Raw genomic sequence first — 72,089 nt, 5'->3', positions numbered from 1 at the left:
CCCAGTCCCCACCCATAAAGCACTGTTGTATGGATGAGTTTGGACTATGGCCCCCAAAAGTTCTACAACCAAACAAAAAAAGGAGGAAAGAAAGAAAAGCAAAGCAAAAGTATATTATATTTTTCTGAAGATCACGTCAAAATCTATCTTCATGTTAGATTTTCATGAAAAGGTGATTTTTTTTTTTTATCTCACTCGCTTCGCTCGCTCGGGACTTATATTAAGCTACTTCTTGCCACAAGCGCCATACTGGGCCCCCTCGAGCATGATTTATAGATCTTCGCCCTGATGTGCACAATCATAACAAAAATCCTGTTCACCGTGGCGTACAAAAAACAGAGAGAAAAGGAAAGAGAGAAGGGTGAAATATGATCTAATCTTTTTAACACTATGTCAAAATCTATCACAAAATTAGATTTTTGAAATAAAAATGTCTTTTTTTTGTCCGATACACCATATCGCCCCCTCAATTTTTTTTGCCTGATGACTCCATCGCCTGTTCCATGATATGACCGGGAAATTTTTGGATCATGCCCCCCCCCCCCCCCCCTGGCCACCGACCCCTGTTACGCCCCAGGTCCACACATCATTTTGTGTATTTGTCGACGATAGTTTAGTCATAAAGAAAGATCGTTTACGTTAATAACTTGTGACCAAATTCCGCGATTTCTTATATCTGTTCATAGAAAATGGGCTTATTTCTGCCCATAATTTCCTCTGAACCTTCCAAAACACAGGACCATCAACATGATTCTTGCACTTAGGTGTCTAAAAAAATATGCTGTAACTACGGCAACACCTTGTGACATCAAAATCCAGGGAAGTACAGGGGATCTCGGTACCATGGTAACTTCGGAGCCATTGATGAGGGAACTATAATCTAAAAATGAGTCTGATGAAGAATATCTTTCGTGGGTTGTACCAAAACCTTTTACAATAAAGGGGGTAGGGATAGGCAAATTTACCAACTCTGTGTGTTGCCTTTCCGTGGCTGTGTGTACATGGTGTAGCTAGTCACACATACCCTAAACCTTTCTAGCTATAAATAATACTGATAATAATAAATGTGTAGGATAAAAATCAAAATGGTACACGTACACATTTTCTTACTTGATGGCATAATGATTTTGGTATGAATTAGTGTGTTATCATTCAAATTTGCCCTTTCCACGAGACTACATAATCGCTAAGAATGTTGCATTGTTGGTTGAGAGCCTGATAAGAGTTTAGTAGGCATACTTGAGATGGAGCTATAAAACAATGCTGCTAGTTCGTGGCTGTATAAGAAAATAAATGTTACGATGCCCAGTAGCCTACAATACGAACACAATTCATGTTTATTGGAACTACAATTCCATCTTTAGTTTCTTCTTTTGATGCTGCTGATGACAGCAATATTCAAAATAGTAATGACAATCCTAACCATGTTAATATAAATAATCGATGGATAATAATGAAAATATACGAACAAAAGGGATTGGCATGTAACCTGCTAAGTGCTAAGTATTGTGAGTTTATTTTCCTTCGTGGGCTTATTTTTCTTCAAAAATGTTACAACTTATTATGCAGTTGCTGCTTCCTTCGCCCGTGCAACAACTGAACGCCTTTGCACAGAACACTGGAGGCTATTCGAGGGAAGTTGCTACCAGTGCTCCAAAGGTCCTATTCTGTTTTACCAAGCGAATGATGCGTGCGAGACCGATTCTCTTAATTTAATCCAGGATGTGATTTTTTGTTTGATACCCGCTTCCTTGTTATCTATTCACAGTGAAGAGGAGACTGAATTCATACATCAGTTATGGCTCGATAGTGTAAGTAGGATGGGGTACGTAGGGCCTCGATTTCAACAAACCTCTTGGCTTCATTTTGGCTTCTCCAGGAAATTTCAAACACGTTCAAACAGATACATTTATCAAAATATGAGTTTTCAAATTTGAGACATAAGTTTGCAAAAAAGTATGATACTCGGGTTAAATTTCGTCCTGGTGATGTTCGTATATCAATAAAGTTTCCTGGAATGTTTCAAGACAATCACCTCATTTTTCCTTGATTAATGCTATAATGTTAAAAAAAAACATAACTCAGCCATAATGACCTCATCATCTTCTATAAATAGTATCACATTATGGGGAATCTATTCATCTTCATGTGACAATTATTTACTGGAAGTTTATATTAATTCAGATTTCATCAAATGGTAGCCATTTTGGACGCCATTTTGGATTTGGAAGTTTTCACAATTTTTTGGAGGTAGACCTCTTGAATGTTGATCGTTATACGTTAAGCTTAAAAATAAGAACGGTCTGTTTCGTTTGTAAGGATGGTGGAACGAACTCAAAACATAAGCTAGATATTCGTCTTTGACCCTCCGCTTTTAATCTGATTAATGTCATAAAAGCCATTACGGGTGAAACCAGCCTTGGTCAGAAAATAAATTAAGTGAGGGAGAAGAAAAATGAAACAGAATGGAGAAACTTTAAGAGGATTCTTACACGCAATAAGAAAGTCATGGCTGTTTTAAAATTGAGATCCTTAATACTATGTAAATTTCAAATTGGCAACTTAAGAAGTAAATTATGACAGGTGGGAGGGGCAACATTCCCATAGGCCATACTGAATTATCAGGGATATGCAGTTTTCTCCCGAGTACCTTTTCTATATGGTGCAGTAAGGAAAACATAACACAGTTCTGCAGGTAGGCCTAGCATATTGTTTATGTCCTCATGAAAGAAAAATATATTGTTTTGAAATAAAGCTTATAAAAAAATTACATATTAATCATTTTATTAATTGGAGTAATGTAAGACTGAGCCCTGGCCTTTTATCACTACGATTATATCATCAACGCGGCCAATTTGAAGTCTCCCTAGGTTTGATGACTACCGATTTTACAAGTCATAACTTTGTCCGATATTTTCAAACTTGTACCTACTTACTTGTCTGATTTTAATTTCTCTTTTAAAAACAACTTTAAATTTCGGTTGGATTTCCTTTTATAGGTGCAGTGGTAGTGTTTCCAAATGGGCTGAGGTAGCATTGGAGAGAGTTGTTTATTTTTTCACATAATTTGCTGAGCTGCATTTATACAGTACTGTACCGTTAACTCCCTATCGTGAACGAATGAGACAAAAATTCAAAAACACACAGATGAGACAATGACGGTTGGAGCCTTGGTGTATCCCATGTGTTTCCAAGCACGTACTTTTAATTCAGGACTATCTCTGTTAAAATGCAATTTAGACATATTCACCACATTCGCGAAATTTCTCCATCATATAATTTTAACGAAAATATATATCATTTAATTTTTATTATTTTGGGGGATTATATCCCTATTAATAGGGTGCATCTGATCAGGCCAGGACCGGACCCAATGCCGTGGATCGGACTCGCTACTTTCACCACAGAAAGAGATGAGTGGATGGGTCGTCTTTCAATATAGAATTCTTCGAGGTTGTGTCTGTTTCTTCATGAAGTATTAGGCTGTCTCAACAACGATGAAGGAATTACATTCTTCAACTTGAAATGAAAAGCTGGGATGGTATATGTGTAAGGAGAGGCTACTCTCCTGCCGCTGAAGTAATAAGGTGATTAAAAAAATTGTTATTAGATTACTTGGACCCACCTTTTCGACCTACCTAAAAATTTGGTTTTTGCAGGTCCATAAACACGGGGAGTCTTGGGGTTCGAACGACCCTTCTTTTAAATCTTTTGAATTATTCATGCTTTTTAACCATGTGTAAAGAATTTTTTTTTAGTGATAAACTGATAACGGTTTGCTTTTTCTTCTTGTCAACACTTTAGGAGGAAATAACGGTCCCTACCTTGGCGATTCATGGTAAGACAAGGTGGGTGGGTGTGCGCGTGTGTATATGGAAGGGGGTGTGTATGTGTGAGGGGTGAAGGTCACTGCATACTGTACCCTTTCGCAAATTTTCTGAAAATGTAACGAATATAATTTTCTAACTTTAGGTCCCGAATAACAATAAGAACATTCTGGGTAATCGCAAGAGTTAAGTTCGGAGTGAACAATTTACATTCAAATCTATACAAGATTGTGAAATTATACAAAATGATCTTGACACGTTGAATTATGGTAAAAACATGGTTTCTTGATTTTAATGTGTCAAAATGAGAAATAATGAGGGTGTGTTCGTGTGTGTGTGTGGAGGGGGTGGGGTGTGGATGTACGTGTAGCGGCCTGTGGATGGGCGTGCGGGTGATGTGGGTGTGTGAGTGAGGGATAAGTATAAGACTGGTATAGTATGTGGTAAGTTAGGTCCTTAAAGAGAGTAGGCTATCAGGTATCTAAATATGACCTATTCAACCTCTATGATGCTGTATTTTGCACGATAATTTATTTGTCATTTATTTGTCATTTTGCCTCCGACGAAGATTGTGCTAGGATCGAAAGCTTAGGCCCCTTTTGACTTTCTGATAATTTATGATATCTGTTCGAATGCATTCTGACTGATAATGGCTGATTAAATTATTTGAAGTTAGTTTAGAAAATAGTATATTATCTTGAATTCCATTTTATTTTAACAAAATCGAATAAAGAAAGAAAAAATGTGTCCGGTGTGCTTGAATGTTCGTACCAGGATGTGTAGTGTGGGTGTTCGTGAGAGTGTGTGTGTGTGAGTGCGTTGTGTGAGTGGGGTGTGTGTGCGTGAGTGGGTGTGACATTGAGGTTTAGCGGCAATTTGAGGGATTTAAAGGTAGACGAAATATATCGTTTGTGAAGGCATTTGGGGATGATTCGTATCATCTCCATTCCACATCGCCTTCATCTTTATTTTCTTCAAAATAATCTTCACATTTTCTTTCGCCATTCGGAAATGAGCAAAAGTGTGACTTTGTGAGTACGGTGTACGGAAGGTATGGCTGGTGGTAGAATAGGCATGTCCTACAAAACCCTGAGAAGTTTTAACCAAGAAAAACTGGACTGAAAATCAATTCAACACTGGACGCCGCGATTTAACAGACCACTAACTCTAGCCTGACTTTGATGATCACTTAAAATCACTATGAAATCTTACTTGTTTTGTCCCAGATGTGGTGGAACGATTTTGACCCTCATGGGCACACACACACACACACATTAGGAGACTATCAGGGTGTGTGTGGGAGGGTTAAATACACACCGTCTGGTTTCTGGGACCCGATTTGCAATTATTTTTGCTACCTTAGAGACTCATTAATGACATCACGCCAATCATTAGCCCACGGACTCTGACTGTTGCAATTTGAAAAATCAGTTTATGTACGAAAGTTTCTAACCTCATTTTCTGGAATGTAGTTTGTGTAAGTTGATAACTGCCGAAAACCACTCTCTTATACACTTTTTGCCAGGGCAGAATTATTCATGATATATTATTATCCCAAAAGTGTCTTTATCTGTTATCAATATTCCGATCGACAGGCACAGCAAGTTTCCGTTTCCGATCTAATTTTCAATAGATACCTGTATGCTGAGTTTGTCGACCGGAACGATTACAATGGATCAAGATATGAGAGCCATAAATGAAAGTTAACTTGGTAAATCTAGACATGAATAATGACGTGAACCAGTTTATACATAATGTAATAGGGTCATGAATGTGGCAATTGAAATGAGACCATTGAAGTTATTGAACGCATGTACATAAAGAGAGGGAGAGAGAGAGAGAGGGGGGGGGGGGGAGGGGGGTTATAGGGGAGGTGATCCGAGTACGGGCAATGCCAGGCCATTCTGATAGGGGGCAAGACGAAACATCAATATTTCGCTTTTAGCGCTATTCCACAGGAATGACGTCTCAAAGCGCATTACATCATGATTACGCCGGTCAGTGAATTCTGGCGGAATTCCTTTTTTTTTCATTAGAACTTACCGAGCATAAGAGATTTTAATGTTGCACGTTCCTTTTTCTCTCCCTTCTTTCTTCCTATTTCTACCCTTACATTTCACTACTTGGAAGATAATCACTTACATCGAAGGGCGGCGCCCTTCGATGTAAGTGATGTATCGCTGCCCTTCGATGTAGGTGATAATTGTGTGAAGATGTGATAATGTAGCAATAATTTATTGTAGGAGTGCATCTATGGGTTTATTTCCACGGCTTACATTCATGTCTCGTGTACTTTACCCAAGACAGCTCAACTTGATAAAGCGCTCAGCAAAACGGGGGAGCGCGCTATAATATCCCAAAGCTAGAGTTCACCTAAACTGCTAAAGAGAACTGGCAGTGGTGACGTCTGGTGTAATCGCCTTCGAAAAAAATTGGAACAGCGAAATGGACTCCTGAACTCTGCAGACTCTTTAATGCATGTAGCAAATTAGCCCCGACGTCGGTGGTCAGTCAAAGAAGAAGAAAAGAGTAGATGAAATTTCAGAGACATCTTTTTCCGATATCAAGGCATTCTATCTCTCTCTCTCTCTATCTCTCTCTCTCTCTCACTATCCCCTTCTAGTGTTTGTCATTCATTCTATACTTAGACCTCAGGCAACACCATTTTCGTCCAGTTCCATTAGTCTTTTTACCATAACTTCTATTCTATGTTTCCTTACTTGTGTAATTGGTCAGTTGTTATTTCCGACTGCTATCTGACTAAAACAAAATAGTAATAACCTTACCGACTTTCAGGTAACTAAGGCCTAATGACTGAAGTTGTTTATTATTGCATTGGCGTATCTACTTTAGTTCGAATTTAAGTTGGATGTTGAGTTGGGGTGAACCAGACTGAAGTCTTTTCTTTACTTTACCTGGTGTTACAGCACTAATATGTAGATTCAATTCTTGGTAACATTTTGTTAAAAAAGAAAGTTTCCAATATTCTCTTTTTGAAATCTTATTTGTTTTCATTTTTCTGTTCTTTTAGAGAGTTATTAATTTGATAAATGGTATTTTTACATTATCTCACAGTGTTATTTAATTTATAAAGTGGTGAAAGAATACGGGGTACTTAGAAATAAGGCCTACCTGAAAGTACCATTTTTATGCGTAATATCACTGACTTGATAGACTTTTCCCATTCAAAGATCTCTCTTGAATAGTATTTTTTTTTGTTATACGTACGCCTGATTATATCATGTCAGTAGATGACAATGCGGTTATGAGTTTAATAGGTAAGAGAAAAAAAAGCCTTGTAATAAGACTACTATCCATTTCGCATCCCGTTAGCGAGGTACTGATCAAAGACTTAGAATCAGAGAACAAGAAATTAGGCCACCCGATTAGTGACCATGAGCTTAAATATCTGCTAATATTGGCGGGAAGGACTTCCGGAATAAACAACTTCAAACACATATCTTCTCCTCAGACCCGTTCAATCATATTTTCATCCAGATGCATGGCAGAACAGAACAAACAAAGTCAGGTAGGTGACAAACATATATGTGGACGCTACGAACCAAGTCTACAATAATTTATTCATGATAACAGTGACGTAGTTACAAACAGAAGGTTTTCCAGTCATTTCGAAATTGTTTATAGCAAAGGGTGATACGTGCAAAAAAGACGAGATAAAGTGCAATGGTAATGATCTAAGCTGGTTGTAATTTTGCATCTTGTTGACTGATCTTAAGAAAGAAAAATTAGATGTTAATCTCATAATTCAAATATTTTCTCCGACCGGGCGCTGCATCTGCAAACGTATTCGAGCAACACACCAACCATGTTTACAATTATTATCAAAGATAAAGATGACCATGGATGGCATTGGCAAAAGCACTTTTAAATAGGCCAAAGTTCAAAAACACAGAAAATCCCACAAAACTTGCGAAAATGAGAGTTATACAAAAGTAGTGGCATATGTGGTAAAAAGATAATAGTGCTTTAGGCAAGCGCTGAGACTTCGCCTCTCTCACCCGCTAATGTCTTATATTCTTTTTTTTTCTTTTACTTTTTCGCGGGATTTTTTTGCACATCTTAATAGGCACCGGTCACAATTTCGCAGAAGTGAAAATTATTTTTCTAACTTTTAGGAGCAACCTGTTCATCTGGGATTTTTTAGGGGGTGGGGAGGGGAGGTGTTGCAAGTCCTATGTTAAGGGTTAGACGGGCGTATTTGATTTTCAGTTTCATCATTCTTCATGGTTATGAGAGAATCCTGACAGAGAGGTGGGAAGGAAAGATGGAAAGAGGAGAAATGTAGCTTAAAGGAGGAATAAGTACAAGCTAGACGATTAAGAATGAGGAAAGGATGGAGAGGGGTGCCTTTAACCAGGACAACTTTCTTAATAATAGATTTGTATTTCAAGCAATCGCTTTCCGTTTTAAATTCATCTCTACAAAGTTTTGGGTAGATTTCGGTTGGCTTTAAACGGTGTTCTAGTACGGGCGGCTGAAAGATAATCCTCTACAGATAGAAATGGATGCATTTGAGTAGAACAAGCGTACATTTGTTTACAATAAACGTTCAAAATTATACTGGTATAAGCTGTATGGGCCTACAGAAAGCCGACAGACCTATATAGCGAAAATTCGCAAAATAAACTCATTGATCGATAGAGCTGGTGTCACCGTAAATTCACGGCTAACCATTCACCTGACAATGTCATGACGTAAATAATAAAGGTGGTTTCCTCTGACTTCGAAAATAGTACAATGCTCGCCGAAATCGCTTACCAATATTCTGCAACCTGGAAACATATATATCGCTAAATCCCGAAAATAATGACACACTTATCAAGGTGTTGTAGACATAGATCTTGTCGGACAATTTGGTCAATTTAATGACCGTCTAGACTGAGACGTCAGAGCACGATACAACAGATAAATTAAGATGCATGAAACTTGGTATAAAGATGTTATAATCGTTAATGGATCGAAAAGAAAAATGTAAAAACATGAAGAAGAAGAAGACATTTCTCAATCTATCCATCAGGCAGCGTCGGCCTCTTTGTTCTCTATATAAAGAACACGGTAATCAAGGGGCATTGATACAAGTTACGTTTGATTTCAACGCTATAATGTTTAATAGGGCGACTTGCACGACCTGTTCCGTATCGGAGGCAAACCGATATACCTTTAATAAACGTATAGCACAGCGATATTGAATCCTTTGTAGTGAAAACAGCACTTAAATGGATACTAGATATATAATAATAATAATAGGCATTTATATATAGCGCCATTTATCTAGAAATATTCCATTCCGAGGCGCACAAGAAAAGAAAGAAAGAAAGTTTGGATGAGTGTCAAAGTGCCAATAACTAATATTGTTAGAAAAGATAAGACTTCAGTTTGGATTTGAAGGTCTCCAGTGATGGTATAATTCTTAAATTTAACGGCAAATTATTTCAGAGAGAAGGTGCTGAGGCAGAGAAAGCTCGCGCACCATATGCTACACGTGTCTTGGGAGTCTTAAGAAGTTGCTGGTGTGATGATCTTAGGCTAGGAGCTGGTGTATAAGGCATGACAAGGTCTTGTAGATGTTTTGGTGCCAAGCCATTAACACTTCCAAGTGAGAAGAAGTATGTTAAATTCTATACGCTTCCGGATTGGCAACCAATATAACTTTTGGATAATTGGTGAAATTTGTTGATATTTTGACCTACCAGTTAAAACCCTGGCAACTGTATTCTGAGCATACTGAAGTTTATTGACATTGCGTGAGGTTATATTAAAAAGAAGAGCATTTCCAACATCTAATCGAGATAGTACAAATGAGTGCATAAAAGCATAGCAGCAGACTTTTGGTCAAGGACTTTCCTAATGCTGTTAACATTATGAATATTATAGTATACTGATTGACATATTTTCTTTACATGTGCATCCATGGACATATTTTCGTCAAATACGACACCGAGATTTCGAACGCCGGGCTGATATCCATCATGCACCTTGAACATCCTTGAGCACCTAGGCCTGGTGGATATTAAACTGATGAAACCCATCAGCATGATCAGTGAGGGCATTGGTGAAAACTATTGGTGAAAACTATTCACATTACTTTTGGAGAAGTCTAACAGACCAAAGGCATTATAGCTGAGGGATGTGGACAATTTCGAAGGTGTGTGTGATTAAACTATTGAAAGAACAAAATGCTTTAAACTTATGTTAATTTTATAGTGATTACATTGATGCTTGTAATTTATCAAATAACCCTCATGTAAAAGAAAATCACACAGTATAAGATAAGATCTACATGTATCCGTAGACATAAATATACCTATACTTACCCCATATACCAAAAGAAAAATAGACTTGCTATTTGTATGAACAGATTAAAGAAATATTTTTTACGCGCTATTAAGAGACCAGGTAAAAATGCATGTAAACTGGATAAAGAGCTTGAAATATTTCTTTTGAGGATAGTCTTATATCCTATTATGAAGTCTCAAAAAAGTAATGAGAAAATCAGTCAATTAAGCTGATGGGGAGAAGATAAATTAAATCAAACATCACAAAATAAAAGGAGTACGAGTCTCATGTGCACAAGGTTTTGCAGAAGGTGAGTCAAGTCCCGAGTCTTAAACGACAATGACTGCAATTTTAGCCATCTCTTTCAACCTTCTTCCTAAGATCAGATAATATGCGAGGGTATAAACTACAAATGTATTGAAACGGGGGAAAAAAACTTGGTATACGTTTATGATAAAGTAAAATTAAGAAGGAGAGTCAGAGGTCGGGCATTGTCGGGCGTGCCTCCGATACAAGGTACCACTAAATCCCGGTTAGTTTTCGAAACCTCCTGCAGAGTAGGTCGCCTAGAAAATAATGGAAAACTTCCATCTTAAAGGCAAAAATTGTGATGTCTAAGGGAAAATGTTAAAAAAATCGTAGGCCTACGGCTGATTCTACGCGTTATTAAAAGAAAGATTAATTTTTTCATGTGAAATATGTTGTGGATGGATAAGATACAGTGAAGGAGGGATGAAGATAGAAAAAGAGACAATGAGCGGGGTGGGGGAAAAAGAATTATGTTGTGTAAAATCAACCATTTCAGTGAATTATTATGTTATTATACAACATATCTATACAGCTTTAAATCACGATAGAAAATCATCTTTTTAGACCCAATCTAACGTCAAATGTCAAACTTGTAAAGGATGATCCCAAAATGAGCGTTAATCAACAAGATCGAAGGTTCTCTTTAAGGGGAAAGAAGCCCACAATCATAAAGCGTAAATCTTTCGTCGCATCTCAGGGGCTTTTGTACAAATTTGAAGCGAATCCCTGACAAGAAACCCAAGTTCATCTCTTAAGAATGTTGCTCGAAAGTGGATGTTATGTATACAATGGCTGACAAGTAAATGGATCTACAAAACCCATCGACTTTTTTTTACGACGAAACTCGAAATGGGGGGAACAAGTTTGTCCTTGGGTGGAAGGTTCAAGGTTATGCGAGGAGATACAATTTCGGAATTTAAACTAAGGATTAGGATGGCTCAACGCTGATCTTCAAAGCTTTTCCTTGGATTTCAACACCTTGAATTTGACATTGAGCTAAGATTTTGAGTTGATACGCACCCCTCCCGCCTAACGCTATATCGTTGTGATGATGTTATTCTTTCTGTCAATTTGTCGCGCACTTCAATCGTTTTCAGGGACTTTTATCAGGTGCTTTCGTTCTTTTCTAGAAGCTTCTATTAGAAAAGTCACGATATCTCCTCTACCAGTTTACATGTATATTTAACCGGTTGTTAAAACAAAGGTGATCATAGCTTTTCATAGCTTTTCGCATGTTGCTTTGAAGTGTTGATTTTTTTTTCATCATTATCAGTCTGATTCAGTCATGCCATCAATGATAACTGCTTGATAAAAAGTATAGGCGTAATGACTTTTATTCCATTTCAGTTTCCAGAATTATATATATTAATAACTTGCTGTAGGGTTGATATAAATAACGTAATCATGCAAAAAATGGTAGTTTTGATCATCAAACACAAAGTCGTCATGTTTGGCTTTCAGCTGCGTAGTTGAACTTCCGTTATCATTTCCTTAGTGTCCAAAATGAAAGTGCATTGCTCCGTGTACTATCTTCAGCCAAATGGCGCTGCACTGTGACACGCGCTTAGAAAAGGAAGTTCGCTCTCACACACATCACCATCGGCAACGTCGATTATTTGAAAATTAAATTTCAACCAATGGGGAACTTTCTTTTCAATTGGTAAATATGTGAATTTGATAAGTATATGATAGTGCGGCCATCAATCACAATATGATATCTCCGTCGAGTTAAAACTCCAGGTTAAATCATACCCCTTTCGGGCGTTATCCAACTCCGGGTCCCAACTCGAGAGCTTTGGCGCTAGCAATCACTGGTCGTGACAAATCGCCAGTCCCGATCGCGTTTAGGCCATGGATGAGAATTAAGGCCTGAAATGATATGCGATCAATCGCTGATAGTAATTGGGCAGAGCTTAGATCGAGCGTTATGCCCCACAAGACACCGAGCGATATCACATAATTGAACATGGTACGACGTATCACGATCGAGGAGTGTAAAATGTGACGTTACTGGCTGTTGCAATCTTTTGAACGTGGTTATACAAAGTCTTTGTGCATAATATGAAAAGGACGTAACTTATAGATCTTACTTGAAAGGTTGAACCCAACGATCTTGTGTAAAGAGTGTATTATATAAACATGCTTAAGTTTGAAGGGGAGTACCCCAAGTGTCCATCTTGGGGCCTCTTTTATTTTAAATAATGGTGAATGATTTTAGGGATTTCAATAGGTGCAGTGAAATAATTGGAAACTGAAAAGGATGAGTGGACGCGCATTCAATCAAACATATCAGGTAAGCTGCCGACAGTTTTGTTGTCGTAAATCAGTATAAGTTGATTTTTATTTTCAAAAGGGCGTAGCCGCCATCAAACACCGAACAAGAGTAAAAATGAAATTGAGGGTGTATTCATGTTACTGTTCTATAACTCGATGCAAGATTGCGCTTGGCGGGGCCATTGCGGGTACATGTAATGGGGGCGTTATTGGTTTCCCCATCTCAAATTCGATCGATGGTGTAAGCTGGTTGTGCGATGAGGGAAATATGCACATTAAATTTTTGAAAGCCAAAAAAGGGATGCTTGTAGTATCTTTATTTACTTTAAACATTTTTATGTTTGAAAGAGGCAATCATCTCTGCCTCTAGCCGTGAGAGGGGGCGAGACGCATGTCGTACCCCACCACCCCACGTCCGTGATGCTATCACATTTTTTTCTTTTCGTACGGTGAGCAAAGATGAAAATAACGTCGATAACGTAGAGGGGGTAGGCTACGCTTTCTGGTGAATCAAGATTAATTTCGAATAAATCAGACAGAAAGCGGGATAATGATTATGTTGTCGATCGTTTTACATTATTAATAACCAGTTTACTAGTATTTTTCCCACTCATTATAAAAATAAATTCTGTGTGTGTGTGGGGAGGGGTTGGTAATATTTCCACTAAAATAGTGAGAAAAAAAATACAGCACATACTGCCATCTAATTTCTTTTCATGAATTTATGAAGACCGCAAGGACGCATTCATAGATGATTTTTTTTTCTTAGTACTTAAAGTTTATTGCCATAAAGCACATTAGTGATAACATGTTTTCCATAAATACATCTTGAAACACACGTACTGTGTATGCATAACTTAAAACAGGGTTAAATATGCATCTACTCTATGTTAACATAAAACATTTATACATTTTATGAGGGTACATGAAAGATGGAAGAGAATTGAGGCCTTATTGCTACATTAAAAGCTTCATGCGCAAGTTCATTTTGTTCCTTTATAATGCCACAGTCAAAGTAACAAAACTTACTTCTGGGCCCTATCCTACAAAGAGTTATGATCGATCAAATCAATCTCAACTGTATAGATATCCATCCATACCATAATAAAAAGAAAATCACACTGAATCATCAAGAGAAAGATAAATGTATGAATAATCATCATATCTGGAATTTATATTGAACAAATCTGCATTTTAGATATTGACGTTGCTGGCCGTCCATAGTTGTGATTGATCGGATCGATCGCAACTCTCTGTAAGACGGGGCCCTGACCTATCAAAACTACTGTATTAACACTATTTTTTATCACTAACCATCGGACAGTGGAGTCAGTTTTGTTGGTGTTATTGCAACATAACATGGAATCTTAAAGAAAGATTGCCCAACATATCAGGCATAAAAAGAGATTAGATTTGAAGTGTAATAGTTCATTGATTACCGATCATCAAGTAAAATCTCAGTATAAAGCATATCACTGAAAGGCCAATGTAATTAACTTCAATTTCATTTGGTAAATAAAAAATCCAATCATCAAGACCCTTGGAAGAAAATTCTATAGATTTCATAGATTTGTGTTGGTAAGTTTATGGTAATGACATAAAGCTACATTTCCAATGAATGTGGAATGTGAGAAAGACAAAAGTTTGTTTATCCATATGTAAAAGCAAAAGAGACAGAGAGAGAATATTTTCTATGGCAAGAAACAAACATGTACAAAACATTGTAAAAAGTAACGAAAAGGAACAAAGAACAGTGTTAATAAATATCTTAGTGTGTATATAAAAAAGCGCTTGTATAGTCATGTTCAACATGACAACTAATATAATGTAGACAACACTTGCAGTCTACTGTACTGATTAAATCTATGTCTAACTCTACATAACATATTTACATGAAGTGTCTGCATTGTAAACAGACAATTTATTGAATAAAAAAAAATCCCTCCCATTTTGGGACACGTTCTCTGGGCTAAAGGACAAGGACCCCCCCCCCCCCTTCGATGTTTAACTTCAAATGCATAGAGATAATGTGGCAATTTTGCTCTCAACTCGTAATTTGAATCCACCGAACTGATGTTGTTTTTTAAATAACATTTATCTTCTTTTCTTTAAAAATTTCTTTAAATTGTTTATTTTTGGTCATTTTGTCTTTTGATACCAAGTGTGGTCAGTCTGGTTGGAGCCATGTCCAGCTTGTTATACATTTATATGAGACCAAATAAATCTTTGTAAGATTGCTCTTATCATACTATCATTTAAAACTCATGGGTTATATCTGAAAACATCAAATCTGAAAACATCAATACGTATATTAACATTGAGAAAAAAAGGGGAAAGGAACATTAGGGGCAAAGAATGAGGACAAACGGGGACAACACGGGGAATGGAAGATAACATATGAAATAGATGAAGGGAAGGAAGATACGATAGGGGTATAAATTAAGAGATGTCAGGGTACTTTGAAGAGGGGAAGACTGCTGAAAGTTCACTTCAGAAGGGGGTATTATAAAATTAGACCTACATGTATATTTTTCTAAGAGTTGTACCTATTTTTTTTGTATATACTTTTATTTCTTTTCTCTTCCTTTACTTCCCCCTTTTTCTTTCTTAAAAAAACTTCTAACAATCACATGAAGGAAGGGGCGCCCCCTAGTAGCACCTCCCTGGAGTTTATAGAAAATAAAAGTTGGAAACTGAAAGAAAAGGCATAAAGGGGAAAATGTGGATAGCAATGATGGGAGATGAATAAGGGGGGGGGGGACAGTACAGGATACAGACCAATTGGAAAGATTTGGAGGCTTAATGAAGGAAGAGATGAAAGAGTGGAAAAGAGAGTTGTGTGAGAAAGAAAACAAGGGAGAAATTAAGAAATCAATGGGGAGGAATATTGGGGGGGGGGGTGAAGTAATAAAGAAAGATGGAAAGGGGGAGGTGGAAGCAGAAGGATAAAAAAGGAAAACTAGGAAAAATATTATAACACAGGAAGAGATATGAAGATGAAATGTAAGAGAAAGAGTTTTTGGAAATGAATTTCAGATCAATTATTTCCTCGCACAACACAGAGCATGTCAGCATAATTTGTCTGCACAAGGAAGACAAGACACAAGTCCAATTTAAAAAAAAGGCACAATATCTTTCTTTTAAGGTAATCAGCTGCTATGAAATGGTTCACATTGAGTTAAAACTAGGATTGCAATTATCCTAGTTTAAGACCTAATAAGCAGTCAATCAAGCACTATTAAGGTAATTAACCTTTGTAAGCTATCGTAGCTTTTTGCTACTCTGTCTCATTTCACATATTAAATGGACAGATAAGATGATTTATTAGGTTGAGAGCTTATACTTCTTTTCCGATTCTCCTCATTTTGAACTCAACCATATAAACACATTGTGATATTGGTGAACTTCATCAGGACTTATCCTCTCTTGTTTATTATCCATATCTATCAAAACATAACACTTGTTTGCGATAGACACTTTGGAAGCTTTAAATGGGTGTGTGATGTTTATTTTTCATGAGACAAAAAGCCTTCAAAATGTCATTCTTGCTGACAAGTTTGTTGAAATTTGTTTCTTGGTAGTTGATCATAATTAGATCTAATATTTGAAACGAGTGGTTCCTTAGAGTTATTTCTGGATTTCAGTTGGGCCTGAAAAAAAAAAAACAGTTGTTAGCAGCAGAAGCAGCACCAAAATTACTATTTCTTAATTTTTCTTCGTAGTTGCTCCAAACACTGGACTAAGGCCCTGTTTCATAGAGACATACAATTATACATTATGGTAACTACCATGGAAATCTTGATTAGGATTGGCTCCTGAGCTCTGGTACCATGACAGTTACCATGATGGTCAAGTTACAATACTCATAAGGTCTCTATGAAACAGGCCCCAGGCTTTCAAACATTATGAGTTCATATGAAGAAGGAACTTTCAACAAGGAGCCATTGCTCAGGATCAGGATTAGTTCTCCTTGTTCAGTCTCTTCTTTCGCTGGATGAACTTTGGAATGCTCCATTTCTCGTGAGACAGCATCCAGTGGGAGTTATACACACAGAGAACTTTCATTCTGGGTCCATACTTCAGGTCTGGTAGCAGCTAAACAACAATTGGGAAAAAGGGAAGAAAAGAAATGAAAATAAAGTGTGATTGCATTACTATTTCTGCGAGTTTTGCTTGAGATGTGACTGCATAATTCCAACATTCACCAAAGCCCCAAAATTCTGTTAACTTTTTTTTCTCCAAATGAATTTCCAAAACAATTCTCATGCAGTGTTGTGCAAAGTTCTCACAACCCATGTTAGTCATTCTCATACTCCATGAAAGGTTCATCAAACAAGTGACAAGAAGTGTACATTAAGAATTTTTTTTGTAGATAAGAAAAGGAAGAGGGGAAGGGGGAAGTGAAAATGAGGGTAGATAAAGAAGATAAAAGGGGAAAAAATAGTGGAAAAGAGAAAAATAAAGAACTGAAAACAGAGAAAATTGGGTGGAAAGAAGAGTAGTAGCAAAAGGAGGGTGCAAAATAATACTTTACCTTGTCCAGTGGAAATTCATTTTGATACTCAACAAGAACAAGCAATGTATAAAACAAATTAAATTTTCAAATATATCTCAAAATAATAACTTACACTAGTAATGAGAGTAATGGAAAAGAAATATATCTTACAACATGATATCACCAGCAAAATCGATTTACAAAGTAGAGCACATAAATTGTGCTGAATGTGATGATAAAAAACTGACATGGAAATTGAAGAGAAGTCGAGGAAGGAGGTAAGAGCAAGGATGGAAAAAAGAGGTAGAGGAGATATGTGTGTTTGAAACGGAACAAACGCGCAGGAAATATAAAGAGAACGGGCTGTAGAAATGGAAGATATAGAAAAGAGGTTGGCAAGGAATTGAATGGACCATTTATAACTTACTTTTGGTGTGATGAGGAAGTACTGAGATGTATTCTCTCTGCATGCTGTCTCAACCACAAACTCAAACACCTTCCTCTCATTGTTTGGATCCATACCCTGTGATGTAAAACAAATCCACAATTACATTTCGTCAGCCAATCAACTTTTGGTATATTCATGCCCTACTAACGCTTGGGTAATTCAACGTATCAGAATAAAATGCCAAGCAATTTCAGAGGATCACACTTAAAATTTTACAATACTGTACTCGAATAGTTTGCTGAGTTTATCAGACGCTTAATATTCAGCATCAAACACAATTATTTTCACCAAATTTTATCAAACAATTTAATCTGTAAAGTGCTTTGAGACATCGAACAGATGTAGTAAGCTCTATATAGACTCAGAATGTTTATTATTTAGAGAAATGCGTTCGTTGAAAAAACATATTTTTTAAAGAAAAAAGGTACTACCGTATTTTGGTTGCAAAAACGTACTAAATACGGCTAAAACGTACTGGTTGGCAGGTCTGCTCAGCCATTCATACCATGGCTGACCAACCTGACACATAATTTGAAATAGAATGAAATTTGAAATTTTTAAGGTTATACGAAATGCCAATAAAATGATATTAACAATGTTAAATTATTCAATAGAGAGTTCTAATAATCACCCCCAAACTAATTCCTTTCATATCTTATCAACTTGCCTGATTAATCTCATCCACTACCCTAAAGGGGCACTTGTTGAGATCTTGTAAGGCCATCAGATAGAGGACAGTAGCTACACTGCGCTCCCCACCACTCTGGTAGGTCGAGGTCAAAAGCTGGAGTTGCTCATTGCGACGGAACTTCACTTTGATCCTTATCTCATATTTATCATAATCCTCCTAAAATAACAAAAATTGATGAAAAAAGGGTAAATTATCAGATAATTTCAGCAGCATTGTTTGAAATAAGAAATATAATTTGCATTTATTCCTGTTATCTTGTTTTTTTAGAATAAATTTGATACACAACTAAATAGATGTTCAAATGATCAGCTTTTCAAACTCAAGCTTTAATAATAATTGCAGGGCCCGCTGGGAGAACAGTTTTCAGAAAGCGGCTTCCCTGGGTAAATATATATACCTATATTATTATATATATATATATATATAAGCTTAAACTGTCAATAAGAACAATATTATTCTGTAACATTAAAGCACTAGTATAAGACTAGTGAGTGTTTCATAAAGCTGTTCGTAAATTAAAAGCGACTTTAAGAATGACTGGTGATCATTTCTTGTGGTAAATGGTATATACCAAAATGTTAATTGGCGATGGTTTAGCGCGTAAGAAAGGATCACCAGTCATTCTTAGCTTATGAACAGCTTTATGAAACAGCCCCAGAAACTCAAATGGTATACATACCAATCATTAATCAACTTAACCCTAGGCCTATATATAATTGACTTTTTTATATGTCAATTACCCATCATTCTCCATTCTTACTCTACATCATGGACTGCTATAGCCATCGTAATCTGCGGGGGTAACAACTTTGCATATGATGTAAAAAAAAAACATTTCAGGAAAGTCAGAGAAATAGGGGGTCAGACGTACATACTCAAATTGTCAAGTAGTGATTATGGAGAATCTGGTGCTGACTCATTCACAAAGTAAAGGCTAATTTTTGGATCGACATTGAAAAGTGATTAACAAATAATTTTGAAATGAAATACAATAACAAGGAGTAAGAAAAAAAAATTCAATGAAAGAACTTTGGTACAGTACATTATAATTTCTGGTAACATTCAATATAAGTTCTTGGAATCTTAGCATAGAGTGTGGGCTACATGTAGGTGTCTTCTTTTCCCTGGACTTACACAAGTGCCGTCTTAAAAAGACTTGCAATTGATTCAACATGTCACCAATATGGAAAACCAGCATTCCTTACATCTAAAATGCACACATGTAGCTCCATTCAAAGAGTTTTCTAAATATGATGTATACTTTTTGCAAACATCAGTATCTAGACAAATCAGTCTGTGCCTCCTCATTGTCAAAGGAGCATTGTTTACTTTTCTCATATGAAGAAATGTGATGGACATCCATAATTAAAAGTGATCAGATCAATCGCAACTCTTTGTAAAATGGGGCCTAGGGCTAACAAGTCTGAATGCAACCCAATGATACTGACTTATCTACACACATCCTGATATTACCTCAGTCGGGCAGAAGAGGCTGACTTCACCGGCACATCCCATGGTTTTAAAGAAGTCTGAGAACTTGGCGTTGATATCGTGAACCAGGTCCCGGAGCTCATGTAACCAGGATTCCTTCAGGTCATCTATCCTGTCCTTATGACGGTCAACCTCCTCTTTCTTCTTAACAACCTGGAAATGAATTTGAAATAAAGGCATCAGACATATGTGATGGGTTTTTTTTCTATAAAAGAGCAGAGTACATGTATATTAGATATTGAGAAATAAGGGGTATGTTGGTTCCAGTGTTTGTAGGCCCCAAAATAATCTTTGAAAACTTTACTTCTTACAAATTACAAATAGCAAGATTCAAGAGAACACAAAGAGTTGCATGATATGTTTGTTTACTTTTGTCTTATCACTACTATTAGTACTTATTTATTCATCAATTGATGTCTTTATTATCATTATTATTGTAATTTTTTTATTGGGGGGGGGGATAATTTATAACTTGAATATGATATAAATTTAAAATGAAATGAGCAAAGGGGGGGGGATAATTTCAGGCATTAGCCCCCCAAAACAATTGTCTGTATGATTGCCCACATGATCATTCAAGAGACTTTTAAAAAAAAATCCCCAGTTGAGGGAAAGATCAAAACAATTATCAGATTACTCGGAAGAATTTTGTTATGAAAGGGCTCACTTTCAAAGGACTGATTCTCATTAATGTTGCATTAGGTTCAAATTATAATTATAATTCAACTTTATTTCAACAGTTAGAATAAAATTACATTAAAAGATATTTTACATGTGGAGGGGCCAAATGAAGCGCAACTGCTTGTATAAATTGGATAACAAAAATCCTATTAATACATGTTGACCTGCTGTCTGATTAGACTAATCATTCCACTTTCAAAAGGAAATCAGCTTACCTCCGCTTCAACGATTCTTATTTCTTTCTTTTTCCTTTCATATTCTCTGACGACTCCTTCATCCGTAGCGTACTGGCAATCGGCTTGTGCTTTCTCTCTGAAGATCATTTCATCCACCATATCAATGTCGTTAGGGTACTGCTCAAACAGCTGTACATCACACAAAAGAATGATTGAAATGGTTGGTTTGACAATGCAACCACATGAAAATGGTCTCACAGGAGCCAAATGAAGGCTAGTTAATAAACATGATTGGATAAATCAATGCAGAGAGTCTCTCGACAAATTTGTAATTTTAGGGGATCCTCAGGGATCGGCTGGTGCTCAATTATGTTGATCAGATGTTTGTGTCACTCACATATTTCCCTTATTCACTGTTTTATCACCTTGCTTCGAGACAGAATTAATAAAATAAAACAAATAAAGCATATCATTACTATACAAATAATACACATTATCACCGATTATCAAGGGCATTGGGAATAAGTGTGTGTTATTATTCTAATACCCTGATGAAATTATGTTTATCATGTTTTATGAGATAGTGATGTAGATCCTGCTCCACCCCCCCCAAAAAAAAAAAACATATAAATAGACACCAAAACCAGAGAAAAAGACCACCAAATAGAGAAGTTGTGGCAAAAAATGTGATTTGGGGAGTTTTGGCCTGGCACACTCTTTCTCGGACCGGAGACAAAAACTATTGTCATTTCATGTTGAGATTAGGTACAAGGAACGCACACAAAAAAACTGTTGCCACAGTAAAACAAAAAATCACACATTTATAGCCCACTCCTGATTATCGCTATATTGTAAATTTATGTGTCAGAGCAAATAAATGCCCGGTCAAATGCGATGCATTATCAATCACATTATCATTATCCATTTCGTCATTTTATAGCAGACTCTATACTTCTCATAAGATGAAAGTCTGCACAAAAAAGCCATGAAGAAATCCTTATATATGTGGGGTTTTAAAGCAGTCAAAATAAAAAATCTCATAAATCATCAATTATTTCATATGGATTAAGCTCAAATTAAACAGCATGTATAGAGACAAGCTTCCCAACTTTTTTACTTACTTTCTTCAGATGGTCTGAAGGTTTTTCACTGCCAGTTTTTTCTCTTGCAAGTTTCAATAATCGTTTAGCATCACTCTTTACTTGGTCGTTCTCAACAGTCAAATCCTGGACTTGGGTCTATGAAATCAAACAAATAGTATTTAACACTACATGAAAACAATGAAGATAAACCACAGCATATATATTGCATGTATCTGTGTGCTGTAAATAGATGCACTGAAAAGGGTTAATGGAAATAAAGAAGTATAATAATATTTTCTACAAAGAAAGATTATAGATGTGTCTTTATCCATTGAATACTGTTTGATTTCAGTATACATGAAATATAATAATGAGTCGGTACGTTCGAACACACTGCTTCTTCACCATTTGCATTGGGACCAAGTTTGATTTTGTCAAATCCGCTGCACCAAGGAAAATTAAAATCTAAACTGATTTAGATTTTTAAAATGTCTTAATTCATAAAAAATGACCAAAACATTACATTTCAAACCAGTATTGAAAAAGCTTGTATGCATTTTATACAAATATATTCTCTTCTTTCACAGGCATGATGCCATCATACAAATCCTTCATCTTTGCACTGCACTCTGCTAGTTTGCACAAGGAGAATATTTGCCCATAGTAGGAGATGCGCACGACATATCATCCCACGCTATAAGCAGTTGCATACACACTGGCCAATGCCATTTGCGATAACATGCACCACTTCATACAGTGTACACACGAGGAAGAGTTGAGGAGATTAAAAGTTAGACTTCTATCAAGACGAAAGACGGCCATCTATTATTAGTCTTGCTGGCGGGACCCACGTTCCACTTCATACACAATTTCGTCTGGCACATGAAGCGGCATTTGAGAAAAGAAAGGGGTTTCACTCAATGAATGCACATACAGTATGCAACAGGAGATTTTTTGTCTAAATACAAGGTTTCCAAAGTCCATATTTTACGGGATTCACACATATGGGAACACTTTGATGAGGAGAACAATATGCTCAATAGCTTGATGCTTGGGAATCCAGGTTATCCACTCAAACAGTGGTTTCCTTTACCATTTCTCTGCCCTGCCAACCAAGCCCAAGAACGATTCAACACAAGACATGAGCAGGTCAGTTCGACTGTAGAAAGATGCAAGTGCAGAAAATGCGATGGAGGTGTCTCACTAAAGGCAATTATGTTCCAACTTCCCTGAGCGTCTAGAATAAACGCAGCATGCGTAGCCGTACACAACTTTACTTAGGATCATAACATGGAACTTCCAACTGACAATGACAACTTTGTTGATGAGAACATGTTGGTAACACCAAGGTAATTGTTGAGGCCAATGGAGGCAGAGACAATGCAGGAATTCACGCCTGTCAAAGTGTAGTGGAATAATTAACTCTACTTGTCACATTTATCTTGACTTAAACATTTTTGTCGCACTCTTAAATTTTGCTACATTGTTTGTTTGTATCTTATATTCGCTTTGTTACTACTATATTAATCTTCATGAATATTGAACATATTTTTTAAATTATATTTTGTTCTTCACGACCATGATGTAAAACAGCCATTGTGCTGATACATGTTTTGATCCTGAATAAATATTTTGAAATAAATAAATTATACATGTACCAATAAGGAACCTGAAAATATCACATTCTGACTGCAAGCAAGGTGGTTACATCTCTGACTTAAAAATAACAGATCAGAAAGTATGGCTTTTTTTCAAAATGTTTGCAGGATTTGTTAGTGTCTTGGAAGAAACTGCTATTTAGTCACCTGACTCCAAGGACCCAAAGATTGCACTGCTCCTCCATTCACTACTTTCCAAGGGTTAGGGAGGAACTGACACCAAGTCTGCAAACTGAATTAGTCTTGGTATGTGGATCTTTGGACCCATGGCTACGAAGCTTACAAACAGAGCTACTTGAGTGAGATGTACATGTATCTTAACCGTATCTGAATGATTATTGGCAGGGGGGTCCGACGAGCAATGGAATGGCTGTCAGCCTGAAGTTTTACATTTGTACACACTCACATGCATATCAGATTAATTTGTCAGATCTAATGAATCTTCTTTTTTAAAATTAAATATTCATTAAACCTTATGTGCCCTTATAAGCACTTGGTTTAATATATATATATATATATATATACTTCAATTTGAATTATGTTAAACATGGAAATGATAACCACTAGCTGTATACTAACAATGTCTATTTATTGAACTGATAATCTAGTATATTTTTTTAAGTATACACATATTTATATGATATATCTATATACATTCATTAATTTCACACCATTTGAAATGAAAGTTTCCCTTCTTAAAACTTTATAGACATTATCTCCAAATGCATGCATTTTAGTGGAAATTAATATTTACCTAGTCAATATAGTATTTTGTTTTTTATATATTTTGCTTGTTCTCATGCATATCAATTTCAAAATAATATTTCTAGCTGAATTGTCATTATTCAATATAAAGTTTATGTGTGTGTTTTTATTCTTGTGGATGTCACCTTACAAGTCCAGGCAGGAGAGAAAAGCCTATGGGCTAGTGTAATTTATTTTACTTTTTCCTTTCCCAGGCAACCTAGACTTGTAATGCAGACATCCTTGTTTCTTCCCTCTTCGTACTCATGCATTTGATTTGTAAATTAATCTTTCTTGAAATGCCGAATAAAATAGTAATAATAATAATAATGATAAAGTGATTCGCTGTTTACCCCTTCCCCCATTTACTGTCTACATTTGCATACCACATGCAACAAAAGGTGATTTTTAAGTCACAAATATATCTTTGGGACCCCCCCATGGATGGTAGTTTAAGGAGAGACTACATACCTCCAGAATGTTGATCTCATTCTTGGTGTCACTGATGTTATCCTCACACTGCTTTCTGAACTTCTCAGCAGCTACCTGCTGGAAACTCAATGAAACCCTCTGCATTGACTTATCAAGACAGACCTGATGAGGAGAGAAAGAGAGACAAACAGAGAATGAGAGACAGCATCTCCTGAATCCTGAGAAAAGTCGAGTGCAGAACAACGCACTGTCATGTTTCCATTGATTTTCATCGCGTGGGTGGCGCATCGCTAAAATGTAACTGGGCCTATAGCATACGCAAGGAAATATGTCTTGCCGTGTCTAAACATTATGAAAAAGGTAACAACGAAGTTTGTAGATAAATGAACCACAAAACTAAATGTTCATTACAGTCAAGATGTCTGGTCTGTAGTTTACAACATTCCACAGAAATGTACAACATACACTAAATTAAGACGGTTTCACTTTTGGCTCATTCACAGAATTTTGGGAGTTAATTCATTTCTTATAAAAATAAATAAAATTGATTCAGGATTATGTTCTTTTTGTAAAAGTGAAGAAGAAACATTAATTCATTTGTTCTCTGAAGTATATTAGTTTGGAAAAAAAATTATACAAAGGTTAAAACAACTTTCAAATACAAATTTACAGTTTGATCGGGAATTGTGTTTATTTGGAATTAGATCATTTAATTTTTGTACTCTAAATACCATTCTATTAATTTCTCACTTTCATGTATATATATAAAATGAAAATTAATGATTAATTGCCAAATTTTTACCTCCTTAAAAGTAAAATTCAAAGAATTTTTGTTTTTGAAAAGTACATTTTTATAAAAAATAATAAATGCGAGAAATTCCATCAGAAATGGGTGTTTTCAAATTGTTTTATGAAGTAGGGATCACAAGTACTCATTCATTTATTACATATTTTTATGTATAATACTGTATGTGGAAAACATGTAAAAATAATGTATATAAAAGAATGTATGTAAAAGAGTTATATAAAATAATTTGATTCATTGTTTTTGTTCATATTATGAAATAAAAGTTCTTTTTTATTTTCTGGAATAAAAACGAAAGAAAGAAAAAAAAACATTATGAAAAAACTTGCTGAGCTTTCTAGCCTCATACCTGAGGCTTTCCTTTGTCATAAATTACCAGTGAATGGAACTAAAGTAAAGTAATAAGTACAAATATCAAATGAAAACAAAACACGTAAATAACGAGAGAGCAATGGGAGTGATCCCCTTACTAGTCTTCTTAATTATATCTTCAAAATGAATGCAGTAATGATACGTACCTTGTTGTAGCCATGAATCTTTGACAGTATGGTGAGCTTCTCCCTGTTGACTTCTTGTATCTTTTGTTCTACTTTTCTCTTCTCCGCTTCAAGGTCAATGGCCATACTCTCTTTCCTCTTGATCCTGTCATTGTATGAAGATTTGGTAAATTGCCTCTTGGTCCTCACCCGCTTCGTCTAATTTTGTTTGGTCTCATCCCCCATGGTATAATCCTCATTTATTTAAAAAACCATTTGGTCTAACTACCACTGAGAATTGACTTGACAAAAACCTCTCATTTACAACTAAAGCACGGATTTCGCTTACACAACTTTTCGACAACTGAGGAATAGGTCAGGCTAGAAAAACAAACGCATGAGGCAGTGCAATCTCTCTGCTAGAGAAACAACCTTGATAGAGTGATCAACAGAGATAACCATGATAGAGGGATTGACAACAATAAAGGGAAGCACGGGGAGGGGGGCTAGATTTCGGAGTGAAATTGGTTGTTACATAAATTCTGGGTCATTTTGCTTCATTCCATGTTCACTGTGACTTCTGAGACTTCATCTAACTTAACAGTGATTTCTACACATGTCAATAGAGCACCTTGGGCACCATACAAAACACAAAATATAAACAACCTATGTTGTTATCATAATTATCAAACAAAATGCCTATTTCCTACTTACAATTATTTCCAGGCAGTGTTAATATTATAAGGAGGACAAGCATAATCCAAAACCATCTTCCCTGATATAAAGATGCAATGTACTGATGGATTGACACATGTTATGCGCATCCCAATTCCATGATCTCACTAATGCAGTGATGTGTTATACACCATGCAAAACTGATATTTTAGTCTCACTTACACATAAAATGCCAGTTTTTGGTAATGACCTAAAAATGAGTTCAAACAGAATCGAATAAAGTAGCAACCAAAGTGCTCACATGTATGCAAGAAAAATATGTGCCAAGAGGTTTGGAAGAAAAAGTGTCATTGCTGAGAAATTGACAAAATAAGCATAGCATTCCAGCCAGAGGTTGGGTCTTTGTCCAAACAATAATAATACACTATTCCACATGTGCTTACCTGTGTTGATGATCTTCAGTGAGGTGATCTGTTAGCATAGACTTAATGGAATTACATTTACCTAATACAGATCTACCATGTACATGTAAAATAAACAAGATCTAGATAATTGTTGTGACGATAAACCTTGATCGTAACTTTCTTATGAAAGTTGTTTGCTGCAACAGGTAATAGCTTTCAAACTTTGCAAAACACCCCCTGATGCAAAGAAAGACTTACTTGTCAATCACTGCTTTGATGTTCTGAGTGATGGTTCTTCTTTGATTCTGTCTCTTCTTGAGTTGCTTTCTGGCCTCTTTGATCTCCTCAAGCTCGGCGTCCAAGCTCTTGTGTCTGTTCTCAAGGTCAGCGAACCTCCGCTCGACTTCCTGGACAAGTTTTTCCTTTTCCTGTATCAAGTAGAAGTATCAAGCCAAGTTGAAAGCTGTATTAAGTTGTGACTAGTGCAGGAGTGATCGTTCTAGCAAGTAACTTGCAATATTTGATGCAATCAGACGTTTGGTTTAGACTTTTGAAATACTCGGACAGAACAAGACCTGATAGGTGCCAACCAAATGAAGTAAAGTTAAAAATAAGCTGGTGATGAAATAGTTGACTTGTTCGCTTTAGAATCAGGTGGTCCCTGGAAAATTATAATGGGATTAATAGAATTCAACATACAATGGGTAAAATACATGTATACTTGTTATGCAGCATATGAATTCTTTTAATTGGTGAAAAAAAAAACGATAAAAACAATGACATTCCTTTATAAAGCCCCTTTCACAATTGACGTACGACCATTTGTGACCTTTTGGTCGCGCGACAGGCTGCAACAGGCATCAATCGCTATTCATCTCATAAGATCACACAGAGGCTTTCACAAATGCAACAGCTGTCGTACAACAAAAACAACCAGTAAACCCCATGCACAAGTAAGTCGCATATGCTCGTATTGTGCTCGTGCAATCAAATGTGAGTGTTGCACGAGGGATTATGAGTGGTTTCATATCAGTCTCAATAGTTGCACGACTGATTGTATAGTCTTGAGAGTCGACGTGAGACAATGCCATTGCTCATACGTTTGAATGAAACCAGTGCGAAAGTTCGTGTGATTGATGTGAGGTATAGACCAATTCGAACTCAGAGCAATGTAATTTAGCAGCCATAGCTTCAGGCTTCCAATGGGCTGTCAGCCAATCTGCAATGAGCTAGGTGCGTGTATGTACATATCCTTTTGTTTGAATGAGCTAATAAATTAAATCTGCACCATTACAGATTTATGTAACAATGAGCTATTCATAATTATACCACAACCTAAGAAGAGATTAATTTAAACCCAAATTCAGTATACAAGCCTATTTGTTGAGGGAGGAAAGCCCTTTACCCTATTTTCTGTAGGTTTTATTTCGGGAAAGTTTGATTTGTGTTTTAAAAGACAAAAATATAAACTTATCTTGCCCTTTTAATTTGTAGTTTATATTAATATTTTTTCTTATCTTTTCTGCCCTCTCTTTTATTTATTCTTAATTCCTATTTTGTAACACTGAGGAACGGTCTTGAAAAACAGTTTATATTATCGCACCCATATCGCAAGACTGGTCTCAAAAAGTCGCTAGAACATGTGCAAGGGTTGTACGAACTCCATTCGACTAAATGCGACTACTTAGTTGTGCCAGATCTCGCACCAAGTCATACAACGTTGAACAACACTCACACGATGATCGCCTGACCGATGGTACGATCTGATGGAGTGAATCGATCGTATTTGATTGCGTTTGGATTTTGAACATGTTCAAAGTTCAGATGCGACCAGTCACGAGTCACGACCACCTCAAGTTCGTGCGATCGTCTACAACGACTGCTAGTGCTCGCAAGACACCAAGAGATCGATCGTGCAACAACAAGAAACAAGTGGAGTGCCTCTGTCTAAACTGCATCACGCGATTCAATATAGCAGCAGTGCTAACTTTGAAAACTACTATAAAATAATTTTTCACAAAAAACACCATTCATATAATGATAAAATACTACGTTCATTGACAATAAATGACATTTGACCTTGATCATGCGACCTAAGACTTGTCAGTGATACTTGATAACCTCTATATCCACATTTTATAAACTACATGTATAAACTTTGAAAGTTATGACAGCAATCTAATAATTAACCCCAACATGGCCAAAGTCCATTGACCTTTGACCTTGGTGAAGTGACCTGAAACTCGCACAGGATGTTCAGTGATACTTGATTACTCTTATGTCCAAGTTCTATTAACTAGACCAACAAAAATTTCAAAGTTATGTTAATTTAACAAATACCCCCACCATGGCCAAAGTTCATTGACCTTAAATGACATTTGACCTTGATCATGTGACCTGAAACTTGCACAGGATGTTCAGTGATACTTGATTACTCTTATGTCCAAGTTTCATGAATCAGATCCATAAACTTTCAAGGTTATGATGATAATTCAACAGTTATCCCCAACATGGCCAAAGTTCATTGACCTTTGACCTTGGTCATGTGACCTGATCTTCGCACAAGATGTTTAGTGATACTTGATTACTCTTATGTCCAAGTTTTATGAACTAGACCAATAAACTTTCAAAGTTATAATGGTAATTCAACAAATACCCCCAACTTGGCCAAAGTTCATTGACCTTACATCTCAAGCCAAGGTAATAATAATATTATCATGAAGTCGCCTTGAGCATTCCCTGGAGTGAATATGTGCTAATTAGAAATGTGCTGCTTATTATTATTGTTGTTGCTGTTATTATCATCATCATCATCATTATTATAGACAACTGTTTCAAGACAGGCAGGTTTTTGCCTTCAGTACCGAATGTAAATATAATATGATACATCTTATCATTTTTTTTTTTCATCATAAACTTAATGAAAATCTAAGATCACCTGAATGAGCATTTCCAGTTCTCTCTTTTCTCTCATATCCACCATACTCTGACCGAGTAACCTTGCGGGTTGAACCTGACTGCTCAGTGATGATTTGTTCTTGTTACCATAGCGACTCTGCTTGATGTTGTACTGGTATCCTGGGGTGTAAAACTTGGTTAGCTGAGCATGTTCGATAACCTGAAATGATAATGATGATGGTAACAATAATAAATGTAGGCATCTGTATAGAGCCATCTGCCTAGAAATATTCTATTCTGAGGAACACTATTATGACAAAATTTGTTTTAATTCTCTCTAAATACAGCTAAGCAAAAATTTGCATCATGATAGAATGCTGTTATATTGAATGTGGCAAATGATATATGACCAGTGCTGCCAACCTGAACACGAACATTTCAGTATTTTAAATGCTGAAATTCAGTATTTTGGTGAGGATATCAGTATTTTCAAAGAAATACTATAGCACAACACATGAAACTGGAACTTAAGAAATCAGTATTTTACATGAAACCATCAGTATTCTTCTCATTTTTCAGTGAGTTGAAATTACATCAATTTATCTGCAGATTGCTCATAACCACTACATGTATATACAAGTTTTATGGAATATTATTTTGAAAAATTCAAAATCTTATCCTTGTTTAAGTTTACCATGTTGATATCTCAATATGGTTTAAGTTCAATGAACCGAAATGATTATGTGGCCTGAAGCCCATGCAAGATGATTAACGATACTTGATAACCCTCATAACAATGTTTCAGGAAAAACGTCTTTAATCGTTAAAAGTTATGATAATATTTCATTAACTAATACCTTGGTTAAGATTATGTTTTGACAACGCTGTTGCTGTCAGAAATGCAGTGCCTATGTCTCGCTTCTGCTATGCAGGTGAGGCGAAAATGAAAAGGGTCTATACAGCAAACATATTTTTGTGATTTGTGATATTCATTATCATGCATCTAACCAGGTATACATTGATTTTGTATCTGACCTTTGAAACATTGCGTTCTGTGTTCTCATCTCCGAGTGGAATGTTATGAAGCTTATGAAGCTTGCACAGGTAAGCCATCACAGCATTCGGGGCGGTCACAAGGTCCTTCAAATAGGCAAAGAATCCAAACCTAAAATAATAAACACGAAAATCACGATTATTGGTGGTGATTTTTTTTCCATCCCTGACTGCTAACAAAGCATGAATGCTTGTATTCAAGCAAGCAACCCAAGGAAAGGTTATTTTGAGAAAATAACCTTACCAAAGGGCACAGGCGCATCAAGTGGGAACCAAACCATGTTACCCACATATGAAACCCAAACTCTACTGATTGAGCTAACATGTCTCTTCCATTGCTTTACAATGCAACTACTATCCCAGGAATAATATATTTTACTGCATTCATAATACAACTATAAACAATTTGACTATACAGACACACTGTAAAAATAAACCACTCAAAATCCCCTTTTCTTTTCTTTTTTTTCAAGAGGCAAAACTGAGTTTTATCACGTTCATCCTTAAAATGAGATTGAATAGAATATAATTAAAAGACAACTCAACTCAAGTGTTTGAATATGATTTTTTTCTCTCAAAATATGCCACATGATTAGAATATAAAATGCATAAATGTAAATAAAAATGGAAAAAGAGCATGGCACTCCAGCTAGGTTTTGGGTCTTTTTCCAATCGATGATATTACACTGCCCCACATCGGAGTTGGCGACCTTTTGTGTGGTCCATTTCCAGATTAGAATTCATAATTTCGCAAAGTTAGGTTTAACCCTTATTAGACTGGGGGGGGGGGGTCAATTGCGCTGCCGCGCAAAATTCTTTGACCGCGCCGCTCGCTGACTTTTTACTTTCAAGACTTGCGCATCTTTTGAGACCAAATTGGCGACGCCCGGGTACGCCGTTTTGAAATTACGCAATATTTTGTAAGCGCATGTCGGTCCCAAAATTGCTCAAAAACGTGATTACGTGTACAAAGTCAATGCAAATTGTGTTTTTCAACCAAAATCATAAATGTATGATTATTTTTACTTTTGTTGGTTAAGATGGATTTATTTTATGTTATTTATGATTGCAAAAGGGTCCCTGACAAAGTTCATTGAAAAAAAACCATAAAAAACTAAGATTTGAAAAAACAAAGAAAAATATAATTATAAAAACAATACGATACATAGGAAATTAATTATTTTTCGGCAATTTTTTTTGAGATTTTTGTTAGAAATGTAAAAATATATATGTTCACCAAAAATTAGCATTCTGCTAGCTATATAAATTAAAGGCAAAAACATACACCAACTAGCACATCAATGATGTGGAGCTCATCCGGCATCTCGCAACAAAATTTAACACAATTTTAATTTCAGCCCAGTTGACACTGTAGTGAATTATAGTGGTGACATTAATTGAGGATATAGAATTGAAATTGATGAAGAAATGACATAGAAGCATATTTTGTGATCAATGAATAAATTTCATATAAAATGCGCATAAATTAGCATATTTAATAAGTTTTAAAATTCTGTGTAGACGTTTTGAATCCCCCACCTAGTGCTATCATATAAAGCAAACAGAATTGAAATCGGACTTGAAATGGCGAAGAAGAAGTATTTTGAAATTGTGGACGGACGACGGATGCCACGCCACGGCATAAGCTCATCTGGCCCTTAGGGCCGGATGAGCTAAAAACCAAAATTAGGGCAAATTTCATACGCTAATTTGCATAATTAATTAATTAACAAAAATAAGCAATTAATTTTTTGAAAATTTTGACTATACAGTCTTATAGTTTACATCCGGCTCTACGAGCGTGCAAATTTTCCTGGTGATCGCGCAATCAACGGCCAAGATCTGAGGGGGGTGGGGGGTCAAATTGACCCTCCCAGTATATGTTGGTCTGAAATAGCCCAGTTAAGATAGGGTTAACTCTACCAGATCTAAAATGATATGGTGAAAATTGGACTTGATTTTAAAGACTCTCATGAAATAAATGTTTGATGCAAACTTACCCTACTTGTTGAATGGGTCTTGGTGAAACATAATTCTCAGAGGGCTCTGCAGGACTCTTGACAACACTCACTCTGAGGTTCTGTCTTTCACGGATCTAGGAGAAATGAAGAATAAAATGCCAGTTGTGGTAAAGATTTTTAAATTAGATATAGAATCCAATAAAATTACCATCCAGGTGTCTGTATGTACGAATAAAAAAATATGTGCCCAAGAATTCTGTATGAAATTGTGTCCTTGCTGAGAAATTGGCATAACAAGCATTGAATTGTCAGGTCTTTTTTTCCAAATGATAACACACTGTCCCATATGTGCTAATCGGTGTTGGGGATCTACATTTTGATTGTTTTTCAGCTTAGATTTCATGATATCACAAAGTTCAGTTTATGTAACTGTACCAGATCTAGAACCACGATGATGGTTTTACAGACTCTCTAATGATATCAGTGTCTACTGCAACAACTTTCATTAATATCTTTCACACTCTCCATCAGGTCTTCGATTCAATAGGATGCAAAGCTTTGCTTCAAAATATAAACGGAGCAGAGGACAGTGGGAGATTCCTGTTCAGACCAGTTGGAGAGTTGCTTTGAATTGGTGGAACTTGGACTAAGGTGGTACTTGTGCTCAACCACGAACCTCTAAATTTGACTCAAAATGGCACATTCACCCCTTAAATCTTGGTGTCAAGACTCAACCCCTAAACAGTATAAAAGGTGTGGTGTTAAAATTATGTAAAATGTACACCTACATGTCGTAAATGGCATAAAATTATGTAAGATATATCCCTAAATTGTGTCAATGTCGAATGAACAGTTAAAAGTGTTTAAAATATTGAAAAATACCCTGTTTCCAAAAACTTTAATGTCGTCGTTTTGACATGGGTATGTCAGTCCATGAGTGACCCCCCCCCCTTGCAACTGGTGGACTGTGAAATTTCATAATCTATGGATATCAGGATCAAACTTGTCTTACCTCATTAATGAATCTCTCCTGATCTTCAGCATCCTCGCAAACAAACGCTAGCATATCCTGAAAGGGTATGGCTCTCTCGATGAACTTGGCATGGTCTTTATTTGCGATGTTCAACTAAAGGGGAAGGTAAAGGCAGACATTTTGCATAGCCACTGTTATTAGTACTAGTTTATTGCATTCAAGTAAAGATCTCTTTCTGCTTCTACAATCATACAGTTACCATAGTTGCATCAAGAGAAACCACTTTAAAAGAAATGGTTGAAAACTCATCAGTATCCACATTGTATTGTCTTTTATCATTGTTAAATTTAAAGATTTGTTTATTTCTGTGGTGTAATTTTCTTTTATAGCATATCTAAATACATTGTATTATTTAGCATTATTATTCTTTTACAAAGTATTATTCTCTTTTATATAGCACTGATCTATTTTACAGAGCACTTTTCTACGTTTCAGTATATGCAAATTTAATAACCAGAAAAGCAAATACAAAACAGCCTGAGGTCAATTTACCCCATAAATGAATTCTATAATGATTGCATTCATTACTTAATAAGCAATGTACAATGTTTTTGTGAAAATTCAATTAAACTTGACATTTGAAGGACCATGGAAAAAAGCTAATGTTTACCTGTAAGTTACTCTAAAACAAAAGAGCAGATGATTACCACTGATCATTAAGCCAAACAAACACCACATTCATAACTAAATTCCAATCCTACTTCAACCTGCTATTCTATAACACAAAACTTAACCTGCAAACTCATACTGCTTTATCTTTCCCAGGTAAAATCATATCATGACATTTCTTGTTAGTTTCCAGTCTCATCATTGTCTTTGAGCCAACTGAGTATCTTTTACCATCCCAGTGCTGACAAAAGAAAATTCCCAGGCTTATTAGTGGCCTTGTAATAAAAGAGAACCTACCACCAGTGCAATGGGTTCGTGAATAGTCTTCTTGAACTTGTCAGGATTGGAACGTAGCCAGAGAACTGCGTTGTAGGTATCGGGTGACTTGCCTTGAAGGGTGCGTAGTCTCTGATCGCGCATATCGTTCAACTTCTTTAGACGGTCCTGATAACCTAGATAATTGTTTCAATATCATAGCAATAGACCAGTTCGTAATCACTTCATGGGCAAGTTTGGTCAAATGACCTTTCATTACGATAGGCAGATTTCAAAGCAAGATACTATGTAAGCATGCCTTACATAGCAGGATTAAGAAATTGAATAGACCTCAGCACAATAATAGTATCAAATATTGAAATGATATAAAAATAACGAAACTGCTACCTCCTTGATCTGAATTCAAAGAATATTGAAGCTTTCTGCATTGAAAAAGTGGCATCCATGTTTATTCCCCCATAATCACCTTTGATTTCTCTCTTTAAAGCTGTTCTTTCATCTCTTATCGTGCTGCATTGTTTCTCTATTGCTGTCTTCTCTTCAGAAACCCTGTTGATCTCTGCAAGATTTTCATCCAGTTGGGGCTAGTAAAAACCAAAGAAAATGTAAATAACATTAAAGATGAAATCTCCACGAGTATGAAACATATTTCTTTATTTGACTTTAGTTGGACAGCGTGTTAAAGAGAACTAAAGCACTATCTAAGATCCAGTTGATTTATGATCAATGCAGAAAAAGAGAGAAACAATATTAAATGTTTTTTGCCAAAAAATAATTTTTAGATTTAAAGTGTTGATTTTGTGGCATCACATATAAAACAATGCCTCATACATGTATGTCAAGTAGAATTTTGAAGTAGAAAAGCTATCGATTAATTTTCATTACACTGCATGAGTTCAAATTGAAAGGTGGACCTGCATCTGATTTCCAATCAATTGCATGTTCATTGCATTGTCCCATAGTATTTGTGAAAGATATCCCAGACTCACTTTGATATTTTCATCTGGTTCCAGTTGTTCCAATTCTCTCTGATATCCTGCTGCCTGCTCTTTCCAGTCATGGATTCTACAACAAAATAAACAAACAAATGCTCAAAACTAGAGAAAATACTGTTTTAAACAAAAAATTATGCCTAAAAATAATGAATATTAAAAAAAAAATGTCTTATCTAGTAAAACTATATTCTACAAAGAGGACTGTACTCAACGGAAGAAGAAGACACTTTGAAGAATGAGTTTAAAAAGCATCTGATCAGGGTACACTGATGACTGGTTGATTATCAGCAAACTAAGAGGTAATTAATTCTTCCTTTCATTGGCCCCCTAAAATGATGGGAAAAGGCATGAAAGAAATTAATAATAATAATAATAATACATGAGATATTTGTAAAGCGCACTTTCCATCTTGATTAGATTCTCAAGGCACTTCAGAGCAGAACAACAACAACAACAAAAGCTATTTACATATAATACATGTCTGAACAATAGGTCTATCGAAATGCACTCTTAAAAATGTATGTTTTCAGGTTGCCCTTGAAGGTGGTCACTGAAGTCTGGGTTTTCAAACTCTGTGGAAGAGAATTCCACAGATTAGGCCATGCATGAGCAAAGGCCCGTTCCCCGCATGATTTCTTAGCAACTGGAATTTGTAAGAGATTTGATGATGAGGATCATAAGGTTCTTGAGGGTTGGTAATTATGCATCAAAGACTTATTGTAGCTGGGGAAAGTTCCATTGACTACATGAAAAATCAAAAGAAGGATTTTAAAGAATATACGTTCCTTCAGGGGCAACCAGTGAAGAGTTTTCAAATTAAACAAAATACTTAGTCTCTAGCAGAGGTGCCAACTTTTGGCAATTATAATTAGGGAGTATTCGCAAATGACATAAAATTATGAGCGAGTAGTGTACTTCTCGAGCGTGGAATGCTCAACCCTCTTGGCTGGATCATGGAAGCTCTAGGTTGCTCAACGCTCTCTGCTGCAATCTGAGCCTTAATTTGCAGTAGTTCACATGTTTAAGAAATAAAACAGTTCCCACTACTCTTAACATGAACATTACAAAATGTTAGATATGCATTTTTACAAGATTAAAAAAAAAATCCATGGAATCCGGAGGGTCAGCATCTTTGCTATAGGACAGCGCAGCTCAGTGGGGGACGAAATATCCACACCCATCATCCACAACACTAGCCAGAGAAAGAGAAGTTAGCTAATGATCCACTGACCCTTGACCTGACTTTGATTAAGAATTCTTACAATTTAAGTCTTTTCTGTTCCTGTGTCCTCTTGTCTCTGAGTTCCTCATGGATTTCTGCAATGGAGCCTGTATGTTCTCCAAGCTCATGTCTCTCCTTCTTGATCAGTTTCTCCTGTTCACTGATTTCTTGTGACTGCAGATGAATGAAATACAACATCATCAAAGTCAGTCAGTCATCCAGGTTTTAAATCTGGTTTAGTCCGGCCTACGGGATTGGCCCTGTTCACTTCGCACACAAAGAGATGGCCCTCATCCCATTCCTATACTTTATTTTCTTTGGTGCCTCCTCCTCCCTCAAACCAACCCTCCTACTCTCCTCTACCACTTGCTTCTTCCATGATTTCTTCTGTCGTCCCCTACCCCTAACCCTCTGACCAGCTACCTCAAACTCAAGCGCCCTTTTCAAAACATGATCAATATCCTTCCTCAACAACAAGGGTTGTATGGTTCACAAGCAAACTACAGCACTGTTCTGCCCAGAATATTATACCTTCTGTAGGGTATGTAACAAATGTTAACAGATGATAGAACATAACAAACAGTGCAAGAATGGAAAATGAAACTATAGAAAGTATAACGATGCTCTTCAGGAATGCTTAGTCCAGGGGACCGTTTCATCAACATCTTTGTCCGACAAGTTGTCAGATCTGACATCTTTCCCAGACTCTGATTGGCTGTGAGGCACTGTTACTATGGTAACTGTCGGATAAAATGGTACTTGTCGGATAAAACGTCTGACAAGTCCTTTCATGAAATGCTCCCATGGTTCCAGCATCATAAACTTATTATTTTAGTCAATTGTGCCATCAACAGTACCACAGTAACAAGACTCAGCAAACCAACCAAAATATCAAAATATTTTAGGGAAGTTACCAAATAAAGTAATATTTTGTCATGTACAATGTAGCATGCAGAGTATTCAAAGCAATTAAATTCTTTTAACTGCATTTAAAGCATAGCAACCTTGATAAGTTTTATAGTTTTATTTGTATATTTTACAAAACAAAAATTAATGTTTGGTTTCTTTGGTTTTTTTTTTGCATTTCAACTAAATCTATCTTGCAATGTAAAACTGAAAAGTCTACAGGTTTTTACCAACAAAGCAGAATACTGTTTTAACTATCACAAGGATTATGAAATTCTGCACGTAGAGAGCAACAGATGAAAGCATGTAGCATATTTACCAGATTTCTCTTCTGCTGGTCCAGCTGCTTGCATGCTTTCACAGCTGCTTGTAGTTCTTTTTCTAGGGGATCCGCTCGACGTTTCCTTTGCGCAAGCCCCTCCTCTGCTTTCTTCTTCTCCTCTTTCACTTTCATGAAGAGAACCCGCTTGTCATCATATTGCTAGGGTTAAAACATATTCAAATTGTTTACATGTCAGTTGTCGTAACCAAATTATGAGTTTGAACAAAATCCATTGTATGGCTAATGGGCACCGCACACCTTACGATTAGTCTGCGATCCGATCTTGGAATAAAACGTATTTGTTGCTTAAATTGAGACATGGAATATCTTACTGTGTTATCTTCGAAATCATCGTACGAATACATATGTTCAAATCTGTAACTATGCTATCATCCTTATTAGAATAATAGCGAATTTAATGTATAGTCGTAATGACATCATAGCAGGCATACGATTGGCTACGATTTAAAACTGATTTGGCCTTTATAAAAAAATAAAGGCTTGCAATCATTCAAAATTATTATATTAGTATTCTATCAGTTAATTTGATCCTCAAATGAAATATACTTTTCATTCAAATTATCAGAAAATAAGCAAAATGTGATTAGCTCCAAATCGGATCGTGAACCAGTCGTAAGGTGTGCGGTGGCCTTAATGTAAGAATATGTGAGCAGCCAACACCATTGATAAACATGCAAGATGTACAGACTGTGCACAACCAAACACGTTATTCATTGTCTTAACACACCTCACATAATTATCGCAGGACATTTTGATATTCTGCGGGACGATAAAAGGAAATTTAGGATTGAGCATGCCCCAAAGTTTCTTATCTGACTCTTTGGCCATCTAAACCTTTCATCATGTTCTCCAAGGTTCCCTCAAGGGGCGGTCACACCTACATGTTTTAGTCAGTGCATGCTAACATACCTATGGCAAGCTGTTTTATCAATTAATACTCTTTCTTGAAAAAGATAAAAAAAAACTCTTGACATACAAAAATTGATTTCTTCATATCAAGTATTGTATTAAATTTTTCAATATGAAGCACTGAATTTCTTGATATCAAGAATATAATTTCGCGATATCATTGGATTTCCTGATGTCAAGAATCTGCTTCCTTGGTATCAAGAATCACATTCCTAAAGAACTGAATGCTTGATATCAATACACAGGATTAAATGATAAAGTGGCTTGCCATACATAGTTCACCATACACTCACTAAAGCATGCATGTGACAGCCATTTAATAACACATAGATCAGCTCACCATCCAGACTTTCTTCTTCTCCAATGTCTCAATGGTTTCCAATGTCTTCTGTCTTTCCTGGAAACGCTGGACGTCCTTCTCAACACGCTCATTCTGCTGCTTTAGCTTCTCAAGATGGTCAGACTTGTCTTTCAACTGTTGTTCTAGGTCTTTCTCAGTGGTGCGGCAGTCCTTCAGTGTCTGATGGTTGTCATACAGGTCTTGCGAACCAATCTATTCATATAAAGATAAAGTGTAAAGGGTTTCGCACAATGCATCCTGTGAATGCTTGAATATGGAAACATGGCAATTTCTTTTCTTTTTTTTTCCTAGCAAATATACTTGATTAAAAATCAGCATATTCACATTAATATACCCCCTGTGTTAGCAGACAAGTACTAGGTGTACATAGAACAATGCAAATATATGAGTGCAAGAAAGTTTTGTCAGAATTCTGAAAGTTGCAAAGCTACACTGTAGGCCTTGTGTTGGGTAATGATTAGGGTTTTCTATCGTGTTGGTTCAGGGTGACCTTCAGATATCATTAATGAACAAGAGGGGTATATTTTCAGAAAGATAACAGAGGGCTCAGATAACTAAAGTTGTTAGGTGAGATTTGTATTTTCTAATAGCTTTGATCAAGGGTAGATAACCCGATGACAACATCAGCTTTATACAAGTACCACTGGATTCTAATAGACAACACTGAGAATTCAACAAATAAGTGACAACTTGATACAGAGGGATTTCTCCAATTTCCACAAGTGGAGAGTGTTGCCATGAAAATAACCCATCCCATTTCAAATTACTAATGTGGACAGTTACCATGATTTTCCAAACCAATTATAAGCAAGAATGTCTTCAGATGCATGATATGTAAGCATACTCAATATTAGCAAATGGGAATAACAATTAGAGTTCACCTCAGTAGTGCTAGGAAATTGGAACGATCACCCATGCAGCAATAATATATACTCCAAAGAAGTAGATAGTATCGTCCTTCATCCCCTAGTCTTTGACGAGGCCTCCTAACTTAGCTTATTTTTAGCGGCTGAGATGAAACTATCCAGTGATAAAGTGTAAGAGACCGGGTAAATACATGATTAAGCACATTCAGTGACTGAGCTTGCCAGGGTTTGACAAAGAGTCTCCAGTCAGTTTCCTGGCATTTAATAGTTTGTCTAAATGCTACCCCTACCCCGAAACAAGACATCTTGAATAAACTTACAGACTCTTCTGTACGTTCCAGTAGCTCTATATTATTCATCTGTGAGAACTCAACAACTTTCTCCTGGAGAGAAAAGAGATAAAACAATTTGACCATTACTGTTTTCACTACAAAAAAGATGGTGACATTGCTTTTACAGTATATCTCACGCCATGCATAATACAATTTTATATTAAATGAAGGAGGATCAATCTGTTTTGTACTCTGAAAAAAGTAAGTTGCTCACCGCATATGGAAGTTTGATTACCTAAAAAAAAACCTAAGAAAACCCAATTGTTCACCCATCACTATTTCAGATGTTCACACTTTAACTCAACTTATTGGTCGATTAGTGTTGGGTCTTCACATTTACTCAAAGTCTGACAGGTGTTCAGTTTTTAATTTTGATTTTGAATAGCAAAATAAAAAATGGAATTCAGGTGAGAACTTCCTGGGGCCCGTTGCATAAAACTTTTTCCCCGAGAAAACTCAGGTTGTTTTTACCGGAGTTGTTGCCCTGTGTTAAAGTCAATGGCAGAAATCAGACTAACCTTAGTTTTCAGTTTTTACCAGAGTTTTCTCAGGTAAAAGGTTTTATGCAACAGGCCCCTGGTCAATCCAAGCCCATCTACACATACCATTAGAATCACCAGAGTCAAGAAAAGTGAAGTTGCATGCATGCACACGTTTTTTAATTTATTTTTATTTCAATCATTTTTGGAGCCACACATAAACTTGACGCACCTGGGGTAGAAACTGACAAAGGTTGGTGATCTGTATATTCCGTTCACGAACAAACTGCGTCACTTCCTTGTTCTTTATTGGAAGGTTGTTCTTGGTAAAAACCGAGCGGTTTCCATTTTTATGAATCTCCCGTCTGATAACGTGGTTACGACCCTTAGAGTTGTACAACTCTATCTCAATTTCTGCCCTGTTGGTCCCTCTCTTCACAAACTCACCAAGCTGCAATGAAAAGATGTTTAAAGAAAAATAAATCAAGCCAACATTATCTGTGTTGAGAAAGAAAGGACCAAAATCTCTTTTCTTAAGGTGTTACTTATTTTTAATAAGTAAACATTATTACCTGAGCTCCAACACTGGCATTTTCTAAGTACTGTTTAATACTGCAGTAAGTTTATAAAATGCAAAAAATGGCTCTTCAAAAAATTATTATGACTTTGTTAGTAATCTCACATAGGGGTTCTCACTGATCACAGCATGAATATATTAACAGGAAGGAGGAAACATTAACTGCCCCTCAGAGAGGACCTGAAGTCATCTGTCTTATCTTACCAACATCCACGGTTTCTTACTTAAATACAGTAAGAAGGCAAAAGCAATGTCGTGTCTCGCCCACTTATGAAAATAACCAGAAATATTGTGATTTGCGAGGGCATGCAACAGAATTGTATCAAAACTTCATTGTGAAATGACTGGGATGGAATAACACTTGTCAAAAGAGTCTTGCACATAAACTTTAATGTTGACCTCAAAATGAACTTTGACCATACCATGTGACCTCCCAACACAATAGCATGCAGGTCCCCTAAGTACATCTACCATCCAAGTTTGGTTGAAAAGTGATTTACGGTTGCAGAGTTATGTGTCATAAGAGAGTCTTGCACAGAAACTTTAACGTTGACCTGAAAATGACCTTTGACCTTATCATGTGACCTCCGACTGTAGCATGACATGCAGGTCCCATAACTACATCGACAATCCAAGTTTTGGTGAAAGGTGACTTGCCGTTGCGGAGTTAGGTGTCGGAAGAGTCTTGCATGTACCTTTAACGTTGACCTGAAAATGACCTTTAACCTTAACATGTGACCTCGGACTGCAGCATAACATGCAGGTCCCCCAAGTCCATCTACCATCCAAGTTTGGTTGATAAGTGACTTATGGTTGCGGAGTTAGGTGTCATAAGAGAGTCTTGCATGTAAATTTTAACGTTGACCTGAAAATGACCTTTGACCTTGCCATTTGACCTCCAACTGCAGCATAACATGCAGGTCCCCCCAGTCCATCTACCATCCAAGTTTGGTTGAAAAGTGACTCACGGTTGCGGAGTTAGGTGTCATAAGAGAGTCTTGCATTTAATCTTTAACGTTGACCTGAAAATGACCTTTGACCTTACCATGTGACCTCCGACAACAGCATTAACATGCAGGTCCCCCAAGTCCATCTAACATCCAAGTTTGGTTGAAAAGTGACTTATGGTTGTGGAGTTAGGTGTCATAAGGTTTGTGACGGACGGACGACATTTGGATCCGTAAGTCTCGCCTTCACCTCTGGTGGACGAGACAAAAAGGCATCAGCCACCAACTTCAGCATTGGGTGGTCAGTAGTGTTTCCTTTACTGTCATATACCGATTACACTATACTGGCTCTTCATGTATAACCAGAGGTGTGAGTGATCACAAAAAAAGAGAGCTAAAAAATGATAAAATATTGAAAAGAGCAGAAATTGAAAGAGCTCTCACACTTTTGCACAGAGGGAACGCTAAAATAAATTGAAAGTCCCAAGTTGCTCAGTCAAACTAAAAATGCATCCCTCAAAATGACATCACTGTAATGACAAATGTTTGTATGCACAGTTTTTCAGGCTATGAAGTGCATAATGAATGTTCCACTTCCCTGTTGAAAATGAATCACCAAGACAAAGAAAAACCAAGTTTTAGATGTAATGTAACTTCTTTATGGATCCCCGACCAACTCAATCTCCATACACAGCTTGGACAAAGACCCACCAAGCCTGGAAAGAAAACTCACATCCTTGGCTCTGCCGAGAAGATTAGTGTTGCCGTTGAGACCGAGGCACATGGCACACACTATGGTGGATTTACCCGTACCATTAGGACCCATGATCATGTTCAAATGGGGACCTGGATACACCTCACAGCAGTCATAGGTCCTATAGAGAAAACAAAATGAGAACAAGATATGTTACTTTATATACTTTATATATAGATTTTCTTGTTGACACTCATAATCACCAGCCAGCCATTTTTATAAACAGCTAGAAGAGCTCAAAATATCAAAGTCAACTATTCTAAGCAGGGTTGCCAAAAACATGTGCTAAAAATAAAGAAATCTGTGGTTTTGTTCCAAGTTCGCAAACTTTTTCACAAATTTAGGATTGTCTAAAAAATGACAAATAAAAAAACAAAGCAAAGAAAAACTTAACAGCACTGAATTTGCACAGAAGTCAGTCAATCACAGGCTAGCGGATTGTCTTCATTCGACAGGGGGTCCGGACATAATGCGAGAGCGAATGGCTGCTAGATATACATGTAACCTTGTTCTTTGTTACTAGGAATCCCTGTGTTTAGTGAAATTTTGGCAATGCTTGGCTTACTTTTCTTTCTTGTTCGTTGACTTTGTCCCCAAGAACAAGAGAAAATCAGACAAACATTGCCATTCTTGTTTCACCACACAGGGACTAGTAACAGAGAACAATGTTATAGACCTAACCTTGTTCACTGAATGAGTGGTCAGTTTCCATTAGTTTTTCATCTGTGGGGAATCTACAAGTAGATCTATGCAGTATACAACACAACATTAAAAAAAATCATTAAAAATATCACTTTTTAAAAAACCAAAATTTTTTTTCCATAGTTGCAGTTCATTTTTCATTAATAAGTTGGGGATCATTTTTGTATTCACCAGAGCACTAAAACATTTGAATTTTGGGGCATATTAACCGAGGGCCCTCTATTGGTGGAAAATAGAATTACAAGATAATTGTCATTTTACAATCTCTTGTTTATAATTTAGAAAAAATAATGAAAAGAATTAAATTCACTCTTAAGACACAAGTTATATGATGAATAGTTGTAAAGAAACTGATTGTGTTATAAAAATTAAGCATTTGTCCCCAAGAACAAGAGAAAATCAGACAAACATTGCCAATCTTATTTCACCACACAGGGAGTAGTAACAGATAACAAGGTTAGACCTAATCTTATTCACTGAATGAGTGGTCAGTTTCCATTAGTGTTTTTCATTTAGCTAAAAGTAAGGTAGATCTAAATTGAATTCTTTAATTTTTTGGAGTAACTTTACCATCTAATGTCATAATCGATTATGGATACTAACAGTAGTGTTAGAACGAGGCATTACACACAGGGGCCCGTTACTCAACACCGTCGTAAGTCTAACTTCTTGACTAAATCAGACATAGTGAGCTACTTGTCCGCTAACCGTTTCACGCAGCCCTCTTTACCAAGATCGGGTACAACAATCTTACTAAATATTTATGACACCTCCGAACCTGTCATAACTTCTTTCTTAATGACGTAGTGGCATCACGTGGGTAGACTATGACATGCGAAAGTGCCTAGAAATTTTAAAATTATAATCTTACGTAATCAATCATAGAGGTTGAAATTACATCACAAAACAAGTGGGTTAATGCATTCAATGATAATTGTACTACAAAGAAACTATAACAAGGCAAACGCCAAGCGTTGTCTTGCCTACATATTGCAGTCATGAAGAGACTGCATGTCAAAACTACATGTATGCTATATGACTTAGATGGACCTCTGTTACGAGTTTGGCGATCCCACCTCGAAGCTATAGAAAGTTATTGTGTGTACAACACAGCAGTGCCAGTCATGGAAAGTTCATTGACCTTTGACCTTAATCAAATTCAACTCACATTCGAACTTGACCTGCACCTTCAAGAGATGGACCTCTTGTTTGAATTTGGCAATCCTACCTCGAAGATATAAAAAGTTATTATGTGTACAACAAAGCACAGTGCCAGTCATGGAAAGTTCATTGACCTTTGACCTTAATCAAATTCAACTCACATTTGAACTTGACCTGCACCTTCAAAAGATGGACCTCTTGTATGAATTTGGCAATCCTAACTCGAAGATATAGAAAGTTATTGTGTGTACAGCACAGCAGTGCCAGTCATGGAAAGTTCATTGACCTTTGACCTTATTCAAATTCGGCTCACATTTGAACTTGGCCTGCACCTTCAAGAGATGGACCTCTTGAATGAATTTGGCGATCCCACCTCGAAGCTATAGAAAGTTATTGTGTGTACAACACAGCACAGTGCCAGTCATGGAAAGTTCATTGACCTTTGACATTATTCAAATTCGACTCATATTCAAACTTGACCTGTGCCTTCAGGAGATGGACCTCTGGTATGAATTTGGTGATCCCACCTCGAAGATATAGAAAGTTATTATGTGTACAACACAGCACAGTGCCAGTCATGGAAAGTTCATTGACCTTTGACCTTATTCAAATTCGACTCATATTCAAACTTGACCTGTGCCTTCAGGAGATGGACCTCTGGTATGAATTTGGTGATCCCACCTCGAAGATATAGAAAGTTATTATGTGTACAACACAGCACAGTGCCAGTCATGGAAAGTTCATTGACCTTTGACCTTATTCAAATTCGACTCATATTCAAACTTGACCTGTGCCTTCAGGAGATGGACCTCTGGTATGAATTTGGTGATCCCACCTCGAAGATATAGAAAGTTATTATGTGTACAACACAGCACAGTGCCAGTCATGGAAAGTTCATTGACCTTTGACCTTATTCAAATTCGACTCATATTCGAACTTGACCTGTGCCTTCAGGAGATGGACCTCTGGTATGAATTTGGTGATCCCACCTCGAAGATATAGAAAGTTATCATGTGTACAACACAGCACAGTGCCAGTCATGGAAAGTTCATTGACCTTTGACCTTCTTCCAATTTGACTCATATTCAAACTTGACCTGTGCCTTCAGGAGATGGACCTCTGTTATGAATTTGGTGATCCCACCTCGAAGCTATAGAAAGTTATTGGGTGTACAAAGTTATTATGTGTACAACACATCACAGTGCCAGTCATGGAAAGTTCATTGACCTTTGACCATATTCCAATTTGACTCATATTCGAACTTGACCTGTGCCTTCAGGAGATGGACCTCTGGTATGAATTTGGTGATCCCACCTCGAAGCTATAGAAAGTTATTGGGTGTACAACACAATTGTTGACGACGACGACGACGCCGACACCGACGGCGTATCTTTCGGTATCAATGATTAAAAATGTTTCGTTAATCTGTATTTTGATGACGTTTGAAATCGTAAAAGTCCGTATAATTATCATTATTTTACAAAGAAAACCGTTATGGTTTACTTTCGTAAACTATTAAAATTGGGTATCCCGGGGGTACCCATCTCAACGTCCACAAGTGATTTTTTAGTCATGAAATGAATTATTCATAATTTAATTTTCTCTGCAATTGAATGCTCCAGTCTTCATGGTGTAAGCATGTATGATGCATAATTCACCTGTGCTATTATTTTGAAAAGATTTATTTCTCAATTCATCATAATATTTGCAATTTTGTCATAATTTTTGTTTTTGAAAATTGTGCTATTTTGTGACTAAGGCTACGTCTCGTCTGCTCTTTTTACCGATAGTATCGATATCAAGGTATTCTAGTAAGGAAGCCTTTCGAGAAACAGTTTTAGTAAGATTGGAACTAACTCCGTGGTTGGTGGATAAAAATATGACTAACTTGTCCATGTGTTGAGAAACGGGCCCCAGGATACTTGACATTGGATTTTAAAGGTACGCCTATTTTTTTTCTAAAATAAAAAGATTAAAGGACAAGTCCACCCCAACAAAAAGTTAATTTGATAAGGAGAAAAATCCAACTAGCATGACACTGAAAATTTCATCTAAATCGGATTTAAAATAAGTTATGACATTTTAAAGTTTCGCTTAATTCACATAACAGTTATATGCACATCCTGGTCAGTATGCAGATGAGGGGACTGATGACATCATCCACTCACTATTTCTTTTGTATTTTATTATATCAAATATGGAATATTCTTATTTTCTCCATTATGTCCTGTGAAACAAAGTTTTATTCCTCCCTGAACATGTGGTATTACCATTGTTATAACATTAATATGGTTCAGTTAAGTTGGTCCTTTATGTCAAATTGGTAAAATTTGAAATATTGTATAATTCAAACAATAAAAAACAAAAGAAATAGTGAGTGATGGACATCATCAACCTTCTCATTTGCATGTCACTGAGTTGTGCATGTTTAAACTGTTTAGGCCTGGGACTTTCGGGTATTCGTTCCTTAATACTGCGGTGGAAATTACGCAAACAACAATCAAACAACAAAAATGCGAATTTTTCCTATCGAACAGTCTAGATTCAAGTCGTCGGCACATAATAGGAAATTGTACCAAAAAATCAACAGGTTGCATCTCACGTGTAATCGCTGATGGTGCTACATCATAAAATAACGCTGAACAGCGAAAAAAATGCGGAGCGCCTAGAACGCAACTAGCAGTAGGCTACAGCTGATCTGACGTAAACAAGCAAGTTTATTAAATAATATCGCGCGCCCTCTCTGTGCGTATAGAGAAAACTAGCGAATTAGCTTCATGCCTTCTTCGACATCAAGAAAAATTATTGATATAAAGTACCAGAAAGACAGAGAGGAAATGAAATTGGCTTCATATCGTTTGGTAAGTTTCATATCCAGAGCTTATCTTATTTGAAATATATATCATGTAATGTATAGGGACAGTGATTTTCCGTTTCAGAAAATCTCAAATTCCGTTTCAGCATGTCAGAAAACGGAAATTCCGTTTCCCCATAGACTTTGTACACACGGAAAAGTGACAATTCCGTTTACACATTTACATGCACACTCGCACTGGTCAAAATTTGTATCTGCTACTGTACCAACAACACAATAAAATCCGTTCTAATCGGATCTATGCGGGTGAATAAAATATTTTAACACACCCATTTTGCATGCATACATCCTCACCTTTCATATTATTAGCATTATTTCACGGTGAAATGATATTTCATCGATAATTTTGGGGGTTTTTGGACATCGTTATCATCAGTCAACGTCTTTTCCCAATCCGCCATCTTGGATTTTAAGACCACGATATCGTGCTGTTACATCTTCAAACGTAGAGGGCAGCAACACACAACTGTGTACATGTAGTTGAACGATACATGTGTGCATGTGAAGCCCAACCTGGCCGGCCGGGTACGGGTACGGTGCGGGGTACGGGTACAATCGAGTGTGCTGATGTCGAGTGCAGTCACGATGTGTGAATTGTCATGATAGTAGCGAAGTGAGATCGTGTTTTCTGGGGTTTTTTGGCCATTTAATATTCTCATTTTGTTGTGATTTTGGAGTAATTTCTGTTGCTATTCTGTGTAATTTGAGGGAAAATACGTTTTCCGTGATTTTCCGTTTGAAATGCCATTTTCCGTTTCAAAAGGCCCTTTCCGTGAATTCCGTCCGTTTTCCGCGATCGCGGAAAATCACTGTCCCTAAATGTATATCTATTTCTAATTTTAACAAAATAGCCATAAACTTATTGCAAGTGCCGTGCCAGTGGTTATCCTGTGCACGGCGGCGGTAATGACTAATGTACCCATGGGTGGGGGTAAATATACTTTTTTTAGCCCAAAAGGCCAAAGATTTAGATCTGGAGCACTCACACGTATTGCGAGGTTAGTATTATAGTATTAGTTACCACTCACACGTATTGCGAGGTTAGTATATACTAACCTTGCACCACGAACCGCGTTTGGCAGTGGATTTCTAACTAGTGGGTCGCGCGTGCTGGGATCTCACTTCTTGGGTCCACAACACACGACTTCTATTGCTTGAATTTTCTGTGCGCGGCGGCATGTAATGAACCCTTGGGTGAGTACCGTATGGGTACTAGTATTCAACCCGGCATAATTCAAAGATTTTGACATATTCCCCAAAATATTTAGAAATGGGGAATTTATCTTAATTTCACACCTTTGTTATTTCCAGGGTAATCTGTTGTCGATATTTTCTTTGTCAATCTGTCGGCTGTATGCGCGGAGGGTCGAATTATGCGGCGATGGCCTTTTGCACTGAATGGTACTAGTATTCAACCTAGTGAGGATTGATAGCAAATCTCAAAAGGGTTTAGATTGCTAAATTAGATCTAGATCTATGTAAGTCTCTGGCTTTGATTAATTCCCTGTTTGGTCTCATCTCAAATGGTCTAGTCCTTAGTCAGATGGGACAAGGGCAGATTGAGAGACAGGGCCATCTTTCATCGCTAGGTTGAATACTAGTGTTGTTCGAGTGCTCAGTTCGAACAATCTTAAAAGTGGAAATGTACTGCACAAAAGACGAAATACATGCATCACATATATTCAGTCAAAAGTATATTGACTCACCGTAAGTTCTGTCCCACGATGAATCCAGTAGAACAACTGAACAGGTAGAAAACAGCAATATAACTCAGCAATAACAACAGTATAACTTCTCAATAGGTTGGTTCCAGTACATCTCTCAGCAGTATCCAAAGATGGCGATGCCGTCTGCATCCTCCATCACGGGGTGTCGAATCCCTGCTTCTGATTGGTCACCTCTGGTGAAGTTGCACGCGGCACTACATCTTGGCTTGCCATGAGGTCTCCAGCAGCAGACGACGATGGTAGCAGATGACAAGGATCAGTAGCTGAAAACGCCAAATCGGCCTGGCCGTTTTCACTACACTGCTCCCTTCCCAATTTTTTGAGGATCGATACGGGGATCTCTGAAGAAGCACTCAAACTCTGGATGAGCAAGACCGTTGGAACCCGAAAGAAAGTCCCTCGGCCATGGCTACACCCATGAGGAATGCCAACAACCCCTATCTGAACCTAGCCAAAACACAGCAATCAGTAGTTCTGTTAACCACCTTCGGAAACTGCTCACTCGGCACCCCCGCTTGGACATTGGGTCCTCACTAGAGCTTCCGCAGAGCACAGAGTATCCATGACTCAACGGGATAAGAGCAAGGCTCCATTATCTAGACCGGAGTCATAGGCGAACCAAACCTAGTATTCACTTCCCATAAACTTCCCAAGGGCTGCAAATTATGCCATGCCAGCCCACTGGGTAAACCACTAACCCAGTGCTTGGATACAAATCCTACGCACTCTAACTCTTCGACAACATCCTGAACTATCTAGAGCAAGAATCTAAGTTATGCAAAACGCACTACATCAGACGGCAATAAGCCGCGATCATCAACCTGTATAAAATATACAACAGGGACGGCGCTCGTGTTCCAGATGTTCTCGAAGAATTATTCCAGAAGAGGAGAATTCTCCATCTTCATGGCAAGTAATCACTGGCAAGTGGAACCATAAGTTCCAGGCTTACACACTTCATTCTAGCATGATCGGACACAATCCGAGACTAGTCACTAAAAGAAACTCTTTCCATAGAGAACCCCAGCCTACAAGCTCAGAGCAATGCTATTGACAATCCAGTACTGCACCACCAAAGCAGGGTTATCAGCATTTGGCAACTGCAATGCTCGGAGATCATTATGTCATTCTGAGTATCCATCTCGCCCTGGAAAGAACATCCTTTGTAAACCCATCTCGAACATGTTCATGGTACGGCTGCACAATCCAGCTGCCGACCGTACCTCAAGAAGTATTCTCCTTAACTGTCGTGGCGTTGGCAGAGAAGAATTCTTCTTGCCAGCCACTGCCACAGTCAGAGAAGACAGAAGCGAAACATGAAATATAACACCCGGTGCCTCAGGGTATATACTCAAATCACTTCACGATCATCCACTTCTGACACAGTATCTAGTGAGGGCATATAGCTACTTAAAGCCAGCACAACTCAAAAACTAGAATACTACGTTATCCAGGTCAGCTAACACAGCTAACATCGGAATAGCACACAGAAGGATGCATCTCATTTGATGAGTACACCATCAGGAAACATTAGAAGCTTCATGCAGCTACTCAGCATCACACCATAAATCAGGCAAGAACATTCTCCCTACCCTACTCCTTGGGATGCCAGTCCTAAAGGCGAGCGAGGATAAGTTCTCTGCCCCTTCCTTAGTGGACTACTTGGCTCCATATTGGACGCAGGATGGAAATGGGTTCCTTGCCTCACTCATTGGTGTTGCGAGGCCGGCACTACTAGACGACCGAAGCAATATCTCCAGTAATCTTTAGCATGTTTCACATGATGGCATACCATTTAGTTACAGAACCGGGACATGAGGTATAATAGGGAAATACATAGCTAACACAGCTGGCAACACAGTAAACATATATCTCAGAGTCCTAAAATCTGCCATGGACCAAGATACTCCGTTTGCCTAATTTCCATTTACCTTATCCTCACTACCCGTTCCGCTCTCCCACAACTACCAGTCCTGGAGAGAGGCGACGGACACAGGCCCAGTCAATTCTCCCCAGTAACCTTGCGGGTGGTCACTTACCTTGTCCTCTCGCAGGCGGTTGATTGTTGGGTCCGACTCAGGAGGCGAGGATTGTAGCTGGGCAGGGTTGTAATAAAAAACGTTTTTTATTAAAAAAAACAAATAAAACGTTTTTTATTGTTTTAAAACGTTTTAAATCGTTTTAAAACGTTTTTTTCCAACGAACGATGTAATTTTCCTGTAAATCAATTAAATTATACACTTAATACAATATGATTTAAGCTCTTGATGTTTTAATTACATTTTTGGAGTATTAAGAGATGACTACAATTTTTGTTCCTGAATTTTCAACAGAAAAGTTCATATTTTTCCCAAAATTACTATATCAAGGAAATTGAATGCCAAAAAATTAAGTTGACATTTTATAAGTTTATTCCTCATACATGTAGTCTCAGGTTTTTTTTAGTCTTATCAATCTATAGGGGTGAGAAGAAGTTGCACTATGTAAGAAAACAACATAATCTATAGACTATAGGCTTTCAAAGCTTAATTTCATTTACTCAATATGCTTTATTTCATTTGTATCAATTATACAAATTTTAAGTAAAATAAATAATAATGATAATAATAGTCCGCTTTTATATAGCGCTTAATACATTGGAACGACGTGTCTAAGCGCTTTACAGATATATTATTAACCCAGTCATCGGATTCAATCAGTCATTCCCGCACACAATGTATGCACATCCTCCACTCCCTGGGTAGTATTCCAGTCAGTCGCTAGTGAGGCGCACACAGTACTGGACAAGCTACATTGACTTTCACATCCTACCGGGTACCCACAAGTGCATGAAATATAAGTTTGGGTTTAAATCTATAAATATTAGGCCCTTAAACTGCTTATTTCTTTAATTGAGGAATTTTAATCAAATTGTTTTTTTCAATGTTTGTTTTAACTGGTTTTTTTTTTAATTTCTTATGTACAGTTTTGTGGTTACTTTTGGGGTTTTTTATCGGAAATTATTGGCAATAATTTTCCAATCATTAACAAAAAGTACAAATATTGATACAGATAAAATGTTGGCGAAAAATTTGCATTGGCTTTACTTGTGTAATATCATGGAGCTATCAATGTGTTGATAGCTCCATGGTAATATCATAACCGCATATCCATGCATGTATCAAAAAAATAGTCTTGAACAATATGCCTGGCGTGGCCCTGCTGTTCTTATGGATTTATCATAGAAATTTTTAAGGGGGGCATTACAGTCCCCTGGGATTGTTAGGGTTAAAGGTCAAATCCACCCCAGAAAAATGCTGATTTGAATCAGTAGAGAAAATTCAAACAAGCATAATGCTGAAAATTTCATCGAAATCGGATGTAAAATAAGAAAGTTATGACATTTTAAAGTTTCGCTTATTTTTCACAAAACATTTATAACAACTCAGTGATGTGCAAATGAGGGAGTTGATGATGTCCCTCACTCACTATTTCTTTTGTTTTTTTAATTGTTTGAACAATAAAAGATTTCAATTTATACAGATTTGATAATAATGACCAACTTAACTGAACCAAAAAATGTTAAAACAATGGTAGTTCCACTCATGTTCAGGGAGGAAAAAAAAAATATTTCACATGACAATGAGAAAATAACGACATACAAAATAAATAGTGAGTGATGTCATCAGTCCCCTCATTTGCATACCAACCAGGATGCGCATATAACTGTTTTGCGAAATTAAGCGAAACTTTAAAATGTCATCACTTTATTATTTTACATCCGATTTTGATGAAATTTTCAGCATAATACCTTTTTCTTGGGGTGGACTTGTCCTTTAAGGTTTGCTAGCTGATTATCTTATTCTGAATTAAACTACTTTTCTTCAAGATCTTTACAAAGCGCAAAGTTTCACCTACTTTCGTGTGTACCTCAAGGTTACAATGTCAGTTATACTGTCTATTTGCAAAATATTATTGTGCTTGTGCAACACTTCCATTTCATTCAAGTACTACTATTACATATTTAAGCTTATTTTAAATAGTGTTTCTTTCCCTGTCTAAAAGTGAGCACAACACTCAAATGCTTGTTAAAATGAGAATATATAGATTGATCTACATAATTGAACAGGAGGAAAGGAACATGACAAAGCAATGGAAAAGGGGAGAATAAGGGGGGAAAGAGAGAGGAGAAAAAGAGTGGTGGTGAGAAAGAGATTTAGATAGAAGAAAATAATATACCACTTAAGAAAAAAAGTGTAAAAAATATATTCATGTAAAATCACATCCATGCATATTTATAACACACAAGTCTATGAGGTGTTTTAAAACACGTTTTTTTTTGTAAAAAAAACGGGTGTTTTAAAACGCGTTTTAAAACATGTTTTAAAACACACCGTTTAAAACGTGCCAACCCTGTAGCTGGGTCCCAACTTCCTCCATCCCCAGTGAAGATAGTCCCTGAGCTATTACTTCCGCACTGTGAGCCTGGCCCAATGCCTCATAATTTTCCAGAAGGACAAACCTATCCGTCGATTTGAGGACATCCGCCTGTAGCTGACAAAACCAAGACCTTCTAGCTCTGAAACGCAAAGCAGAAGTCAAACACACCGAAGAGATCATCTTTTGGTCGATGGTGCCTGTGATGCGTTTCAGCACATTTGCCGAAAGGGTGGTTATGAGCGACATCTTCTGGTCAATAACGCCAGTGATCCGCTTCAGCAAGTTGGCCGAAACCGTGGTCACAGTCATCCTCTGACCAATGATACCTGTGACATGTCTTAGCATATTTGCCCAAACGATGGTCACACTTTCCTTCTGATCGATCAATCCTGTGATCCATTTCAGCACGCTTGCCTGAACGGTAGTCACAATCTCCTTCTGATCAATTATCCCAGTGATCCGTTTCAGCAGATTCGCCAAAACAGTAGTTACAGTCATCTTCTGATCTATCACTCCAGAGATTCGCTTGAGGACATTGGACGGAACAATGATCCTATTCAGGACGGTCACTCTGCCGACCTGTCCTTCGCTAGATCTGCTTCTCGTCATCAATGGTGTTCTCTCCATCCCTGGCAACAGTTCTCTGCTACTCATGAGGATGTTGGTCGGATACCTCTGGAGGAGATCTAGCACAGGCGCCATCACTAAACCCGATTGAGAGGGCTGTATAAATCCTGCCTCCCTCTCTCGGTTCAGCACAGCCTTATCTGCTTCTGCGAAACGCATCAACGTTCTTCGCATCTTAAGCTTCACCAAGGCTGATGCACCTGTGTCTATCTTGTACTCAATGGCGGTGAACTCTCCTAAGTCAAAGTCATGGCGGGCAAACACATCTCCAAACTCCACCAGGATGGGCCTATGTTCAGCTTCCTGTTCAGAGTTCCGAAGTTCAGAGGATCGGTCGTGCAGATCCTGTAGATGTTCTGGCACAGTTACCGCCACGTCCTCCGTCAGGCAGTCGACGTTGGATCCCAGTTCCTGAGGTGCAGACTGTAACCTAGCCTCATCTCCTATAGGAAAAGATACCACCTGTGCTACAGCCACAGCTTCAGGGACCCGGCCTATTACCTTGTCGCCCTCCAGATGGACTACTCTGTCGGTTGGGTTCAGAACATACAACTGAATGTGTGTACCTCCGTCATGTACCAACCTAGGTGCTAATGCAGACAGTACAGATGATGGTTCAAACATGCAACCCTTCATCTTCTGGTCTATTGTGCCTGTGACCCGCTTCCGAGCATTGGGTGAGATGGTGGTCTGGTGTGAGATGCTAATTTGGGCTACTCGTCCTTGACGTTGACCATCTCCGACTTCCCTCAGTATTCTTTCCCTCCTTAGCAGTTTCTTGCTACTAGTGAGGATGTTATTCCAATGCCTCTGGGGAAAATCTACACCCAACTGCATCTTGTCAGCTTTTGGAGCAGTGCAGGTTTTCTCTGAGAAACATTGTCCCATCTGAATCTGCACTGGACCACATGCCACTTCCTGCAGGTGCACGTCACAGTCTACGGTTGGAGTAGCGTTCACCAGCTCGATCGACCGACCTGAGTTGGCAGTCACTTCTGCTGCGGAACTCCCCGCTGCATCAAGTGCACTACTGTCTGCCATCACCTCCTCCCTCAGTGTCGACAACCTAAGCTGACAGACAACTACTTCCTGTGGAGATTCTAACTCCGGTTCTTCCTCCGAGGATGGCGGTTCCTGATCTTCCAGTTCTAGTTCATCCATGTAGTTCGCCAAGACCCGCATGAACTCAGGAAAACTGATGTCACCTTCCTCAGGATTGTCTATACTTGAGTGGCCTAATGATGCTCGAGCCAGGGAGTGGCCTCCCTCTCCTCCTCTGACTCGCTGAAGTTTGACGCCTCCACCTTCCTTAGGACAGAAACGGAAGCCTCTGGGCCTTTATCAGGACAGTCTCTCATGAAGTGTCCCGGCTTCCCACACTTAAAACAGCCCTCAGTCCTAGGTGCAGGGGACGGCGATCTCCCTCGTCTTCCTATTTGTGACATTCTTATGTTAAGGTTATCCATGGAGGACTGGAGTTTCTCGAACTTCCTATCACAATTAGAAACCTTCTCCGCTAAAACCTGTGTGCGATTATCCAACGCGGAAACCCACTTAGTCAAGCTCTCACCCTCCAAAGATATCTTACTCGAAGTACCAGGCACTGAGTTGTTCTTCTCCAGGCAGGTTTTATTAGCTGGCAAGGGAGCTCCAATCTGTTGGATCGTTGCATCCTCAGATGACCAATCCTCAGGTGGCCGAGTGACCAACTTGACCTCTGGTCTCTTCAGCCGGCCATAGACCATTTTCCTTGAATGGAGATACCAGGTCACGTGGTCCACAGCCTTCTCCACCGAGTCCGGCCTTAAGTTCAGGGCGTGCAGACCAGCTTCCTTATCAGAACACCCCTGACAAAACTTCAACACCCCTTGTCTCTGTACTTGATATTCGGGAACCCCCGGAAAGGTCTTAGTAGCCAGGCTAACAACGCGGTCGGCCCATTCAATGATTTCTTCCTCAGCCAGCTGATGCGCCCGGATGAACTCCATCTGAGCTATTTCCAAAGGGTCATCAGCACCAAAACGACGCTCCATTCTCCTCACAAGGTCTTCAAAGGACATGTCTCTATCACGCGTCATCAGGAGCGAGAAGTAATCACTTCCTACATCCTTCATGCACCACCACATCTGATATTTCCTCTGAATAGAAGACCAGCCCATCTCGTCTGCATAGGCCATGAACTTGAGGTAAAATCCTCTCCAGCTCCCTCGGCCATCAAAGTTAATAGTCTTGGGGAGCGAGCCCATGTGACTCAATGACTGTGAACCCATTTGCCTGGAGCGACCAGTAGTCTTATGCCTAGAAGTATTCCCTGAAGACTGGCTGGTGGTGGGGCTCTGAGGTGGCTGATGTATTGTGGACTGATGTGGTGGGGCCAACCATGACTGAGACGGTGCTGGCTGCAACGCTGGTGATAACCCTTGCACCGGATTGGTCAGTGCATGCCGAGGTGAGGGGACCTTTGATGACAGTGCCATTGCCATCTGGTAGGATGGGACCGCTGTTGGTTGTAATGGTAATGCCGCCGGCGGTTGTGGCGGCGGTGCCGCTGGCATCTGTGGGGGCGGGGCCGTTGACATATGTGGCAACGCATGTGGCAGCGAGGCCGCTGTACTCTGTGGCAGCGGGGCTGCTTGCATCTGTGGTGGCGCACTCTGCGGCGGGGCCGCTTGATTCTGTACCACTTGCCACTGTTGCTGAGGTACGAGAGGATACCCAACCATAGGCATATGCACCTCTGGAGCTGGTAATATTCGCAGTGAGGGAGCAGCTGATAACTGCGTGGGCTGAGTTATCGAGCTCTGCGGTGACTCAGTCGCTAATAGCTGTGTCGGTGGAACCAACGAAGCTTGTGGCGGTGTTCGCACTGGAGGTGTATAAGGTGACCCTTGCCTAAACTCAACAGTATGCTGTGGTGCCATACAGAAAGGTGTGAAATCTAAATGATCCAATACCCCCTCCGGTACAGACACCAGAGAATTGAAATACTCTCTTGTAATGCCTCCTTTGCATTCTAACAGCAGGCCTGCGACATAATGGCTAACTCCAGGAATGCCTACGAGTTCGTTATATGAACACTTGTTCACCAGCAACGGGCGTACAATCCCTTCATCCAACAGGCTTACCCTATCCGACAACATTTTGCATAAACTCAAATCAATGAACTCCAAAAACTCTTGTGTTATCCAATTCCTTAAACACACTTGGGTAACACCCCACTCCCCGTCGAACAAAAAGTCGAACGACCGGGGTTGCAACAACCCTAAAAATAATAAACAATCCGAAAAAGGTTGCCCAATACTCTAACAAGGACAAGAACTTACCGTATTTGCCGGCGTAAAGGCCGCAGCGGCGGATAGGCCGCACCCCCCGATTTTGGGTCTCTGTTTAAAAAAAAAAAAAAAAAAAAAAAAAAAAATCGGCCAAAAAAAAAAAATGGCAAAAAATATTCATAACGAATCGTCATGATCATATTTTTATTTCATTATCGTCATCATTATCATCACATCATAATCATTCCAACAATATATCATAACCAATCATACTTTACTTCTTTATATTTACTGTAGAAAATCGTTTTTTATTTCATATGATTTAAATCATATCATCATTGTCACCACCATCATCATCATCACGTGATCACCACCACCATAAATCATGATTTAAATCATCACCACCACCACAATACCATCAACATCAAGAGCATTATTTCAATCAACAAGCCTCGCCACACCTCGCAAGGTAGGTTTTATTAAGATTTATTGGCTGATGAGACAAGATGCAACAAGAAAGGCATGGTAAATATTTCATTTTATTTTTCAATACGATGTGTAGAGGTACTGTTAATGTTACCTTAAGGGAGATATAAAAGAAAACATATTTAATCTATGTCATTACATAATTCCAAAGATTAATAGTAACCCGAAAATCCCCTTAAAATAAAATTACTACTGATAATATTACTCTTTGCCGACAAAGTTGTCTTATAAACAATACCAGTAATTAATTTTGGAATCGCCGCGATCAGCTGCGAATGGCAATTACCTGCCACTAGAGGGGGTCAACAACTATTGCAATTAAATGCGAGAAAGAAGCAAAGACGAAGCAAACGCAATTGCGTCTACGGTAGGTGACGATGGGGACGAATGTAGATCTAAATAGACTTAGTTTGATAAGTAAGTTATCCGAAAGATTAGGAAAAGTATTTAATGTTACTGGAAATCGTTCCTTAGAGCAGTACATGTAGTTTTGGATAATTTTATCCTGAAAACGTATCGTTTTATCTGCCCATTTGGTGAAGGCATCATTGTAGTCCCATACGTACAAATACGCGCTGTTTTGACCATCTACTCGGTGTTCAAAAGACACTAATTTTTACTATCGCCGCGTATAGGCCGCACCCCGACTTTGCGTGATTTTTTCATCCAAAAATAGTGCGGCCTTTACGCCGGCAAATACGGTAAGCCCAAATGTAAACAAAAACAATCCAAAAACAGTATCCCTTTAAGTTCTCAAGCTCGAAAAGTAATACCTAAAAAGCGTTGAAAAATACTCTAAAAAGGGTATGCCTTTAATTTCTAAAACACGAGAATTATTCCCTAAATGCAAAAAATAATCCAGGAAAGTTGTCCCTTCAATTTCAGAAACACCAGGAGTAATCTCTAAAAATAGAAAAAAAATAATCCAGGAAAGGTGTCCCTTTAATCCTGAAAGAACACAAGAATTAATTTCTAAATTTAGAAAAAATAATCCAGGAAAGGTGTCCCTTTAAGTTTAGAAAACACAAGAATTAATTTCTAAATGTAGAAAAAACAATCCAGGAAAGGTGTCCCTTTAAGCTTAGAAAACACAAGAATTGATCCCTAAGTATAGAGAAAATAATTCAGGAAAGGTGTCCCTTTAAGTTTAGAAAACCCAGAATTAATTTCTAAATGTAGAAAAAATAATTCGAGAAAGGTGTCCCTTTAATTCAAACACCGAAGTCAAATGCTAGATTCTGAAGAAGAATTCAAGACCACGTAAAGGACACTAGCCCGGTAAGCTAGGAAAATGTACATCAAAAGTCCAAGTCAAGAAGGTAACAGAACCTTGTAACTCTAATTGTAGTCCAAATGTAAACACACCATGAAAATAAATACTAACACTTATCCTTAGTCCAAAAGAATTTTACAACGGGGGACTAAGAAGGGAGACTTATCCCTTTAATCCAAAAGTAATCCTTATAACAGTCACAAATAATCTGGAAATAACTAGACTAAGCGGGGAGACTTATCCCTTTAATTTAGAAATATTTTTGTAAAGAACCAAAAAATATTGTATACAGCTAAACTCAACAGGGAGACTTATCCCTTTAATCTAGAAATATTTTTGTAAAGAGCCAAAAAATATTTCATACAGTTAAACTGAACAGGGAGACTTATCCCTTTAATCTAGAAATATTTTTGCAAGAAGCTGAAAAATATTTTATCACAGCTAAACCAAAGAGGGAGGCTTATCCCTTTAATCCCAAAATATTTTTGTAAAGAGCTGAAAAATATTTTATTACAGCTAAACTAAAGAGGGAGACTTATCCCTTTAATTAGTCCAACTAAGTAACGCAAATATTTTAGAAATAAATTAGACGAATGAGACTGAGCGTAAAGTCTACCCCTGTTCGTACAAACAAAACGTTAAATCAAATATAAAATAAATCAAAAACTAGCCTAGACTCTGTAGCACAGCCCAACCAGGAACTGCAACTACACACGCACTCTGATAGATCGATGCAGGCGCCAGACACACTCTCACTGCTAGATCTATGCAAACGCTATCGCCTATCGGTACGACGACAGGCACACTCTCACTGTTCGGGTTGGTCAAAACGAAACGATATTGCTAGACGCCGCAGGTCACAACGAAACGATATTGCTAGACGCCTTAAACGATACCCACACTCTACACGGCAGATCGCAAGCTCCGTGCCCAATGTGACCGCTGCGATACCAGAACGATATCCAGCCAACGGAAAATCCCCAAAACGCACGTGGAGAAATATTCACCTCGAGATGGTTGCGAGGGAGCGCGATAGATAATTGAACAACTTGAGCAAGTTCAATCACCACTCGAAAAGATTGCAAATCACTAAAACGTGAATCTAAATAACACACAACACAAGCTCAGCACCCTGCAAAATATCACAAGCTCAGCCCTGGAAAGTTGACAGTCCCACTGTCACCCTCTCCCCCGCCAACGCAAGCAAATTTCACCCCGTACTGACGCCTGAGCGATAGACACAATAAATCACTGCTGACCGCCACCGAGCAAGCAGCGGGCAGCTATAGGCCTAGCAGTCACCACGACTCCGCAAACGCGATTCGCACTGCTGACTACGCCAATGTTGTTCGAGTGCTCAGTTCGAACAATCTTAAAAGTGGAAATGTACTGCACAAAAGACGAAATACATGCATCACATATATTCAGTCAAAAGTATATTGACTCACCGTAAGTTCTGTCCCACGATGAATCCAGTAGAACAACTGAACAGGTAGAAAACAGCAATATAACTCAGCAATAACAACAGTATAACTTCTCAATAGGTTGGTTCCAGTACATCTCTCAGCAGTATCCAAAGATGGCGATGCCGTCTGCATCCTCCATCACGGGGTGTCGAATCCCTGCTTCTGATTGGTCACCTCTGGTGAAGTTGCACGCGGCACTACATCTTGGCTTGCCATGAGGTCTCCAGCAGCAGACGACGATGGTAGCAGATGACAAGGATCAGTAGCTGAAAACGCCAAATCGGCCTGGCCGTTTTCACTACACTAGTACCAAAATCCGTCGCCGTATAATTCGATCGCCCGCGCACACAGTCAACTGGTTGAAGAAAAAAATAACGGAAAAAGAATAACCAGCATTTGCTCTTGGAAATAAGACGGGTCTGAAATTCAGGTAAATTCTATATTTCTATATATTTGAGGAAACTCTCCAAACGGGTTGAATACTAGTGCCCTTACGCCACGGTACCAACCTCGCAAAAAATCCTAGCTAAAGAAAATGATTATTTTGGAGTAACATTGTTGTCTCCAAAATACTCGGTTTGTGTAGAGCAATGGCATCCCGTCCCTGGCTCCGTGGAGATTAAGCACGTCAGTGACATATGACATTAATCTCCAGGAGCCTCCTGGCTAGGTCACACCACCATACACGTTTTTAGTCCCGAGAGCCGCCGGAGCGAGCGCGAGCGGGGTGCCGCGCCGTGGCCACAGCACAGATTGGCAAGCATGCATGGTATACTATTGGTACCTATAACGGTACGGAGTATGATGGCATGACGCGAGTGACACGATCACGATGGCATGGATGGCGATGCATGCTACCGCCTACATCATTTTCGCCAGCGATACTCACACAAAATTCTTCATTTTGATCCGAATAATCGACCCCTCCATATATCCTTCCTTTCCATAATCCCGGGACAGGATCTTCCGGGATAATTCTTGTTTTTTGGACCTGGAAGAGGCCATTTTCTGTCTTTCGGCACGATATGGGATTCCCAAAATCTATTTCGCGCTGTTGACAATTCACTTTCTATATGGAATGCCAAATGCCACTCAAATTTAGTTCATACCCTTTCTCTTTTTGCCTTTTACATAAGAAAAGAACAGATCATAAAGCTAGCTAGGTAAAATCGATTAAAAAAGAATACAAATTCTCTTTATATGTTGCATAAATTCATCATATTATACTCTGGATCGAATAATTTACGGTTATCTATACTTGTGTAACCAATATGACCACAAATTGCTTTCCATAGAATCAATAGGGGCGCGCCTATAATTTATCTTCATTTTTATTTTCGATCAAAGATCATACTCTGACCGAGACTGCCCCCCCCCCCACCAACAAAAATATTGTTGTTGTAATATTTCAATCTATCAACAAAAAAGGGGATCTTCATTTTGATAAAGCCAAAATCTTAATAAGCTCGTTTGTTTTGCTCGCTCAGGACTTTAAAAAAAATCCCTTCCAAAAATTATAGTTTTTCCATCCAAAATAATGCATAGGCCCTAGTTATTTAAATTAGATACAAATTAATGAACGTACATTATTAGGCCTATTAGAATAACAAAATCGGCAATTGCAAGACGGACTTATAAGATTAGCCTGTACACCATAATATTATTTGCATGGGGGGGGGGAATGGGGAGTCATCCATGCACTGAAATTTATTTCTTGTAAAGTATGGATCCCATAGGCCTATACGCATTGTGTCCCCTCGCAAATGACATGAACATCGAGGTACGGGCCCGGGTACGGGGTGAGGTGGTTCAGAAAAAAAATATGGTCCCAAAAGAGCGGCTTCTTTCATCCAAGCAGGGACGTGACAGGGACGTGATAGTAATCACTAGAGAGGTTTTGCATATTATTGAGCTTGGTGCGGACCAAAACACCTCTATCATTTTGGTCATTGCTGCTCTAAATATACATCAAATTTCATATTTTTTGTATCATTATAAAGAAGAAGAATCATTCTTTCAGCTCATGTATTTGAAATTAAAGATGTTGTAATGTAGGTGAAACTTTGGATCTAAATTGTGGCTGCAAAATAATTATTTTCACCTGACAAAAGCTGTTGTTTTTACACTTAATTTTTTTGCCAAAATGATTTTTAAATCATGATAATTAAAGCTGAATATCTGTGGTATAGGTTTCAAAACAAGACTTGGTTTAATCGGGTCAAGATCACACTTTTTATTGGCAGAGTACATTTAGCAGCTTGAAAACAAAAATACTGCACTCTGATTGGTCAAAGAGACCGCATACCCACTCAATTCAAGAGTTCCAGTGCTGGGTTCACGGCAAGGTCACACTCCCCATGTGGTAATCTCCTCAAATTACCCGCGCTTGTTGTTTTGAAGCCTTATCCAGTCAATCAGAACTCAAGATTTATGTTACTCCAAAATTTTATAAATCTAGTCCTGTACCTCGACGGAAAAAGTGTGATCTTGACCTGTTTAAAAGGTGCCACATTAAGGGTGACATTGTGAGAAGTACATAAATTCAGCTTTGCGGTAATATAGCAAGGCTCAAAATAAAAAAGTTTTTATGCACATGCATTTTCAGGCCTGAAATTCACTTATTTATCAAAATATTTTATACAAAATGACAAATATCACTGCTAGACAAAATCACTCAAGCTCTTTATACATGTACCAATGTTACGTAATTGCGACCAGTTTACTCTGTTATTCAAATGAACTTATCTTCTAATGCCTACATTTCTTCTCCCTCTTCTCCATCTGTGTTTCTTTTTCTACTCTTAACTTTCTTATTTATATGCAATTACATATGATGTCATTACAGTACGTAACTTGTTATTTATTTGTATCTGGCGACCCCAACTCAAGCTCTGCTTTCCGGGTTTTCGCCTCCTTCAAAATTGTGTCGAAATATATACTGTATTCGTTACTATGTCAAATATTATTTTGTATCTGTTTGAAGGAAATAAATGTGATTTTCAATCAATCAATCAAATATGAAAGAGAAAAATTCACTTTGTAGCTGAAAGTCATCAGTTCCAAGCGCGCCGGAAGTTTTTATTTTATTTATTTATTTATCTTTTTTGAGGTGGAGGGATCATGAAGAGGGTTTACAATTTTGTCACAGTGTGAGATCCTCAGTAGACTTTGTGTAAAATCGAGTATAAAAGTCGCGTTTATTCAAATTTAAAAACAACTTTCTTGAGAGTTAGCTAAATACAGTTAAAATTGTAATCATAACTTATTCCCATTCATTTTTTAATAGAGCGAGCAATCAAGCGCTTCAGAATGTGAAACTTTCCAGGGAATAGGCGGAGCGAAGTTGAAAGTATAAGGGGCGCGTGGTGACAGGGAAAATGAACTTCCTCTTACTCTCCAAAAGTAACAATCTCTGCAGCTTGTGGGAGATCCATGCTATACTCATATCAGGGCTTTTCATCTGGACAAAACAAGGGGCCCTCAAGCAGACCCGCACTGCAAAAACACCGGTGTTGATTTAACACCAGCCCGGTATCTACATCGGTCAACACCAGAGAAGAGTACACCAGTTAAAAATCAATTGATTTAGCCCTAATTGGCGTTGCTTAAATGCCATATTGATGTTAACCTTACTCTATAAACCGATGCTGTTTCAAGACCAATCTGGTATGGACCGATATAGATACCAGGCTGGTGTTAAATTAACACCGGCGTTTTTTAAGTGTTACACCCAAGGGGTACGCACGACATTCGCTCCTGCGACTTTTGCTCCAGTCTTTTAAAAATGTTCCGTTTCAATACATCTATTCATAATTACCCAACCCGAACCTCTACAAATATTCATTTAGAAAACCCAAGAACAGCTCTTGCCCATAGATCTTTTCTATTTATATTCGTTCGTGCCCAACGAAAAATTCCTTTAAGAGGCAAGTTTAAAAATTCCTTCTTTCAAAATATGAAACACAAGGCTGATAATAATGTCATATATGTTGTATTACCATTGCATGGTTACATAATATACCAACACACATATGTAATTCTTTTTTTCTTTTGCTATTTATGATTATTATACAAACAAAATATCTCACCAACGAGTCTTCGTTATCAAAAAATGATGTCTTGTATTTTATATATTGTTAGTACTCTCTTCATGTTTCTCTCTTTCTATTCAGTTCTCTCTTTCCCACTCTGTTTTTCACCCCTTACTCTATCTCTCTTGCTCTGCTTTTACCTCTTATTTGATGTTCGCATCATTGAATGTATTCTCTTAGCAAATGTATAATTCATGTATCATGTGTATGTATTTTTTTCTTGGAACATCGTTCTCAAGCTCATAGAGCTTATGATGCTCCAACCATGTATATATATATATATAATATGAATGATTATACTAATATGAATATTATGTAATGTTGAAAATTATGTATATGAATAAATAAATAAATAAATAAATCAATCTTAATATCTCATAGGGCATAGGTTAGAGTAAGGATTTTAATAGAGTTTTTGGTTCAGAATAATGTAAAGATAAGAATTATAGGATTTATTCAATTTTGGAGGTTATGTTTTAGGTTTAGCTTTCAATCGGAGCAATAGCGCGAAAATGTCATGGAACTGCTACAGGCTTCACGATGCCGGCTTATAATTTGGAAGTTAGTTATTGAGTTACCCCATGGCCCTGGGAAGTGGGAGTGCTACCGTGCTGACGCACCAACAGATTTACTTGGGGTGCTGCGATTGTTATTCTCCATATAGGTAGCACCCCAAAGCTGTCAGGTATGATGAATAGTAGTAATTTATTTATTCATTCATTCATTAGAATATATTATCTATTCAGGTAGGCCTACAAAAGATCAGCAAAAAGCTGTTGCCAAAAAGACAAAAAAACTGTTATTAGCTCGTCAAATTTCTCGTGGCCAAAATGACCTTAATTTTTTAGCGAACCTCCCCCTTATTTGCTTGTCATGCAGATATAAACATGCTCTCCCCGTTTAAAAAAAAAATCGTTCCATTGCCCTGGTTAACCCCCCCCCCCTCCCCAACCCTCGATAGCGAGTACCTTATAATGCAGCTATACGCCCTATTATGTGGTCATCACCATGCATGGCGATTCTTTGCTTTCATTGCTGGCATTACCAACTAATTCGATTGATCGTGAATGTCTTACATACACACGGCATCGTTGAGGGTATCGGATGTACTACTATTGCCTGAAGTCATCAAGCGTCTCGTGTGGCATGGCACACCAAGGTTGTCATATTCATTGATTGCCAAGAGGCTGGAGAAGTTCTCCTGGTCATGCACACGCCACAAATTAACCACTTTCCAACAAGTTAGTGACACGCACCTCCATCACTAATTAACAGGACTATCTGCTATGTCGAGACGACATCTTCATTTTCATTTTCAGCATCATCATCATCACCGTCATCATCATCATCATTTTCATCATCATCATTTTCATCATCTTATTATTATTATTTTTCTTCTTCCTCTAATTGTTGTTGTTGTTGTTGTTCTTCTTCTTTTTCTTCTCCTCCTCCTCCTCCTCCTCCTCTCTCTTTTTTCTTCTTGTTCTTCTTAATTCTGACTTCTTCTCCTCCTCCTCCTTCTTCTCCTCCTCCTCCTCCTTCTTCTTCTTCTTCTTCTCCCCTACTCATCTTCCTCCTTCCAATTCTTCTTCTCCTTCTTCTTCTCCCTTTTCTTTCCCTTCTTATTCTTATTCATTTTCTTTTTCTTCGAAATTGTGATAGACATGCTCTGATTAATTCATGACAAACCATTGAAAGTGTCATTGCCTTGATTATCAAAATGACAAATCATGGACACGTTCCCCTCTCCCTATCTGCCAGCAAGACTACCAAAAAAGTCCCCCCCCCTTTCTTTCACAAACTTCTGGGCTTATTGCCCTCTTTCTTGATTATACCATGTGTAGGTACATGATTATACACTGTATAGGTCACGTAACTTATCGTTGCGTTAGGGTGGGGTGTGATTTTCTGCTTTGGGCACTCCATTTGTAATGTAAAAATTGCGATAGACATGCATGCTCTGATTAATTGATGATAAACCATTGAAAATGTCATTGCCTTGATTATTAAAAGGACAAATCATAGACACGTTTCTAATTGGCACACGGTCTCGCAAATCCAATTTAATGTTCGTTTTTGGGAACACAAAGGAGCATATTTTGTGTTATCAGTATAAGGCTTGGTCACAATCCACCCTACGTATTTGTGGACTACTGATGTGACCGTGGCTTAATCGAAGTACCTTCCAATTAATTATTTCAGTTTAAATTTGGGTTTCATAATGCTTATAAAAAATAAAAAAAAAACGTTTTAAATTTAAACGTGATTTAATCAAGGCTCTATAATCATTGTCTAAACCGTCAACATGGCCAATGGTCAGAATATTTCAAAAGAGGTAGAAATATTGTATAAATACTATCGTTTATACTCTATGCATACAAAGGATAACATTAGGCAAGCCAGTGGAAGAAATTCACATTCAGTGTACTAAAGTATCAATGGTTAAGAATTTCAGTAAAAAAATGTGTCAATTTGCTTCGCTTAGTCAACGAAATTAGCAATAATACAATATAAAATATTCTTCATAAGGTCAAATATCTTCTGTTTTTTTTTTTTTTTTTACCAACAAGCGTCCTTTAAATGCAAATGCCATTCATAATTTTTTCTCCTTTCCCCAGAACCCTGCCTTTTAAGGTATTGTTTCTATACCCTAATCAATGTTACCCTTCTCGCACCGTCGATGATTGGAATGGCGTTTCTTATTGAATTATTTCATCATTGTTCTAGAAAGTCAACCCTCTGGCGGTTGATACAGAGACACTCCTCCTGAATGTCAACTTTGTTGAAACAGCCTACTTTTCAGAAATTGAACGAGAGTGAAGAGGAGAGGGAAAGGGAAAGATATGAGTAAAAAGAAAAGTGGATGAGGGAAAGAAGGAGGAGAATGTGGAGAATGAGAAGCAGAAGAAGGAGAAAAAGAGGAGGAGGAGGAAGAAGAAGAAGAAGAAGACAAGATAAAAGGGGGAAGGATGTGTGTAAGTGTGTATAAAGGAGAAAGACGAGGTTTTATTAAGCGAGAGAGGTAGAGAAAGAAGAGAGGGTGAGAGGGGGGGGGGAAGTGGTGGGTAAATAAACAAGAAATATAACTATGATAATACCCTTTTAGGAAAAAAAGATCAAATTTGATCCCTTTTGCCCCATATAGGGAACCCTCGAGAAAAAAAAGAGTTCACAGAAAATAAATGCACAGGAATGGTTTTATCACTGAATACCCTAACGAACTTCCAAAGTGGTTGTTTAAAGTCTTTTTGAACATTTTAAGGAATCTTTAAGCTTCCAAATATGGTACAAGTATAGAGCCCACTAAAACCCCTTTTTTCTTTAAGAGTGTAAAGATGGAAGGGGGGCATTAAAATAAGCATCTGAGGAATATAAATTATTCGTCTTTTTTCATTACAAATTGGCTATGTTCGGTCAAGAGATTGAATTATGGAAGGACTTTCCTCGAAGTGACAGGGAAATGTTGATTACAATGCGTCTTAGAATCGATATATATATATTGTAAGATTTTGGTAGGATAATTCATATTGCACTGTGTAACTGGAAATTATATATTCTGAGGCCCTTTAATAATTACCCCCATCTTCAGCTTAAGCTGCAGCTTCCAGCAAAATTTATATAAATCATCTATACTTTAATGTGAGTCATTATGGGACTATTATATCCAAGATTTTCAAATGCACACATAATGTTCGGCCTGCAAACAATTAATGTTAGAACATCAATCATGTCAGTGGCGTATGAGCCAAAGACTTTGAGGAGGCCAGATATGGCGTATCGGGCAATTTTTTTTTCTTAAGTGAGCGAAGCAAAAATTTTGACATATTTATTACAAAAATCAAATTTTTGATAAATTTTGACGTAATATGCAGAAAATATTAACATATTTCACCCTCCTTTTTTTCTTGGTCTTGATTTTTTTTGGGGGAAGGAGGCAAGCAATTTCAAGCCCACATCTGTAAGTCACTGAACTATGTAAGTGGGCTCTTTGGCCCGAATTCTTTCTTAAAATGAAAAGAAATTGAAACTCACAATAAATGCTATGAACTATTCCCCCAACGAGACTTTCCTTAGAAATACATGTATAAGGTCTATTATTGGCAGTGGCGGGATGAGCCAAAAATTCTAGGAGGCTAAATATGGCGTATCGCGAAAAATTTATTCAAAATTCCGAGCGAGCAAAAATTTTGACATTTTTATTAGAAAAATCAAATTTCGTGATAGATTTTGAAATAGTATTCAGAAAAATAACACCATATTTCACCCTTCTCTCTTATCCCTATTTTCTCCTTCTCTCTTTTTTTCTGAATAGTGATTTTTTTTGGGGGGAGGGAAGGCAAGAGCCCCCCCCCCCCACCATCTGTAAGCCACTGATTTTTGGCATTATAATAATCGGTACTGATATTTCATTATTTCGTGAATAATGTTTGATATTAACATGTATTTTCCTCTAAGTTTCTTTCTGCCTCTCCCTCTCTATATAAGCTCGAGTCATTTCATCGTTGCCTTCCCTCCATTACCCGCCAATTGGTAGAGTATTCTGCTGAAGGAGACATAAAATCAATTAAAATTAATGTAACAAGGAAAACAAAAATTAGAAGAGAAAAATGATACAACGACACGATTGATATCACATGAACAGATCGATAATAATTGAAAGTGTATGCTTGAGTCAGTTCTATACATTTTTAATTGTCATTTCCCTTTAAATTGTTTTTTTCGTTTTTAGGGGATACCCCGTCACCAAACACGTGTAACAATACAATGTATCTAGGATTCTTCGATCAAAAGAGCTGTAAGCAAAGACCTAATTTTAGTAGAAATTGGACATGTTGGAGCAAAACTCTTTTATTCTTTGTCGCAATTTCACACTAACATCGTTTGACATATAGGGCAGGGGCGGATCCAGCCTTCGCCAATGGCTGCTATGCTTATATAGTTTGCCTCTGCATTTTACTTATTATATATATTTTTTATATATTGTATTTATGTCTTTCTCCAGTCACTACATATAAGACTGTCACTTGGTTATGTACTTTATGCTATATTATGATTATGTCTCAAGCATTGTAAATTTGTTTTGTATATATTCCAATAAATGCAGAAAATCCTGCAAAAAAAAAAAAAAAATAGGGGGGGGGGGCCGGAATTCTTTTTCAGCCATATTTTCCCCGATCGGCCGCTCGAAGATGATTTTTGGTTTCTTTGAAGGGGTAGTCCTAAGAGTCACTTTTTAGCTTTATTCTTATTAATCAACATAAATATATAATATCATAATCCTTATTCATATAATGCGAGCGCGAAGCGCTAGCTAATTTTTTTGGAAATCTTATGTATTTTTTCCTAATGTTTGAACATTCTGGGCAATGTTTGTTATCATGAAAAAGATGTGCATGCAACTAAATAATTACTACGAACGCGAAGCGCGAGCAGAAATAAACTGATGGAAAAGGTACCTGTTAAAGACTGCATGCTGTTAGCCATGAAGACGTTACATATTTTAAATATCAAATAATGCCAGCGCGAAGTGCGAGATGAAATTTTTGACATTTTTACCCAAAGAATGGAGATTCTAAGCACTTTGTAACTTAAACAGAATAGGTATATAACTAAACAATTGATGCGAGCGCGAAGCGCGAATGGAACATTTTGAGATTTAGACCTACTGAACGGGAGACACTATATTCATAATTTGTAAATCATGAAAAGGATGAGTAATTGGGGATGTTCTTAACATTAATAATGCGAGCGCAAAGCGCGAGCAGAAAATTTCCATATGCGTTTTGAACTGATCGAAAAGGTACCTATTAAGGACTGCCACTTAGCCATGAAGACGTTACATATTTCAGCAATCAAATCATTCGAGCGCGAAGCGCGAGCTGAAAAAAATTTGACATTTCTACATAATGAATGGAAAATTTTAATCAATTTTTATAATCATAAACAAGATAGCTTAATAACTAAACAATTGATGCGAGCGTGAAGCGCGAGCGGGAAAAAAAAGAGATTTAGACCTAAAAACGGGACACTCTATTCATGTTTTGTAAATCATGAATAGAATGAGTATAGAGGATCTTTCTACATTAATAATGCGAGCACAAAGCGCGAGCAGAAAATTTTTGATATTGTGATCTGAAACTGGATAATGATTTGAATAGTGAACAAGTTGAGTATCGGATAAACATGCGTGCGCGTGTTTCATATTTAGACCTAGAATATAGGCATTCGAAATACATCTTTTATCGTGAAAATCAAGCGAGCGTGAGCTCAAACTATTTGATATTCCGATCTGAAAAAAGAGTCAATTTCAGCTCTATATTTCAAGCACTTTGTAGGAAAATTTTGCATGAGGTGGATATGCATCGCACTTAATAAAGAGCTGATATTTTCATTATTATTACTTTGAGTTTTGACATAGGACCGGCACATCCTTAGGACATAATTCCTATTCCTCTTGCTAAGCGCGAGATGAAACAAAAGGGATCAATTATTAAATGAATATCT

General features: G+C 37.6%; 1 protein-coding gene across 1 annotated transcript; it reads right to left on the bottom strand.

The window, feature by feature from the left end:
* Positions 1 to 13,461: 13,461 nt before the first annotated feature.
* LOC129262263 (structural maintenance of chromosomes protein 5-like) lies at positions 13,462 to 44,572 on the bottom strand. Its single transcript, XM_064100046.1, has 22 exons — positions 43,466 to 44,572; positions 41,441 to 41,659; positions 40,718 to 40,780; positions 39,511 to 39,723; positions 38,238 to 38,399; positions 37,053 to 37,186; positions 35,785 to 35,860; positions 35,262 to 35,379; positions 34,817 to 34,971; positions 33,890 to 34,003; positions 32,917 to 33,011; positions 30,899 to 31,028; positions 29,904 to 30,083; positions 27,224 to 27,393; positions 25,929 to 26,052; positions 24,645 to 24,767; positions 21,811 to 21,927; positions 20,729 to 20,878; positions 19,815 to 19,985; positions 18,318 to 18,497; positions 17,630 to 17,725; positions 13,462 to 16,802 (listed from the first exon to the last, which is right to left on the bottom strand). The coding sequence occupies exons 1-22, from the start codon at positions 43,562 to 43,564 to the stop codon at positions 16,668 to 16,670; spliced, it is 3,024 nt and encodes a 1,007-aa protein (XP_063956116.1). The 5' UTR covers positions 43,565 to 44,572; the 3' UTR covers positions 13,462 to 16,667.
* Between the last annotated feature and the right edge of the window lie 27,517 nt (positions 44,573 to 72,089).

This window comes from Lytechinus pictus, chromosome 5 (assembly GCF_037042905.1).
Source record: "Lytechinus pictus isolate F3 Inbred chromosome 5, Lp3.0, whole genome shotgun sequence".
Lineage (NCBI taxonomy): Eukaryota > Metazoa > Echinodermata > Echinoidea > Temnopleuroida > Toxopneustidae > Lytechinus > Lytechinus pictus.
Note: the sequence above shows the minus strand (reverse complement) of the source record. Positions and strands in the feature narration are given on the sequence as shown.

Excerpts from the sequence above, each read along its gene's own strand:
- LOC129262263 (XM_064100046.1), bottom strand. The coding sequence starts at position 43,564 with ATGATCATGGGTCCTAATGGTACGGGTAAATCCACCATAGTGTGTGCC. Across the intron at positions 19,986-20,728 it reads TAAGAATCGTTGAAGCGGAG|GTTGTTAAGAAGAAAGAGGA; the intron begins GTAAGCTGATTT and ends ATTCATTTCCAG. Across the intron at positions 16,803-17,629 it reads ACTTCCTCATCACACCAAAA|CTGCTACCAGACCTGAAGTA; the intron begins GTAAGTTATAAA and ends ATTGTTGTTTAG.